Genomic DNA, 58,625 nt, shown 5'->3' on the forward strand with positions numbered 1-58,625 from the left:
TAATGAGTACCGGATAGCACTGTGCCAACAATGCATTTCACAGCTCCGACAGGGAAAACGCTCCCACTTGATAGCACAGTTGGTATTTGCAATTGGGATTGTCTAAAAAAAGAAAAAACAACAACAACTCTTGGAACCACATACAACATAATGCACATGATGAACATCACTCGACATGTATCCTAGTGAGTGAGAATGAGAGAAAAAAGTGCTGGATGTTTTTTTAATCAGCCAGCAGTTACAATACTTAACTTAAAGTGAGACTATGTAACTTTTGGAAGAAGAAATAACACATTCTTCCTCCTACAAATGAAATATTGATTTCATAAGCAATGAAACACACCGTCGCTTAATTCAACACACAAAATGAAGCTCAATGAATATGTGGAGGAGCAGTAGTGTCTGCTTCCTTGCAAGCACATTAATTAACAGAGACCAGCTCTGTAGCTCTCGGCCTTAGTTTAGTTTTTTTTTTTTTTTACCACTAATTGAAAAGGAATTTTGTCGCTGTTATTGTATCTAATCATGCTTACTGCTGGCCTCCTCATCAAGGAATGTGCTGCCAACCATATCGACTGGACACTGATGCATACAGCAAGCCAATGGTAAAAAGTAAAACGTTGACACTCCAAATCCACTTGGCAAGCATATTTGGACCGACGAAGCCCGAGACGCTCGAGGCCTTAATCGAGGCAAATCTCACTTGTTCTCACCTCAACGTCAGCATTTATAATAAGCAGCTGAGGAGCAAAAAGCGTGTCACTCAGAACTGCCCCAAGGAGCCCCAACTCACAATGATAAAATCCACTCTCATTTTCATTATTTCAGCATTAAGTTTACACTTGTTGTTGCTTGTTTCCATACTATATTTTCCGTATTGTGCTCTCAGGTGAGAACAGACTTAGACTTAGACTTAGCCTTTTATTAAATCATATTGAATACTGAATCACACTGCATCACTGATGTCCCAAAACATGCGCTAACACGGCTGCACCAGAGACTCACTCGATAAATGTAAAAGTTTTGAACTTTGTGTCAAACTTGCGTCACTCATTTCAAACTTCAATAGCTGTTCAGAAACATTCAATATACAATACTCAGATCGCCATGAGTACTGTCTGCACCCATTACCGTTCACTGGCTGTGGTTGTGGGCACACTATAATCTAATTACTGCATGTACTTGGCGTTTGAGAATAATTTGATCAAGCTGTTCCCTCAGTTAATATCCCGTTTTCTTGCTATTTTACATACTGCATTTGTTGATGGAGCAAGTCATTATATACTTGTTTCCCTTGAGGCAATCGACAGTCATCAGAATTCATGTCTTATCACAATATCAATTCACTGAATATGACCATAATCAAAGCAATGTTAAGATGCTTATATAGCCATGGCGTAATTGCTGCATTCTTGTAATAGAATTCAGCAGCCAGAGGCAAGTGACAATCAGTTCCATCAAAAAATACAGCGTATACACGTTTGCTGAGCGCAAGTGTAATATTCTGCAGCATGTAATTAGCTTAATCCAATTATTCTCGTGATCAAAGCGAGAAATGACTATTCTGTGTGCGTTGTCACACTTAATAGAGCAGTTTCTCATTTTTGCCTTGAAGTGACATCAGAATATTGTTGTCTCTACGTTTGAAATAAATGTGCTAATATTCACAAATAGGACATCGCTGCAGTTGGCGGGAAAAATAAAAATCAACTTTTCTGTATGATTTAAGGTAGCATATGGTTTATATTTCTGAGAGAATTCACTTATAAAAAAGGACTGGAGTGATCAACATAAAAGTGAAACTATAGGCCAAATGTATGTATTCATGTACGCACAACCTCCCCGTTGAATTTGAATGAATTAGCTTTCAATCACATTTCACTGATTGAAAGTAGTGTACACCCCTACAGAGGCAATTTATCTTCCAACACAAATAAAAATACATTCACAACAATCACAGCCACATATACAATCAGCAACCACAAACAGGAAGGCAGTGAATGCATGGCCTTTGATTATAATACACACAGGCAGAGCAGCTTCCATTATATACAACCATATTGCACTGCACGCCACCCACTCTGATTGCAGAGACACACACACACACACACACACACACATTAACATGTTTACTAGTTTCTCAGCTCTTGAAAATGTTTGTCTCAAGGGGGAGAGAAACTTTAAAGGTTTAAAAGAAGTGCAGAAAGTTTCAAGTAGTCCGATCATCATCAGAATGACGCATTTAGTTGAAGAAACACACACTGTTGCTGGGGGGGGGGGTCAGTGATCAATTTGTTGCTTATGTTTTTGGGCAGGATTAAGTCATTTGAGCCTTCACATAATTCGACTGTGTCGGGGGTGCACCAGGTGCTGGTTCATTCCCCTCAAACAGAATGACGTCCAAGATGTCTGCCGCTGCATGTGAGCAAAGACACAATCACACTTGATGCTCGATGAGGGTGCTGGTGACGTGTGCCTTAAGGGTGGAGTCGGAGAGGCACACTGGGTCAAGAAATGGTGACGTGGTAAATCGAAAAGAAATTTGAAACAAGACAAAAGGCTAATTCACATTACGTTCCACGTACGTTGGTCGGCGCAGTATTTACCACTCTAAACTAAAACTTAGTAGCACTGAATGGTACTAAACGGCTCCACCTTAGCCACGATGCTAATGTTGCTAGCAGTCGATTGCTGCGTTTCAGAGTGTCAAATGGTGTGAGACTTTACTTACTGGGACACTACTAACTGACTTTAGCGTGCAAACATGTCCACAGCGACAATGCTAACGTGCTGAAGTTTAGCGAGTATAATGTTTACCACGTTCACCATCATTAGTTTTACACGTTAGCATGCTAATGTATTAGCACGAAAGACAAAATACAATTGAGGCGGATGAGAATGTCAATTCATTTTGCGAGCATTTGGTCATAAATCAATTTTGACCTGATGATGGTGCTGGATGAGAAGCCAGGAGATCACCAGTTATTACAATTCAGCCTGAGGGGGACGTGAACGTCAACCCATCCGACAGTTTAGTCTGACATGTTTGTTTTCATTTTGTTTATTCATTTCAGAGTTTCAGCGTTCAGAGAGTCTGCAGCATGGGTGTTTACCGATCTGGTGTGGAAGTCACTATTAAAGCTGAAATATGTAACTTTACACTCTTTCCCGTTCCTTTTTGCTCCGTTTTGTGATGTTCTCAGCGGCGCGGGTGTCACGTATAGACTGTCCCTGACGCAACTGTTGACATTTTTATACGTAATTATTTGTGCACTGCAAACTGCAAATCAGTTTCCCTCCTGACATGATGAAGTTAATCAAACAATCAGTCTTTATCAGTGTGAAGTCTGCAGCAAATACGGCAGAGTTGTTGGAAGGTTGTGTGGGAATCTGCAGTGTGGTTGACAGTAAAGTGTGATACCACTGTCCTCATGTTGCGCTTATGTATTATTTTGATGCGTGAAAATAAAAAATAAAAAATGTGTTTCAATAATTGCCATCATCAACTAGGACATGTGTGACCACACAAGCCAGTCAACACTTCTCAATAGAAAATGTGCCAGATATTGTGTTTTGTATAATACGACACCATACGGATGTGTATTAAACATTACAGATACCAGCTTGTCATTTGTGCAAATTAGATAGAAATATTGCATTTCATTTATCATGAAGCTGATAAAAAAGGGTGTATTTTTACATTAAGATCTCACAGGTTTGTTGCCTGGCTGCTGTTGTTGTTTGTCTCAGGACTCTTCCTGGCATCAGTGAACGCCTGCTCTCAAGTTTTGCTATTTGAAGATGAGCCTGTTCTCTGTCTCTGCACCTGCTGTGTGCTCTCGGTGCAGCGAAGTGATGGTTTAAGCTCCTGCCTCAAAGTGTGTTAAAAAACTTGCTCCTCGCTCATGTTGTTTGCTGTAGACACAACTCTCTCTCACATCCAGCCCGAGGCCCAATGTCTGACTCACTTTAAGGAGAGTCTGAACCTCAACGAGAATCTGCTGTGGGACATGCTGTATCTGTATCTGTATAGGTATTTGGTGAGGCTGAGTCACAGCCAGGCTGGACACATTGGTTCTGTACATGAAAAACGCAGCACAGATTCCAGTGTAACACTAGAGTTATCAGGAATAGGACGAGAGTCATATGAAAAGGGCACATAAAGTGCATTCATGTTCACTGAATTACACAGTTTGCTGCTGATGTCCACACAGTACAACTGCACATATTTAGCTGAACTTTCTGCTCTAACTATGAATGAGTTTTCACACTCAACAGGACACAATGCAACAAATAGACTAACAGGCATGGATGAATATCTGGTAATCATATGTACCGGCCACAAAGTCGACTGATTTTATGTCACACATACAGTATCAGTAATTCTTGCAAGCTGTCTGCCTCGAAACCCTGATTTCTGGGATTGATAGTGTGACAGACGCATGATGCAAATACATTTTATGAACGATATATTACCAGAGAAATCAGTGCAACAAAACTCAGCCATTCAATCTGCAAAATAGTTTACAGCCCTGCGTGACAAAAACGAAGCCCTTTCATTCCTCAGAGGAGGAAAAAAAAAAAAGGCGCAAAAAGCACAGGATTGTCTGGCAAAAAAAGGCAACACAACACTCATTCAAACTCATGAGTCTGTTGCTCAAACTGGACTCTCTTTATCATATCGTTTTTTAACGCCTGCTAAGAGCCTAAATGCTAAATTCTAATATTAGTATGCGAACATGCTCAAAATGACAGTGCTGACATGCCAATGTCAGCTGATGGGAATGTCATGTTTTGCAAGTATTGGATACATTTACATTTTGACTTGATGATGGCGCTAGATGGGAAGTTAAAGGATCATCACAGTTATTACTGTTCAGGCGGAGGGAGTGAAGGTTTGTACCAAATTTCCTGGCAATCCATCCAATAGTTGTCGAGACTGTTAACTCACCATTAACGGGCATCATTTATCTGCAGCTAGATGGTTTGGGTACTTTCCCAGCACACACAAGTCGTGAGCTTGGGAAAGAGAGTCATTACAGTACCACTTGATAGAGAGATTTTTATGTTTACTTGAAGTATCCAGTCCACAGAGAGGCAAGCATTTGGCCATCAGTCAGTCATTACACAGAGAATGCTCCCACAGTTAGCATTAATGATACTGTTCCTGTCAGACTGCAGCCTCCACGTCCCCTATTGTATATCCGGCATGAAAGCTGACAGCTCAGTGGGAACTTCAGAGGAGTCAGCATCCTGCTTCGTAGGATGATAGCGCTGGTTTTCGCGAGGATCTGCTCCGTGTATTGATCTGCTCATGCAGCATTCCCTGCTTGAAGTGAGAATTTGCCTCTGATCTGAACCAGCTTTCAAGTGGGCAAAAACACCCTCAGACAATCTGACTCAAAGGCACTTTTTTTGTAATGCACATCAAGAGCACAGCGGAGTATGCAGATTAAAAAAAAGAAAAAGAAAAAAGCGTCCAGCCTGCAGAGCTAGTTCAAAGCATGATGGTTTCCTCTTGATTATCCTTCTGACCTACTCTTAATTTGGCTGAGATGCATTTGATACAGATTACACGGGAACTGGTGCAGAATCAAACTTGTCGGGAAGGATTCCAAAAATGCTCCCTGAAATAGCCCTCTGATGTATTTCAGAGCAATTCATAGATCAAACTATTACCAACAAGGACCATTTGTGAGCAATTTGTTAATGAACAGAGCAGTAAGCGAAGAGCAAATTTGAAAGTTAAATCTTTCGACTTCATCACACATTTCCATAACGACAGCACGCCGGTGCGGTCACGGAACATGTAGCTGACTAGCACTGAGGCGACTGCGACAGCGCGGGCAACAGACGAGAGTTTGTTTCCCCTTTGTGCACGTAGCATGTAGCACGCTGCACGCTGCACAAAAACACATTCTCAGGAAGTGTGGGAAGCATCTGCACAGCATGTCACGTTTACAATTAATACACTTTAACTGATACACTTCACATTTTGAAAAGCTGGCATATTTTGGTTTGCCACTCATTTGAAAGTGCTCATCAATAGCTCACTGATTTGCAGTTTGCGCTGAAGCAACATCACTAGAATATCCCTGGAGCTCTCATAAAGTTTTTTTTATCAACTTTTTGCACATGTGTTAGTGCTGATGCTGATGATTTTCTGTGTTCTTACTGGTTTTTGTGTGCTGTGAGACAAAGACACATTTCCTGCTGGACAATAAAGTTCTATCCTGTTCTGTTCTTTCTAAGTCACTGTAAGCTTTTGCATAAAAGGTGGACTTTTTTTGTGGCAATAAGTAATGCAAAGGATATATACATGCTATATTAAACCGCATGCTCGTTAGTGTCACTATCTTGGGAAAGATGTGTTAGATAATCTGCAGTTCGCTCCAGACAGTTTGGCAGCAAGATGCCAAAAAGACCTCTCGAAGATCATCCAAAGTCTAATTAAAAGATTTACATTTCAGCGGTGCGGAGCAGAGCCAAGAATGACGAACTACATCTCAGCGAACTAAAGTTTGACAGTGACAACGTAAAGCACAGATATCACATTATCAGTCTTTTCAACCAGATGTCCAATGTTACTGTGGCGACAGTATTTCACTAATTAAATGAGATGTCATGCTGTGACTGGGTGTTAAAACAACGAAGGAACCGAGAAATAAACAAAGATCCTGAACAAATCTGCATGTGAAAGTTCCCTGTAATTCAGCCAAATAGATAGCAGAGACATCATCTTGTTCAACATGCACTATGACAGTAGACCCAACAAAGCAGTGCAGGGGGGAAACCATCCATGAACAGTCAGAAAGCATGTCCTGTCTGTCCATGCTGCATGGTTCAAAAGGCTGACAGATCACTAGAAGAGAAAAAGGTTCAGACCTTAATTGTAGACTGGAGCAGCTCAGCATCCACTTCTTTGCCTGCCGCCTTCTCCTCCGCTGCCTCTGACTCCGAGCTCGAATTATCTCATCAAGGCAGATTGAAAACACTCTCGGCTGCCGTTAACGTCTCAACGGCGGTCGCTGCCATTCATACGTGAATGCTGCATCCCTGAATGAATGAACGGGGCTTACAGGTGTACATGTCGGGAATGCGCTCCAGAGCTCACGCTGCGCTCCGGTGCTCACAGACTGAGATGTGGGAGAAGAGAGGGCAGCTTATTTGGCACTAAACCCTCCCTCCCTCACTCCCTCTATTCTACTCTCCCCCCCCGTTGCTCTTCCTTTCTCTGCCACTCTGTCTCTCGTCTCATTCCACTTTACCTTCCTGGTGCCCCTGTTTACTTCCTCTGCTTCCTCTTTCTCACTGTTAGTATTAATGCCAGTAATTGTCTGATTCCAGCAGGAGTGTGTGTGTGTGTGTGTGTGTGAGAGAGAGAGAGAGAGAGAGAGAGAGAGAGGCAGACACGGCTTGAAGCAAGACATCTGTGAGTGTGTATTTATATGGGACTGAGGGAGGCTCTGCTTTGAGGACAGGACCAACCCCCATCCTCTCTGAAACAAGCAGCTCCTGGCATGCACCAGAGAGGGATCAACAGCCTACACGAGTACCAGGGGATGAGAGGGAGAGGCGGCGTCATTTTATGAGCCGTGTACTGTTGGTGTGTGTCTAAGAAAGGTGAAGAAATTGTGAAAAGAGATTGAAAACCTCACAGTCTGCATGTAACCTGCACAATGAAAAGCCACTGAGTCAAACCAGCACGAAACCACCTTCAAAACGTGGGACGCAATTACATTTTTTGACATTGACAGATCACCCCAGAGGAACCATTAAGAGCTACTTCTCCTGTTTTTGAAAGGTGTGACATTTAGAAGAAATGCTAAGCTACCAGGGGTAATCCACCAAACTTGAGCCTAACCTTTACTAAATAATGGTTTGTGGCAACGCACCATGTGACACCTCCGTAATTGGAAAAACAATATTAAAATCCAAGTGCCTCACTGTAACAGGTGTAAAGCACATTAGTGGACTCTATGATACGCTATATTGATTTAAAAAGAAACGAAACAATGTTGGTTTAAGTAAGACGTGCACCTCAGACATGAAGCGATGAAGAGGCTGAGGTGCACGTAGCCATCAGTCATATTCTGAAACGTTTCCGCTCCGGTACTGTGACAACGCTGTTCTACTGCGCTGCAAGAGAAGATGTATAGGCCGACACCACAGGCAAGAAGTATTTTAAACCTTCTCTTTAAGAGCCTGTCTGAAGTGCTTTGTCTGGTGTAATAGCACACTATAATTGCTTTATTTCTATAATCTTGCTAATGAAAAGGTTGATGCTGTCATTTAGCAGAAAAGCTAGCCAGAAAGATCAATGTCTACAGATATTATGCTTACATGCATTTACATTATATGTAATGCATATACTGTGTATAGTTTTTATGTAAATACATGTTTTTTTTCTTCTTTATAATGCAGCCATTGCTCGAGTCTGTAACAAGATGCATTATTCCCCCCTAGCTTCATCAAAATGAGACCCAAGGGTGCAGCAGAAAGTTTCATAGATGAAATGTGACCTTTAAATCTTGTCCCCAATCACAGCGATTTGTTAAGTACGGCTGGATGTGAGCAGCTTTGTTAAACAAAGGAATTAAAAACTGCAGACATTTGTTTTTATGTTTTTCCTCGTTATGGAGCCGTATAGTGAAGTGCCTTGAATGCATCACGTGCAGCTCAAACTCTTGTCAGAGTTGATTTGTTTCTGTGACATTAAGTGACGCTCTGAAATCACCTCAATAAAACTGGTTAAAGCAACAAATGATTCATGCAAAATCAGACTGTGACGAGGTTTTTAATCAATCAACAACAAGTTATTGGCTGGCCAAAACAGCCGCAAAGCCTTATTTAATCAGATTTTGCAGAGCCTGTTATCTTGGTGTTTTGAATCTAAATGAACATGTGACCAAAATGCCATGGACATGTGTCAAACAAGCTTATATCTCACTCTCAAAAAAGCAGGAGCAGAGTGGGAGTGCTGATTATAAGGACTGGCTCAGTAACCTACAGCATGTTGTACACCACGTGGTGCGCGCGGCCTTAACTTGATTTTATTGAGCTCCGTTTTTGGCAGAGTAACATCCCATCGTATCGCTCCTTTTTGATGTGAGTGCTGGCGGTGATGATTGGATGCTTTATAATTGTGAACTATTTTCTGTTTCTGTATGTCTCCACGGTTTGCCTTGCAAGAGGAACAAGTAGGTCAAAGCGCCTGGGGACCCTGTAAGTATTTTGACAGACTTCCAGATCTCCTGGAAGTTGGTCTCCAGAGGGGTGAAGGCAATATTTAGGGCAAAGCCCTGCATAGTTATCTCCTTCCTGCAGCTAGTGCATCAGAAAACTGGGAACATGAAGGATATTTTTTTTAAAGGAGAGGGATACATACTGTATGTAAATATGATAAAGCTAGGGGAGCTTGATGAAGGCAAGGCATACATACACAGGTGGATCTTCGAGTCAGGCAGTCAGCTGCAGCATTGTTTTTGTGAGATGATTGTGCTTTCAATATGCATTCTTTGGCTCACAGGTTATTTTACGTACAGTAGAGTTATTGCCAAAGCAAGTCCTGTATGGGAAAGCATCATCTACCGTGTCACTGCCACTGTTACCAGACAACAGCTTGCACAAACTGTAGCAATGGTTGTAAAAAGGGCTGAGAGAGAGAGAGAGAGAGAACAAGGCAAAGGAAGTTGCAAAAAAAAAACCCAAAAAAGGCTCAGCCAAGCTGAATGGCCTTGTATTTTGTCTCTGGGTGTCTCAATGGGCAGCCTACAATGTGTGTTAATTCATCCTTCACAAAGAGCCTTGAAGCGAGGCTTTCCCAAACCAGCAAACAAATCACTTCCCTAGCTCAATTGGTATTCTGAGGCTGATTCTCCGGCCTTTGTGTCGTGAAATGAACAGTGGAATAACAAACAGATTCAAGTTATAGGTGCGGTTCACTTGCCGAGAGGTGACTTTGACTGAAACTACTCTCCATGCACACACAGCACGACTTATCCCTCCTTGTTTCCAGTTGCTGTTCTTTTTACCTGCATACATTCTGAAACATGGACACTGTCAACACAGACGATCGAAACAAAAGCTATGTGTTCATGTGAAATATAACAATAACATCGGATCACAAGGCTACTTCCATGCGAAAGGGGTCACTCATAGTGATGAATGAACAATGAACGACAATGACCCGCGAATATTATCATACAACTAACTGCGTTAAATAGCTAGTTTGTTCGCTTGCCCCATAGCTTTTCACCCATCTGAATATGCAAAGAGGATACAATTTGGATATTACTTTAAAGTAGAGCTATAAAAAAGGGATGAAAACTAAATTGGATGGGTAATTACACACATTCAAAAGGTCCTGACGTAAAAAAGAAAACAAGTAAACTGGGCAATTGAATCAAAGTATAGGAATCGTCAGTTAGTCATACCGCTTTTGTTCCCTGACGTAAAACCACAATCAAGCTGACATTCAGATGTTTCCGTACTTTTATCTTTTGAGCCAAGGCTTGGCCCAAGGTCATTTTATACCATAGTATGAATTATTAATGAACCAAATGGCCTTGCTTCATTATTCAATAACAAATGGTGCAAGACGGCTGTCTCGTCCATGTTGATGCGTCGCGGTTTTAGGGTCCTATAAGAATCCTGTGCGAGCCCTCACTGGGGACAATCAATATTTAATTGAAGGGAAAAAAAACACTCTTAACCACCATAAATGACGTGTGATCTTCATGCAAGTGATGAGTGCATTATATTTTCTCTGTAAACTGCCTTTTTCACTTAGTTTTCACCTTTTCCCTCTATGTTGTCATTTGATTCCTTCATGTAAATCATACACCAACAGGACTAAGCTTTGTGACGCCAAACACTCCTGAGCTTTGACAGAGGCATGCGTGGGCAGACCACTGCTCTTTTTTTGGGTGTCCTGCTGGTCTCAAAGTGATTGTGGCTGATTGTTTCTTTCAGCAAACTCCAGTGTCCACTTTCCATACAGTAATTACGCCAGTCACCGCAACACTGCATGTTTGGGAGAGAGCAGACTTAAAACCCTCCATCATTTTGAGACTTTTAACACTTCAGTCACCACTGACAGTCTGTTTGTCTTTGACACACTGAGAAAGCAATTTGGACCGAAGGGTGACATTAAAATGAATTCAGACTGCTGCTTTTTTTTCCATTATCTCATGTGCCTTGTATTTCAGTAGAATTCAAATACACCTAATATAAATTATGCAGCAAAACATATTCAATAATACATGCAAAATGGACAGGGTTTAAATGTAAAGAATTTTTCAGAGAAGTGTTGTCGCTGCTTGGCGCAAAGGTCATAAATACTTGATGTCTTGCATCCTCTTTCACTGTTGCTTCGCTATCTTCACCTCTACATCCCAGTTGTTGGGATTGTTTGCTCTTTCAGCAAAATGCGGAGGTGCTGTAAAATCAGCTGCTCCTGTTATTGCAGCCTGCATCTAAATTGGACGATACTTTCCTGAAGGAGACGTGACCCAGCAGACTACATCTGCCGGATCTGCCTTTTAATAATTCATTTGAATAAAGCATAATACTGCGGTTTTCACACTGTTACTGCTTTCTGTCAGTTGGTGTGCGTTTGCAAATGTAACATTCACTGCAAACACACATTTCATTTCATTTCCTGTGGACGCAGGAACTTTGTGTGGATTTAAGGTTTACATTGCCATTAATAAAACATATCTTAATGGTTCTTCTTTGGTGCTGGATTCAGGAAATAAAAGCTCATACACAAACAAACAAAGCCTCCAAGCAAACACAACTCAGTAATGCTGTGCTCATAGCTGGATTATAGTGGATGACATTTCAGTCAAGGAAATATGGTACAGGCAACAGAGAACAGTTTCATTTCCCGCAATCACACACAACTTCATGCTTTAAAGAATTACATTTCCCAAGTATACAAGACATTAGAAACTATCATGCAGTTGCAGATGAAAACTGTGTTTTCTGGCATTTGCGTGTGAAATATGCTGCAAATAAAGTTGCCTCACAAACCAAATTCTACTGGGATTTATAGTCACGTTCATGTCGCAGAGAGTATTAAGGGTAAGAAAGTTAGCAGAACACCTAATACCGCTTCTCACAAACACCGCCAGAATGAGGACTTAAGACTGAGCTCAAAGATTTCACTGCTAATTGTGCTGAAGAGGACCCTGCACTGAATTACAGTGATCAAATGGGAGGGGGGGGGGGTTCAGAAGAAATGAAATCACTCCCTCTCCACAGGACGGAACTGTGGTCAGCAGTCAGCATGGAAGTGTAAAGCAAAGGTTTGAGGTGCTTGTGGATGGCTTTATGTCATTAACAGAGAGAGCTCTAATGCACCAAATCAGAACCATGTTTGCTTTGTAAGTAAGAAATGTACACCTCCTCCTCACCTCTAACTGCACCACATCAACTTACTTTGATATGCTGGGATTGGCTTTTATCAAGAGCTGACATTATTCTCGATGTTGCTCTGTAAAAGAGGGAACAGTAGGAGGGGTAGGGAGGGACAGTAGGAGGCGGTAGCTTAAGTCTTCATCATAGTCTCATTTGTTTACAGTACTTACTCCGAAGAACCACGATTAATTTGACAGCAGTACACTGAGGTTTAAAACTGCCTGCATCGCATCTTTAAAAGCTCGTGCAACCGACCTCGTGCCAACCCTTTATTGCCAAACAACAAAAACACCCTGGGAGCATCTTAACCGTCTAAAGTTATGCACATGCCCAAAATGAAGAAGCACCACATTAAATCAGACCCTCAGCATTTATTTCCACGTCCTCCCACAACATAAGGAGACAAAACAACCTTGTGTTTAATAATGAGAGCCCGAGCAGGAGGACCTTTATCTCGGGAGGAGACTTGGGAAATAATGGCAGTAATTAACTGAGCGTTACTCCTCAGCAAGACCTCCTGAGAACCCCCACAGTCATTCCAGCCCTCGCTGTGCCACCTCCTCCTCAGCCTAAATTGACACTGTTGTCTAGTTTGACATGCCTGCTCACAACAGTGCCTGTTTTCAAAGATGTGAACAGGAAGCCATTATATTGCCAAGGGCCGGGCCAGTACAGCTTTTAATGCAGTCCTGGAATCAGCTAGAACTGAACGTGAATATTTTCTTTTGTGCCATTTCACCTTACTTCACTATGTGTCTCAGTATGCAATACAGAGCTGCTCTAAGACGTCGCTCACAATGAAAAACAGAATTCATTTTTGGTATCACTTGAATCATTATACAGACAAATCAGTCATCGCTGTGGAACCGTCACCTGACACATTCATGTCCATTTAGTGCTGTAACTTTGTGAGATGTTCATCTGCATGAAGAGCATTTGTTCCAGCGGGTGCTGCACACTTTGTGCCGCTGTGGCAGCCTGCAATAAATCACTATGCCTCGATAATTTATGAACTCGAGCAAAAAGGGAGGCGTGATCATTACGCGCTGACGGCTCACACAGCTACTATCCGCGGCACGTGTGTCAGATCTGCCAGGTTAACACCTTCATCTGGGCCCTTTGGCATGACAAAGTGCAGTGCACAGCTGCAGGACCCTTCAATGAGGAGGACATAGGACTGTCGTTGACTTCTTTTGGCCCGCATGTCCTTGTAAACAGCATATGATCATGGCATGAGGACGTGATATTCGTTGTACTTTCTATTGGTTTGTTAGTTGGTGAATTGCTTTCTGGTGGTGGTGATTCACAAAAGAGCAGCTTGAAACCTCAGAAGCTCCTTGCAAATGTGCTTTAAGGTCGGTTTGAAATCAGCTATTGAGAAGCAGGTTATTTTTGACAGGACCAACATTCCCTGCTGTTTTGGTAAATGGCTCCGCTATCACTGCTGAAAACTGGTTCAGAAATCAACATGACATTTTCCTCCTACTGCATGTGGCTTTCTTCCGGAACACATGTTTACCATCTACTATTTTGCATTATCATCGCCGTGGCTGTCTCTTATTGGGCTTCCTGGAAATTGTTGACACTGCTGAGCCTTGCAGCTTGTAATTGTCATTTTCAATAGCATGATTCAACCTATAGTATCGTTGCCATGAGCCCTGGTGTTGCAGTATAACAATTAGCGTCTTTATGCAGCTCCCATACTGTCAGCATGTGCATTGAGCCTCCTTTAATATGAGATAAAATATGTCCCTAAAACAAAGCTCTAACGTCTCTATATCACTCCTCACTAAAGCTTGACTGTTTCACGCTGTGACAGCAATGGTCCTCCTGACACCGACTTCAAACTGAAGCGTAATCAGTCAAATGAGGAAGAAGATCTCAGCCAGACAGGCTCTCCCGACAGCCCTCACATCACTGGCTCAGACAGATGCAGCAGGTGTGACAGGTATGAGTTTTTCACCTTTTTCCTCGGGAAATCACACAGGAGGACAACAACAGAATGATTACTTTGCAAAAATAATATTTTGATGTTGGTACCGCATTGTACACATATTATACAGTCATGTCTGCCGTTTCCAAAATGTTAGACGGCAGTGATGAACGGGCTCTGGTCTGGACAACATCAGTGCTGCATAATTGCTCTCTTGGTGATATATTGATGCATTTTCAATACACAGTATATAAATGGTCTTCATTGTGTGATAGGTTCTTTAGAATACACTTAGGGTCAAGCAAAGCCAATCCCTGTCTCCTGAACTGCTGTCACCCGGATAAAACACAGCTCATATCTCCAGGTACCTGGGGGCAACAGATTATGTCTGAGCCTCGCACATGTGATCCATTCTTCTCCATCTGACTGTCAGCCATGCCAGCCTGACAAATAACATCGTCATCTGGGGCAACCTGGGAGAGCGCTGGGCTCCGAAGGAAACATGAAGACACATCTTTCAACACAAAACGGTTAGGCAACAGGTGTGTGGGACTCATTCCTACATGACGGTGATACTGCCTCACTGTCAGAGTGATTCATCCCGGTCCTGGCTGTGGTAGACGTCACGCCTGGGCTTTCAAATATCACAAAGAAAGATATTTTGTGCCCTTTTAAGATATTGCACAGCATATTATACGATTACTACTTGTGATGTGTGCACTTAAACGGCGTATGATGACACGTTAACATCATGACACAAAAGGCTTGTTTGTTATGTGATGTTGGTAAGATTAAAGATGAGGTCCATTTTATGTTTTTATGTTTCTTTCGGTTACGTATTCCTGACAGAACTAATATATTGACATGCTATTCTTCTGTACTGAGACTTGGAGAATGTCTGCTCACTATTTTTTCCCAGTGCAAATGTGTTGTTAAAGTGTTTTTTTTTGTTGAGAATTTGCATTTCAGTGCCTTATTTGACAACAAACACTAATGATGAAATGTTCATGAGTGGTTCATGTCATTAACCGCTGTGAACACCTGCACGCTGCTAAACAGACATACACACATGATGCGCCTGCGCACACACATACAAGCACTCTCACACTTCCTTCGAGAAAACCTGCGTAATCCAGTGTATGTGGGGGTTTTGTCTAAAGTGAGAAATGCTGGGTTTGACGTCATCTTTCCACTGGAGGTGTTTGAAACAGAAGACTGATCACTCAGTAACATGTTTTGACTCTGCAGCCCACTGAGGTCATGGCAAAATCTTCAATCAAAGCGAGACTTCAATGCAGATTTAGTAATAGTTTGTAAAGCAAACTTCTCTTTGATTTCATACTCTGAGCCTTAACCTCCTAAGACCCAAGCTCTATCTTAATTTCTCTTTGCTATTTGGGCTTATTGGGACCTGATAAGTATAAAAACTTTTGGCACTCAAAGTTGATGGTGCTCTTTCTTACTGAGATTCAGATTTATTTTTTTGTTCATTCGAAGTAATTCATAGTAATATCTATACGCATGAAATTCTTATCTGTTAACTTAGATAACCAAGCAGTTGACAACAAGCAGTTTCTCAATTATTTCTCATTTTCAGAGAGGTGTTACATTGCATTTGAAATGAAAATAGCCTAGTAGCACTTAATGTTAATGTTTTGATAGTTACGCTGCATTCAGACCAAATCCGACGTTGCGTTAATCGCCGCAATGCTGGATTTGGTCTAAATGCAGTCTCTCAGTACAGCATCGGGGTACCCCAACGTTCCATATTAAGCCCTTCGGTGTTTAGTGTCTTTATAAATGACATGTCTATAGCTCGTCCTGAAGTTCAAATACAAATGTATGCAGACGATGCTGCTTTGTATGTTCATGGAACTAGGAAGCAGGAAGTGTCTGATATAACAACTGATGCTATGTCAAACACCTCGGAATCGTTGACTGCCTCCTCATTGCACCTAAGCATTGGTAAAACTGTCTGCATGTATTTTTCTAAAAAGACGGACTCCTGTGAACTTGATGTACAAGCAAATGGAGAAAAACTAAATTGCTGACAATTTTATATAGCTGTTTATAGATGTACATATGTGTTTTAATAGTTAAATCTGACTTTAAAGAAACAAGATTTAAACAGTTGCTAAAATGGTTACATTTTCCTTGTCTAACTTCAGACATACAAGGATAGATCTACCACTGGAAGCTGCAAAACTGTACATGTATGCAATCATTCTGTGACCTTAGCTATTGCCTCACAAGTTGGTTCCAAACGGGAGTTTCCATCTTAAAGCCAAGAGACTCACTCTACACTGTACAAAAACTTAAATGAACAAATCCAATCACTATCGCCACTGTCATCATTCAGCAATATAGTTTATTCACAGTATGAGAAGTTTGAAACAGTATATGTACTGGATGGCTTAACAACATCTCTGAGCAGAAGGTTGAACTCTGAAAATAGTTTCCAAAGATACTTTTCTTATTAAAACATGCTGAAATGCACGTGTGTGACTCAGAAATAAAATAAAATGGGTCAATTTCGAACAATGAGCATAACGTGCAGAATGAGTCTCGTGCATATTTAACAAGCAGTCATCTGCGTGTCAGTTATACAGTGTAAGGACACATTTTCTCATTTGACTCACTGAGAACAGCCGAGTCCTCAGCATCAACAGCAGTATTCAGTTTTTGTAAACATAAAAGAGCCATTGTGGCCCATTATTGCATTTGACATAAAAATAGGCCTACATTCATATATATGTAGGGATCTCATTGAAACTTGACCCAAGGTTAGTGATTGTCATTCTCCCTTTGTAAATTACATTTACCATTGTTGTTTATGTTTCAGGGTCCACCACTTGGCCTTTCTTTTTCCAGACTGCCTCCTTTGACTGCTAACAAATAAGGATGAGGGCAATGGATGATTGATGTCATTTACAATTTGCCTTTTAGCCCTGATTTCTTTCCTTTCCTTTTAAATTGATTACAAGACACAATGATAATCAAAAATGTGAAAGTGACTAATAAAAAAAAGAAGAAGTAAACATTTCTTTATTTCTATGTCTTTTACCCATACTAAGCTTGACACTTTGAACTTTTACTAATGTCCTGGGATGCAATGCTATCTTTAAAATGGCATTAAATGGGTTATCTTCATTAGGTCACCATGATATGGATAGACAGTAATATGTAGGCTACATAACAGCGCCTTCAATATTCATTGGGATTTACTTTGTGAGATTAGCTGAGATTGTCTTAACCTGGATCATTTTATTATTTTGATAGAATTAAAATAATTGAAAACAGTTAGATGAGGATTGAAGATTGATACTATTCTCATTTTTGTCTGTTAAATATGAAGCTGGAGTCAGGAGACAGTTAGCTTAGCTTAGCATGAATATTGAAAGCAGGGGATCAAAGCTAGCCTGGCTCTGTGCAAAGGTGAAAAAAAGTCTGCCAACCAGCACCTTTAAAACTCATTAATTAATTAATGAATTGTATTAATTATTGCCTTCCGGGAGTCTTCAGCGGTTGCCTGGCAACCTCCCCCTATAAAACCATAACTTGCTTCTTTACACGGATTAAACAAACAAGATAAAATGTGTTCATTAATGAGCTTTAGAGGTGCTGGTAGGCCGATTTCTTGAACCTTTGGGCAGAGTCGCGCTAGCTGTTTCTTCCTGCTTCCAGTCTTTATGTTAAGCTAAGCTAACCGTCTCCGGGTTGTAGCTTCATGTCACACATGAGAGTGGTATTGATCTTCTCATCTGTTGGCAAGAAAACAAACAAGCATATTTCCAAATGTGTGGATTATTCCTTCAGTGTTTTCAGCCATACCAGTGGTGTGGCTCTGGGGTTTATCTGTCAGCCGTCTGTCCACCATTTTGGTCCAGGCTGAAATATCTCGACAATTATTGGATGGATTGCCATAACATTTGGTAAAGACATGGTGCCCATAAAATTAATCCTGACTTTTCATCTAGTGCCACCATGAGGTCAAATTTTAACTTGACCAATATGACCAAATACCTGCAAAACTAATGACATTCCCATCAGTGCTGTACGTTGTGTTAGGTGCTAATTAGCAAATGTTAGCATGCTGACACACTAAACTAAGATGGTGAACATGGAAAACATTACACCTGCTAAATATTAGCATGTTAGCATTTTCGTTGTGAGCAGGTTAGCATATAGCTATCACGACTGTGGACTCTGAGTCTCCTGACAAACCTGACAAACTCTCACTGATACCCCCCCGAACACTACCACAAGCTATACGTTATATTAACGTACATCACCCCTGTCCCCCCTGCGTTACATTAACGCACTCACCCCCTACTGGACACTTTATCTGGACACCTTACTTTATTCTGGTCACTGCACTGTTGTTATTTATCTTATCTTATTTTTATTTTTATTCTTATTGTTATTTTAGCTTTTATATTCTACTTATTTGTTATCAAAACAATAGCACCTTCAGACCACAGCAAATTCCTTGTAATGTATGTTACTTGGCAATAAACAGTTTCTGATTCTGATTCTGATTCTGATTCTGATTCTTAATTGCACGTTGCTTGAAACCATTCATTTGGAAAAACACATTTTGTGAAAGGGTTGGTCGCGTTCAGAGAGGCGTCATATTTGTTTTGAGTAGAAATTTCAAATCGAGCCTACTTTTAGAGTGCGACACTGGATAGTAGTGCAGCATTCTATAAATGTCGGCTCACTGCTGCTGGATGGAGAGCGACAGCTTTAATTTGTTAGTTTAACAAGAAAAGGGGGTTCACGTGACGTTCCCCCTCAACACCGCTAACATACTCACTGTGTGTACGACAGCATGAGACGCCACGTGGCGTGTCAGGCCGCGCTCTCGCCTGACATTTAAACTAGCCTCCTTGTTTGATCTGCGTTGAGGGGACACGACACTCGCTATAATATAATTTCTCCCTCCACACAGTGAACTGCCACTGATTGCTTCATAAATGGTGAACTCCATCACTACATCACATTTTGGCAGCCTGGAATTATATGAGATGATAATGAATTATGCTTTGTGTGAGTGTATGAAAAAGTGGGCCTGCACGCGTCTTGAGACGAATAGAAATTGAGAGAAAGCTACTGCACTCTGTACCACCCTCTCAAGCATTACTATTCCGTGTTGTCATTCACTCCCACTCCAGTCCACTCTGGTTAATTTTCTCATTAGTTTATTCTGTTAAGATTTACATAATACTTGTGCCGGCCTGTGGTTTTCCTGCATAATTTAACAACGGTTGACTCATTAATGATGGTGCAACTATCCGGTGATTGCGGCCTAAACATAATTGTGCTTCCTGTTTATCATGGATTACAGTTTGCGGAGAGAAAACTTATCGACAGTCCAGCATGTCTAATCAAAACGTGCTTTGATTATGACTGACTGGCATATCTCACTGTCTTGCGGTAATACAAGTCAGCACTGCACTGATATGACCATCCATCCCTGTGTTATCAGTGCTTCTGTTGATACGCAATCACGTGTTCACAATGAACACACCGGGGTTTAATAGCTCAGGAACCTAATACCAAGGCCTGCTGCCTCCACTCAATAAACAATCAACAAGCCCATCAGCGTGCTTATGCCATCTAATTATCCAAACGTTGCTCTGCAGAATCTCAAATTGCTTCTTATAACGCTTGAGAAAAAAAATTTACATTTTTATTAAATTTTCATCTTTACTTGTGTATTTTATTTTATTTTTTTGCCTCTGCACCTGTGATCTGCTTTCTTTGGTCTCTGCCCCGCAGCTTTTGGTGGTAAAGTGTAGGCGCTGCCTTTGAGAGATAAACCTCATGCCAGGTATTGATTGCGGAGTGAGTCCATCTGCCTTTGATGCAGAAGAAAGAGGCTTTACTTTTCGCGCCTTACTTCTCCCCAGACGCATACCTTCTCACATTCCAATCTGCATAAAGGAGAGCGAGAGCGTCGAGTATTTTCCCCATGCCTATGTACATTTTAATTCTAACTTGTGAGGACTGCACCAACTCCCCAAGTCGCCAAGACACGATTAAATTGAATGAACTGATTACAAGAGAAAAGAGGTGAGAACGAGTGACATTTCCTTGACAGTGTGACTGAAATTGGATCTGCTGGAAATACGTGTAACCCCAGGGGGCAGCTCCTCATCCAAAACAGGGAGATGGGAGAAAAGGGAAGGACGGGGAGTTGTAATGGCCCTGCCAAGTCTCCAGCAGCAGGAGTTGGATGCATTAATTGGGATGTGAAGCTAATTCCTGCGCTGTGGCCTGTCTCTCCCGCTGTGAAACCGTGATTGCTGTTGGTAAGGTTCGATTGTTGATTGGACGAGCAGGGTAACTTTTTCTTTTCCCTTTGTGGCTCATCTGGACAGGTGCAACGATCCCAGACTCATTATTTCTCTTCTTTTACGCTGATGTGTTATTTGAAGTATCAGTGCTGTTGAGGGCGTTCAGATGCAGATACAGAACGTAGACAGCCAGATAGTTAGTTAGTTAGTTAGTTAAGCTTTATTTAAACGGGAAGCCTCATTGAGATCAATATCCTTTTTACACTATAGGCTTTATCACACACACCCTAATTAAAACAATCCCAAATATGATTGAAAATATGAGTGAGTAGACCTATGGAGGAATTTTCAGTCCATGGTACCTGCAACTGAGGATGTTAAATATCTCAGCAACATAGATAGCATGGCTGTGACAACCTCTGACCCTTTTCATATAACTCACAGTAGTGAGTGTGACAGATGTCTGCAGGAATTAATTGAATAGCATTGTGGTAAATGGCGTCCAGTGGTTTAATGGTAGTGGCAGCGGCATGAGAGCACAGAATATCTCCATAATGCAGTGAAGATAGTAGAGTGGATTGTAAAATGTGTTTTCTCTTTTGAAAAGGGGCGTTAGAATCCAATTCAATCCTTTAGGTTTCACTGAGGTGTTCAAACATTGTGTCTCTTTGGAGGTTAGAACAAGCTTTAGCCCTTAGATGCACGTGTGTTCTTTCAGATATTCCTTCAGTGACCTGCCGTTTCTATAACTCAGATTAAGCCATTTATTCAAATCTTATTGCTTGTAAACTTTTTGGAACCTATCATTAACAATAGGAAACACACAAAAATAGATTTATGAAATGTATCCAATCATTTATAGAAGTCAGAAAAGCGTTTCAAAATCCCAACATATATTTCAGCGTAGCCTGTTTTCATATTTCAGGTTGTTACTGTAACCTCTTATAGACTGGTACCTACCAAAGCCAAATGAGTCAGCACAGTAAAAACACATCAGCTTGTGGTGGAGTGTGGATGGACATCTCCAGCGTTTTTGTGTTCCTGTTCCTGGATAAACCAAAGACTTTTAGAGCTTCCATCAGCTTTTGGAAGTGGCTTTCCTTTTCTCCAGCAAGGGGAAGATGCGACAGACCTTCTGGCTTCCCAAGTTGGAAGTTTGGCCAGGTTGAGGTAACTATATACTATATAAGGTTCCTTCGTCAGTCTAACTTCTCCTTTATGCCTTTACCTTCAACTATCTGGGGACTACAACAGCCTGAACTCTGCCAGAGAGATATGATCTGAACCAGGTGTAAGCAGAATCATCCAAACCAATAGATAGATAGACTAAAGTCTCCAATCAGCAACACAATGACATAATATAGTGGCAGAAATATCTCATATTGACAGCTCTATTAGTTTGCAACACATGCTTGAATTGAAACTTGCAAAGTCACCAAATCATTCCTTTTACGTGCACTTACCCCTATTTCTGCATGGTGCCCACAGCTCCAACTGCCCCCACAAACATAGAAAAACACAAAAACACAAACACTTCTAATTGGAGCTATGTCCTTTGAAAACATGCGCTTTCTCAGTCATTTGGGAGCAAATGAATCTTTAATTCATTCCACAATACAGTTATGAGACATTGTCTTGAATAATTTATAGCCAGGTACAGTGTGGGCTGTGTAGGTAGGTACTGCAATAGCATATACATTTAGTATGTTCTGTGTATTCTAAAAAAAAACTACCTTTGTGTTATTTGATGCGGTGCACTGAACTCCCTCTCTCTCTGGATACTGCAGGTTGTCACTCCCACCAGTGATCAATGCTTCCAGTCCGCAGGTCACAGAGTAGAGAGGCAAGTGAAAAGGGATTGTGCTTTCTTTATTTCAGTGTGAATATTGACAATGTCGTCCCAAAACATCTGTCACCGTCATTGTCATGATGCATGCATGCTGCATACTGAACCCCAAGTTGCTCCCGATGGGCAGGCCAGCATCTTGCATGGCTCTTGCATGTGAGTGTGTGTGTGTGTGTGTGTGTGTGTGTGAAAGAGAGGCTGCTCCAATTATGTTTCTTAATACAGCAGACCAGGTGTGGGGGCTACTAATTCAGGCTAATAACTCCATCAAAACTCCACAAAAATGTATTTGAGGGTGTTCTAAAAAAAAGGAAAATCACACCATACTTGGTAAAGTACGTTGAATAATTTATCACGACATCGACTAAAGGGTTACATCTTATCAATCATCGCTGCACTTGTCTCCTGAGATGTAGCCGATATGCAGATCTTGTTGGTGGCATATGATATATCATTCTTAGACTTAACCACACCTGATTTTGGGGGTGAATTGAAACCTGAAAGTACAATATTTATAAGCTACAGGAGTCAACTATGACCCGTGAAGCATACAGTCGGTCACATTCATCATTTAAAGTTCTCTTGCTGTTCAATGCAGTATTGAGTTTTGTTCCCTTCAGGTTCAGTAGATGTGATTGTTAGTATTAGTTATTGTCAGTAGGGGAAAGTAGCTATGTAGATTTACTCAAGAACTGTCAACATGTTAGGTGCTCTTACTTTATATTACTTTACACTAAAAAAGAAATATTGTACTCTTTATCCCACTTCAGATGTCTGAGTTGAGACTCCCATTATGGGTCTGACCCTTTGGAGGGGCCGGACCCCTAGGTTGGGAACCACTGGACTAAACTAGCTAACTGTATATAAAGTAGTTCAAACTAGCTCCACCTCGAGCAGCTACATCAGAAAGCTGGTTAACTTTAATATTCCACCAGTTTCTCTGCAACACACCACAATGACAACAACACATCTGTGAGTTTTTGATCATCACCAGTGAGTCCAGTGTTTGTCTGAAGGCAGTGTTCGAAGACTCTGCAACGGTGACATTTTGTCTTTTTACAAGTCATCTATGCAGAATCTCTGCCCTAATTAGCGACAGTAGCATGCGAATATCAATGGACCTAACACATCAGGTTCTAGAAAATGCAGCTCCTCCTCATTGTTTTAAAATAGGAACTCCAGCTTTTTAACAGTATAACCTAAACTCACTGTGAGGTAGCATACTGAATAAGAATGTCAAGGATTTCAAAGAAAAACATCTCACAAAACACAAGAAAGGAACAAGCACAACCATGAAGAGAACAGTAAAATACACGCATGGCTTTGAGCTTATCTCTCTCCATACAAATGTCTGATATGTCCTCCTGGAATATGCATTTACTTTCTGAGGCAGTCGCAGATGCATCTACTGGAAATAGCACATTGCTTTGGCTCCATCTGTTGGCAAGAAGTGTATGTGCACATAAACCACTGCAATGGTCAAGTCAAGTCAATTTGATATGTATAGCACATTTCATACACTCAATGCGCAGTAAAACATAGAAAACATGAACAGATGAGATGGAAAACTTATATAAAAAACAGAAACATACATAAGTAAAATAACCTTTTAGCCACCCATACAACTCACACACACACACACACACATATACATAAAATAGAGTTGTTTATAACCCCTGTCCTATTCAGCACTCACACATGGACTACAACAGGCGCACACAAAATTCTCATGATAGAATGAAAAAGTATCCCACAATGCAACACGCCACATTTTATAGATGTTTGGGATGTAATATTTTTTTTTTATTTTTTAGAGCAATGAACTTGAAGAGGTTCATTTGAAGAGTGGGGAAGATTTAAATCAACTGTGTGTTTTCAGAAATATGTTAAACAACAGACATTTAACAGACAATTGGTTTCAATTGTCTCAACTAACTCCTGGCAAGACAGCAAATAAGCATATTTCCAAAACTGTTGAACCAGACATACATATTGTAGACCTCCCAAAGGTTCTGCTCAAGGACTGTTGCAAAAACTAAACTGATTAAGCTGGATAACGCCGCACTGGCCAGTTCTTTTGTTTGTTCTTTTTTTTTTTCAGTTCACGGTCAGGTCGTGTTTCAGTTCCAGATCTGGTGTAGTTTTATGTTTGTCCTCAGCACTGTTACCCATCCAACTTCATTAATCCAGATGTTGTGTGTTTGTAGTTGTGAGCCCACCTACAAACACACAGGAGACAGGAGAGTGTTGGCCCTTTTCTCGCAGTGATATAAGCTTTGAAGGTGACCTGAAACAGCTTCACTCCAGCTGGCAATGAAAGGTAAAGTGAATCCAACAACCTTGGCTGCACTGCCTCCCTGCACGAGCTGCGTTGCTGATTTGACTTAAAAACAAACTACTACAACTAGTATCCACGTACCACAAATTGAGAAGTTTCCCCCATTTTAGTGCATTAATACTGGTATATGCATCCTTCCATCCGGTAGTGTTGTTTTGTAGCAGCCAGACGTTACAAACTGACCGTTGATCTTGTTTCCTGGGGGGTTCCTGGAGCTTTTCTAAATCACAAATCCCATAGCTGTTGAATGGCGCATGAATGACTTGAGTGCGAGGTTGGCAGACGGTCACTGTAAATGAGCAAGTACGGGACACAATAATCTTTCTTTAAGGCTGGTATTTCACCATGTTGCCAAACCAGATCCTCCCCAAACCTTTTTCCGAGGGAGGAGCGCTTTTAAGCTTTTCAAGGTTGGATGGGCATTTGGCTCGTTATCTCTTTATATGTGTTTTAAAATGAATTTTATGACCACAGGGGCCTGCACCAAAGCAGGGGTTCCCAATCCCCATAGACTCCATAGACCTGGAACATGGAGGGGCTACACTAAACATGTCATTTCGGTAGCACTCCAACTTAAACCGATAGAGGGCAGCAGTGAGCAGCGTGAGCTAAATGTTGAGATTTTATTGAAATGATAGATCGTCGACTATGCCGAATTAATCAATAGGTCCAGCTGATCCCTAAACTATATTAGATCATAAAGAATCCCATGTTGTCTCTGTCGTGAGGGGGTTGCACATTTAAAGTCACGTCATTTTTTTTTTTTAATGGAAATTTGGCGGCGCGAGAAGTGAACACCGGCACATAACGCCAGGCGTCTGACTCAACACTTACGTTAGAGGTATTCATAAATCACGGTGCAACATTTGAAACCATGGCCTCTCAGCCCGCAGCTGTGACCGCTTTCTGCCACGGTGGCTGAGAGCGGATCCCCCTCGTCACACTCGCGGTGCCACGCGCCCAGAGAGCTGCATACTCGGGGACGCGCGCCGTCCTTCTGCGCGGATGGGATCAGCGCGAGGGTCGCGAATGACAGGTAAGCAGCTTTACGGGCTTTTCTCCCGTTCGGCGGTAAACCGGACTGTGTGAGGCGGCACGGAGCATCGACGTGTCGTGCTTTAAGTCGGCATTTGGTAGAACGTGGGCCCGTGGGACACTCCGGTACGCGGGCCGTCCCACTAATGAGTTCGCCGCTGGGCAACTGAGGGCATTTTGTACCGACGTTAGCTAACACCGGTCCTGTTCGGTGACTTTGTCGGTCCGTTTGTCATCTGGAGTGTTGTTGTGTAGACTGTCTGCCACAGGCTTCCGTAGGAGATGGCGCTCTCAGTGAGTGAACTGTGTTCATACAGTTTGTTTGTCATGTAGCTTCAGTGTAAAAGCTTAACAATAACACAGAGCAAACATGCTCCTGGTTTATGACTGGAAGTGGTTCTTAATGGTTTCTCAAGGTCCTGAATCTTAACTTTTATTTTTCTTAAAAAAAAAAGTAAAAAAAAAAAACAAGGCTGCAGCCACGTCAGTCCTCTTAAGTTTAAGTTCCCTGTGTACGACACCTGATATTTGCCAGGGTTGCTGACTGGAGACCTCCAAACCAGATGCCGAAGGCAAAAGGAACGACTTTGACATTTACATGACAGCCTACCAACACACAGATCGAGCCCGAGCTGCAGATCCAGGGTGTTCAATCCTGGACCTGCAGCCCAGGTCAGCTGGCCATCCCACACGGAGAAACATCTCTTATCTGCAGAGAGGCAGCTCCAGATACTACATTGCTATGAGAAGAAAGTGTATACCGTCTAATCACATTACATACAGCTCTGAAAGGGGTCCTTTGATTGCAAGTCTCTGTAAAGGATTTGATGGGGGGTGTGCCCAAAGGTGATATCATGAAATAATCTTTTTATCTGCCCATTAAAAGTGCCCACATCAAGAAGTGCTAAATATCTAGAATTGTAGAATAACAAGTGGTAGTTGTGTCTGTATTAAGTCACATTTGTTTTGTTGTTGTCATTCTCAGGCCGGTGTAAGCTTTCCTTCCTCCGCCCTGGCTTCTACAAGCAGCAGCCGCACAGACGGGCGTAGCCATCAGCCTGAAGAAGAGAAATTCATCCATCCAACGCCACACCTTGTTTCACATCTGATAACAGCACAGCTCTCGGCGTGATTGGCTGCAATCTAGATGCCAGAGGACCCCAATACGGGACTCCACCGAAGAAGAGGCTCTGAGGAAATAATTGTTGTCCATCCTCATCATCCTTGAAGTTGTGTGTCTATTTGTTTTTTTGTCACGGTCGTCTGCAATCATGGGGTCCACCGGCTACGGCTACTATCGCGTAGCCATCTTCATCTGCATGTTCATCGGCTACTCGCTGTACTTCTTTAACAGGAAGACTTTCTCCTTCGTCATGCCCTCTGTGATGGAGGAGATAGAACTTGACAAAGATGACTTGGGTGAGACAGTGTGCTTTAAAAGAGATTTTTTTTTTTTTGGTCTGGTTTAAGCAATATTTCCTTAAGCAATGATTAGGTCCGTAATGACGCTCTGTTCAAGCTTATTCACTCAGAACTGTATTATTATTATTATTATGTCAGCTTTGCCCTCCTCCTGACTGCACATGCAATGTATTAATGTCTAATGCAACACTTTGCTATGTGAAGTGTCTGTTTAGGCTTACCCTCCTGCCAATGACAGAGGTTTCTCATCACCACGCTTGACCTTCAATGAATAGCTGTAACCCTTTGCTAATAGCTCAACAGAAGGGTGCACTTGATATTAAATTGAGAAAGATGAAACAGGCTCACAATGACAACGCTAACAGGCTGATGTTTAGCAGGTATAATATTTGCAATGTTTAACATTGTTCGTTTTTGCAGAGGTATGATTTGATTTGATTTTAAAATTTGACCTGATGATGGTGCTAGATGAAAAGTCAGGGGATCACTAAAGTCATCACTGATGGTGTGGCCGATGAAAAGAGGGACCCTCCACACCTTCTGTCGGCTGATGATGGGCTCAAGTCAGGAGTATCATCACATTTTATAGTAGAGGATTCTATTATCACTACTTACTACTGAGGGCAAGTAGAGGGCGAGAATTTGGACAAAGACTGATTTTTTTAGGATTGGCAGTGAAATGACTTGATTCCAACTTTGGGTACCTTCATGAGAACAAAGCTACAGCGTATGTCTGCTGTTATATAGTCTCTAACTGTCCTTTGCTTTAATAGTAACCTTCATGGTGTCTCTCTGCAGGTCTGATCACCAGCAGCCAGACCATGGCCTATGCCATCAGTAAGTTCATCAGCGGCGTGCTGTCGGATCAGATCAGCGCCCGCTGGCTTTTCTCCATCGGCCTCTTCTTGGTGGGGGGCATCAACGTTGCCTTCTCCTGGTCCTCCACTGTGTCCATGTTCTCGCTGCTCTGGTTCATCAACGGCCTGGGACAAGGCTGCGGCTGGCCCCCGTGTGGGAAGGTGCTGCGCAAGGTAATAGCATCCCGTCTGGCAGCTCATGCAACACAGATCCATTATTTGTAATGTTGAGAGCCAAGGGAAGTCCCGCTCTCGACATGCAGGCTGTTCACAAGGCCTGCGATTATTCTGGGCAGCTAGTGAAATGGTGTAACCCACTCCACTCCAGGGGGGCCACCTGCTGCCAGACATGCCGTCTGTGTTTTCACTCTGTACCGCAAGAGAGAAAGTGCACCTGTCTGTTGGAAGAGTTTGGAGGAATCCTGTTCCTTGCTGTCAGACAGTGCTGACCTTTGGGCCAGAGGCAGCACTGTGTGGTTTGAGGAGATGTCAGCCTGTGCCAGCTGTACGAGACACTGATTGTCCACGTCCTAAGTGGAGATATTGGCAGTAGTTTGAAAAATTACAGCATTACCTAACAATCTGCAAGGCCTCTTTCTCATACAGCTTTTGACCGTTAAGGTCTGTTGAATAGTAGTTCTATGCTCAGGGACAACTTGAAGCTGCCTTAAAAGTAGCAGTGTTCAAAGGTGGGGAATAAATAGGCTTTGGCATGTGCTCAGGGTGCTGAAGGGGATCAGATTACAGGAGAATGTATTTATAGAAGATCCTCAGTAGATCTTTCCAAAAGAACAACAACTTTGACCAAAGGTGTTTTCCCTCTCCGGTGAGAGGAAACGTCTTTAATGTGTCCGAGTCTGCACCAGTTTGCTACAGCTCTGCAGCTCCTGTTCCACGGCTGAGTCAACATCCACACACTGTGGATCAACGCGGTGTTTATTCAGTCTGTGGGCTGCTTTAAGTGTTTGCCTGGTGGATTCTCAAGTTACTGGTTGCTCTGCTGGGTATGCTGTGTGAGGAATGCTTCTGGCCGCCTTCAGCTGTATTCACGAGGGCGTGCGCTACTGACGCCACTTCTCCGGAAAGCAATCAAATAAGAGAAGAATCTGAACAGTGTTGCACTTTGGAAGAATGTGCAACACAAAGTCTGTTGATTATTAGGTCAAACTGTTATCATATGAGTTACTGTATGTGATGTTTCTGCTATTTTGTTCTTTTTTGTCCTCAATCTAAAGATAATAAAATTCTGTGAATCAGCATGTAACCGCATTGCAAATGTTGACCACTTTTCTCCTGTGCCCCCTCTCCAACAGTGGTTTGAGCCCTCTCAGTTTGGAACATGGTGGTCTGTGCTGTCCTGCAGTATGAACCTGGCCGGGAGTCTGGGTCCAGTCCTGGTCACAGTGCTCCTGCAGTACTACGACTGGAGGACTATCCTGACCATGTCGGGCATTTTCTGCGCCGCCTTCTCATTTGTATGTCTGGTGTTTGTAAAGAATGAGCCGAAGGATGTGGGCCTGCCCAGCATCGAGGCAACAGCCAAGAAGGGGGCGAAGGGTGGTAAGCAAAATCTATTATGACTAGAGTGCAATACGTTTTGTTTCGGTTCTGAACCTGTTAGGGCTCATGGTTGGTGGGGGGGGGGGAGGGGGGATTTTCAGATCTTTCAGTATGTCAGCATGTCAAACAACTACAGACATAAAAGTCATATTTACACAGGAGTAGACTGGACTTGACAACAACCAACAATCATGGTCATTGCTTAACCACCTGAGGGTCATGGATTATAACTTCCTACACAGTCACAACCTCAAACCTCTCTATGCATGTTGAAATGATTATCCAGCTCAGAGAGAGGTCACTGATGGTGATTCTGATCCAAACTCTCCCAACAGAGATAAGAACCACAAAACGTCACCAGCTGAAGTTGTTATATTAAGCTACCTCAGAATAATTGTAAAATCAATGGAGTCAGCATTTTCAATTGCAAATATAGTGAAAAACTTACACTTACTGTAGATCAGTGTCTCTGCCTGGCCGTCACACCTTTTGTGCCCAAGACCTAGTCATGCAACGAAGCCGTCATTTCTCCCATCAATACGCAAGTGTGTTTTGTGTACATAGTTGTGGAGTTTTTGGAACTTAAATATCAGTCTCTTAATCCGTCCTTGTGGCACTGTGGACAAGTGGACCCTGTATTTGAGTACTCCTGCTCTGGAGTGTGCTACGCCCGCATTTTACTGCATATTTTATAGATATGTGACAAATCAATCTTTCAATCTTCTATGTGTTGAAGATGGCGGTGTGGACGGCTGGACGTAACAGATGTGTGTGACTGTTTGTACCATTCATAATAACCATTCAGATTACTACAGGGCACACTCTGTAGATATAATACTTACTGATTTAGATGGGACTTGGCTACACCTTGTGATGGATATGCTGTATAGAATAAGTTATTAAATAACCCATACATACAATATACTGTATACTGTACTGAGCGCGTGAATGTATTTCCTCATCTCACCAGGCAACAGTGAGAGCACCCTGAGTGAGTTCCTCCTCTCTCCCTTCCTGTGGGTGCTGTCTCTGGGCTACTTGGTGGTGTTTGGGGTGAAGACGGCTGCCACTGACTGGGGACAGTTGTTCCTCATGCAGGAGAAAGGCCAGACTGCTCTCATGGGTATGCCTTTTAATTGCCCATCGCTTCTCACTGATTTGCACTTAATCTGAATGGTTCAGGGTGCTGACATCAATTGTGTTGCTCACAGGCAGTACCTACATGAGTGCCTTGGAGGTGGGAGGTTTTGTGGGCAGCCTTGCATCAGGCTTCCTCACTGACAGAGCTGTAGCTCGGGTGAGTAGCAAATTATGATAGAAATAAAGTGGGCAGAAATGACTTGGATTGTTGAGTCGAGCTCAGTGTTAAAAACATCCTCTCTTTGACTTCCTCCAGCAAGGCTTGGGCACCCACGGCAACCCTCGCCACGGCCTGCTCATCGTCATGATGGCCGGTATGTATGGGTCCATGTACCTCTTCAGAGTCACCGTCACACCTGAAATCCCACAGGTAATTTCAACTTAATTTCTGTAATTACGGTGTAAAATGCTTTAAATGCACATGTTGCCAGTATTAGAAGTATCACAAGAGCTTCTTTTCTTTGCTCAGGAGGCTCCACTTTGGGTCCAAGTCATTCATCCTGTCTCTGTTCTCATTGGCGCGTCAGAAAAAGAGGTATGCTCCAGAACGTTATGGGGTTTAAGGGGGACAAAAATAAGCTGTACTGAATCTTTCAAGAACACTGTGTTCCACATTTTCTTATATTCCCACACAGATCTGGATCCTCTTCCTCGGTGCGTTGTTTGGATTTTGCAGTTACGGACCAATTGCCTTGTTTGGGGTGATAGCCAGTGAAAGTGCTCCTTCAAATTTTTGTGGAACCTCTCACGCGGTTGTAGCTCTGATGGCTAACGGTAAGCTACTGATTCATATTCATATTACTGTGATTCCGGCATTGACACGTTCACGCGACTAATCAAGCTCTCTCATGTTACAGTGGGGGCTTTTATGGCAGGGCTTCCCTTCAGCACTGTTGCCAAACAATACAGCTGGGACATGGCCTTCTGGATGGCCGAGGTGACAATGGCCATCGCCACCATTGGCTTCTTCCTGGTCCGCAACATGCGCACCAAGATGGGACGGATCGCAGAGAAAATGGACTAATATGTCTTCCTGAAATGAGCCAACTCTGCCAGCTCTGCATACAGAATACTGCACATTAATACAACTCCAATATGACCAAACAAAATTACCGTCAAACACGGACTAATCTCAGACGTTTTTATCCTGATGAGTTGGGTTGATGTAGATGTCATTTAAACCACTTTAGATTCACAATCAGGTACTTTTGCCACACATATTCATATTCACCAGCACAAAGATAGAGTCGATGATAATTGTTCACACAACATTTTAGTGCTTCCACTTAATCCTGAAGGCAGTTTTCATGCTTTATGACAGCTGTAAAAGAACATGGACATGAAGATATGTAAAGTTTGGAGTGGATTCTGTTGAGATAAAGTGGATGTGTGCTGCTCGTTGTGTACCATGCCTTCATTGGCGGCATACACATATATTGAATGTGTACTGAATATGGCCTGCATATTCTAGACTATTTTTTTTGTCTGGGTATTTGCACACAATGTGGTAGCATGTGTCATGGTCATCTCACTAATACCTCAAGTATTTGTAAAAACTGTGATAGGCTCATTATTTCACTCAAATGAAGCAATTGGAGATCATGTTATTTTTATACACAGTTCTATGCTGCGTGATACAGAATAAGACTTTGGCGCAGACTTCTTAGGCCATGTCATCTTTCGTGGTTTTTAAGGATGGATTACTCCAGTCACTGCTGGTACTGTACAACAGTTACAACACTGGATTATAGACTGTTAACTTTCTCATCTATGAAATCTGTGAGTTTTGTGATAATGGGTCTATACTCAGTGCCACGGCGGCATATCTCTAGCTCACTGGAGTTGTACAATGGTCCTGAAAGGGTTAAAGACATCTAATAAATGTGAAGTTTACTCGGTTTCGTTTATGTCTATCTGTAAACTGGCAGTAGCTCAACGTAGCGCCCACAGCCGGACTGCGAGATTTTGTCTCTTGCTTCAACCATTCCTGAAAATGCCCTAAAAGGTGCATAAACCTTCCGAAGGCCGGAAGGAGAAGGTTGTCTCATCGTATGGACAAGAACGGTCACAACAACAAAAACTGTTCCAATGAATTTATGGGCATGTGAGTATTCTTTTAAAGACAGACTTGACAAATGTGACCCTATCCTTTAAAACAGTGTATTGCCATTGTCAGGCTGATTGGCTGCACATGATGTATCATCATGTTTACTGCATATTGAGAGGCCTTCGTCCAAACGAACTAGCATTGGATTCAGGGTCGGAGCTACGACACATTTCTTTTCTGAGTATTTTATAGGCAGATACAAGTATTCTTAGAAATGTGCACAGAGAGGGGAAAGAAATCAAAAAAAATATGTCCACTGGAATTGGAAGATGTGCATTTCACTGGTGAATTAAAACGTTCCAGTGAAGTATAATTTAGTGGTGTAAACTGGTGTGGATGCATCGCGACCTGAGGGGAACGGCGATGCAGCAAAAACAAGAGCTGATGAAGCAGCTGTCCAGTGAGAAGCTGTCCATGGTGCTGAAACTACTCTCTTGTTTTCACTGGGACTCTGGCTTTCAAGGTGACTTCCAATGATTTTACAGGAGTTAAGAAATACAAAATCAATCAATCTTCAAAATCAGGCTTTGACTAGTATGCTTTTAAATGCCTTTTTTTAAGTTCTCCAACAAGTGCCACAATCTGAATTGTCTTTGAACTCGTCCTCTTCACCTGAAGGGCACATTTTCTATTATACCAAAATACAAACTTTCTGAGTCCTCTATTAGCAAACCGTCATAATTAAACAACTTTTCAGAATGAAACAGAGTAACAACTACCAACCGAGTTTTATTGGTTTGTTGATAACAATCATTACACAGGTACATCTATAAACAAATAAAAAGAAACTGCACACTTGTACTTGACACAGATACCTAACACTCACATGAATATTGCTACTGCTGGTATGCATTTGACATCTCAAATAAATGTACAGTTTGTCTGTTGGCCTTTAAGAAGCCAGTCTCAACAGGTTGTTTTTTTTTATGGTTACATACCTCATTAGCTTGGCTAAGAAAACAAATTCCATTTTTACCATCCTCACAATGTACCATTACACACTGCATATAGAAAGATTGAAAACCCTTTTCACAGCAGCTATACAAATTTATTGCGATGCTATCACAGAACAGAGACACAACCAACACACGCGATGCACAGTTCTGACAGGGAGAGCTCCAGTACTAGGGATTTTAGCTTTATTGATCAGATTCGTTTAGAAAACTGCATGAGTACAAGAGTTAACATATAGGAACAAAGATTACAAACATTCTAAAACACTGTTCTTCATTATAAACAATAAAACAATGAGTTGCCCTGTGACTTTGTCCATCCCCACCCCAGCACAGATTACATACGCTGTCCCTTATAAAGCATATGGAATGTAATCCACGCAGGCAAGCTCTTCCGGTTGTTGCCCCAGCTCCTGTGAACGTTGTGCTTGCGTGTTGACACGGTAACCTGTCCTGCACCCTCCCCTCCTTCACATTTAAAACTGAAATGAAATCCACCGACAGTAACAACAATGACCGCAATTTTTATGGCGATGCAAAATTGTGGGATGTGATGAAATTCCCGTCTCCAAATTGACTTTTTTTCTTTCATTAAAAAAAAGTGTTCTCTACAATCAAACTACTAAAAAACCTGTATTTAGAAAATAGTTGATAAAAATATTCCCCTGAATTGTACAAGAAAAGAGGTACAGGGAGCACTGGTAAAAGACGTGGTTTGAGAGATGTTATTCTGCTGCCTCATCTTTTTGTTCAGCTGCGTCTGTAGCTGGTGCCTGCAAGACAAAATGTGAGCGTGTCAAGAGTTTCATCGCCAAGGATATGAGCTTTGTTTTGCATGTTTATATATGATGTCATGACCCTTACCTCTTCCTCAGCTTTGGCTTCGCCGTTCTCAGCAGGGGCCTCTGGTGCTTTCTCCTCAGGCTTGGCCTTCTCCACCTCCTTGGCTTTCTTAGGCTTAGCGGGTCCCTTCTGCACACAGAAATATGAACCACATCAGTCACTCCTTCAGCAGTTGAGAGTCTCGTACATTAGTCTACTCACAAGTCAATCAAAACAAGGTCCCACCTTTGGCTTGGGTTTGGCCTCTGCCTTTGCAGGTGCAGGTCTCTGTGGGGACAAAAAGCATTAATGTCAGCACTAAGAAAACAGTAAACAGCGTGCATATTGTCTGTGACGTACTGGGCTTGTCTGTACTTACGTCTTTCAACCTGAGAGATCTCCTCTTGGGCTGCAGAGAGAGAGGGGACACACAGGGTGATTACTTTTAACATCAACTCACTGATGGGGTGTTACTGACCCCTGGTGGCTGGGCGGACTAACTGTTTCATTATTGTTTTTAAATTAATACAACACAGGTGCTAACAAACAAAAATGTGTCAGTCTAATGATCCCTTACCGCTGATTCACCGCCTGCAGCTGCCTGTAGGGAGAAAAGAAAGAAAACCGGGTTAAGGAAATTGTCTGCATTTCACCGAGTCTATGGTGGGTTTATTTGGTGGTGGGGCATGGACTTTAAGTATTAGTTATATAACTCAAAAGTGGGCGTTTCCGGGCAGAATATTAGCCTATGGCTGCACATCCAGCTCTATACATGATTTAGTTGAGACCAAGCACTCTGATTGGCTGAGATATTATCTAAAATCTTACACAATGGAGCTCATAGGCTGGGAAAAAAACCCTCAGTGCATACAAACATCAATCCCCATCAAAGCTTTAAGACTCTCACCAGTCTGCAATGTTTACAGTCATTATAGCTATTAGGAATATTACGTGTTACTTAGCAACATATTAATTAAATCCTTCAGGAACTACATTTGATGGCGGAAGAATGATGAAGCGAGAAGAAAGTGTGACACGATACGCTTGAAAACAAACGTCTCAGTTTAACAGCGTAATATAATAACATCATAATGTACTTTAAACGGCGTCATGTGGTCGTGCTCTCCCGGCTCCTGCCAGTGATTTGCCTACTGTAAAACTCCGGTGGAGGAGGGGGCGGACTCCGCCTCCTCACGACACATCCATTCATTGGTAATAAACGGGATTGCCAGTGTACGGAGAAAACCGAGCAGTGCAGCGAGTGTTCCCGCCATGAATTTGAAAAGAGTCACTCCGAGATGCTCAGCGACTCTTGTCGATCTGGTAGCAGAATCTACTAGAACCCCCAGCAACAAGAGCAGCGCTTCGCTGACGGAGGCTCGCCATTGCATAACCTACGGCTGGCCTGAGCCGACGGTACACAGAAAGACACTCGGCTAACACGACGAACGCCTTCCACCAAACGCGTTTTCACCGGCGAAAATAAGGGCGGCCACGCATTACCAAAAACACACACGCACGCTGTAGTTTTATGAAAGAGTCGTCGTCGTATTATCACAAAACTACACACATGTAAAAGTGGTTTAGCTCCACACGAAAGCCACTAACAAGACTTGCTACACACACACAAAACATTACAGCCAAACTCCCACCGAATCACATGCTATTACTGGATTAGACGTCTTCTATGTCGGTCCCGTTTTCTCTCAGAGAAACTTTAGTATCCAGCGTGACGACCCCCATAGGAAACAATCAATATGCCGCCAACTTTCTCTGCAGAAAAGCAACCCATCCACAGAGAAAACGACCCCGCTTCGCCCTACACTGCAAGTAAATGTATTTATACACAGTTGCAACATTGCATGTCACCATCCTGCGGTAAAAAAAAAAAAAACAACAACAACAACAACAACCAAAAAAAAAACCCGGCATACGGAAAAGCATTTGGCACAAAGATAATCACTGCACGAGAGAGACAAGACCAAGAATCAGCCACTTCAGAAAATCAAAACAGACGCTACATACCAACTAAACTCTTGGCTGCACGGCGCGACACTGTTGACATTCACTCGGAACACAAAACGGACATTTGTAGCAACATTTGAACAACTCTGACCGCAAGCTGTAACAAGCCCATCTCACAAATTGCAGTTGGGGGTTATAAATGCTGTATTACTGAATGCATGAAAGATGTCGGTCTACTCACTTTGCTCCTTTTAGGCATGGTTGGTTTGTGTGGGGTGTTTTGTTTGTTTTTTAAAAAAAGAAAAACGAGCTAAATGTTACTCAGTACAGGAGAAAATACAGTGGTATATTCAGGATAAAGCTGTGCCAGTACAGTCTAACACAGCGCAGCGAGACGTTAATGTTCCATTGGAAGAAAAACTAGCTCAAACCGGATTGGATTCCCCCCCTCCCTCGCTATTCAAACCGTTATAGTTCCTGCGTGATTGACGGGGCTATGCCCCGCCCCCGTTGCCCGTTGATTGGACAACACAATGGTCAGCAACACGATTTCAAATCTGGGCTCCTACCTGTGTGGATACGTCACACGTCAGTCAACAAATATGGCGAGCTATTTGTCTGCCTGTGCAGCCATCTGCTATAACAAGGCGAAATTGTCATTAAATCTGCCTTTCACCTCGCTCGGAAATGCTTTTGTTTCCCCCTTTAATGTTTCACACTGACGCGTCTGATACATGTTGAAAGCAAAGCCGCTCTGCGCCATTAACGCGACTGATAAAAGAAGATGTGGCGCGTGTATTGGCAGGAGATTGAGAGAGGGGTGTGTGCTCCCCCCAACCGAGTCTTTTGTATTTTAGCTTGGGAAAATGGCGACAGGGTACGTGTGGGTACAGCAGCTAGCATGTGTGTGTGTGCGCGCTTGTGCGACCTCCTCGCAGTGTTGTCACCGTCCACTCGCTCCTTTGTGGGTGTGCAGTCCAAACGTGACTCCACCGGAGACGACCGCGGCGGCGCTCCAGCCTCGTGTTGGAAGTCGTCATGTCAGACATTTCAGCACGGAAGACGTTCAGTCACGTCCCCGGAGACACTACCCTGCCACTGTGACTTTCTGTTTCTCCACTGCCCCCGAGAAAAGCACCACGACGGCGAGCATTGTGTGACTTAGTTAAGTGTACTGTCCGGAGAAGAGACAGTAAAGTCAACACGTTTCCAGTTTTACTCCTGACTCCTGACTATATCTTGTATACCGATTAAAACAGATTTAACAATCTTGTCCCCTTACACCCCCCCCTCTCATGGGTGTATCTCTCAAACACTAGCCCTTATCACGTGTGTGAGGTTGCTGGATGCGAGGACAAAGATTCATTTATTTTATCATCCTCTTGTGAAATGTGAACAACGTGCCCTCCAAGAGCCGATCTGTTTCAACACTGTTCAGCTCCTTTGGACTGCGTACCAAGTGGATGAGAAACGTGCAGTCAACAAAAACAATAGATGCTCCCTTGTCATTATTAAAATGCTGGGACATGATGGTGATTATGATGACTTGCAGTGTGCAAGGCATAAATCAGTCAAACTATCAAACAGGGATACCTTCCTGCTCTCCTTCACTGACTGGACTTTTGAATGATCCCTCCCTGCGTTCTGGACAGCCCCTACATCCTGTCCAGGCAGGAAATACATCACTTTAAGGAGGCAACATGCTCTCAACAATGAGCTTCAGAGAGGGCTTTGATGCGTTTATCTTCTTGCACTGCAAATGGGGCAAGGAAAAGGGACGCTGAGCTCGAGCAGGCTACACTTCCCCTGCTCTCAAGCAGCCCCAACGCAAACCACACCAATCTTCCCCAATTCAAACTCGGCTAGGTATCCTGCTGGCTGGATGAGCTGACATTAAGGCAATATTTTGTTTTTTGTTTTGTCTTTTAGTAAGGCAGTGATTGCAACATTTTTATATTCAGTTTGTAGCCAAGGCAGGCAGACCAGTGTAATAAAAGAAATAAAAATTTGAGTTTTTTTTGCTTTTGGACCAGATATTCTCAAGAAGTTCCACTCAGTGATGTGCCGCTCTTATGCTTAAGCCCGCTTCTTGTTTTGAGGTATCTGTGAGCTGTTCTGCAGCCACTGGGACAAACAAGCGCTTCTGTTGGGTGTGAACACCATTAAACAAACAGACCGGATTCACGGTGAACTGGCATTTCCTGCAGGGCCGCATTCAACAGCATCTTGAGAGCACACCGAATCTGATGCTGTTTGGGGTATCCTTCCAACCCACGTCGCACCTGTCTGTGACATTTTACTGCGAACAAATGCTCTGATGACTTACAGGTCACATTTCAGGTGCTGAAGTCAAAAACTCTGTTGGTATTGTGCTTTCGTTCCAAGCCAAGAAACCATCCAGATACATAGTTTCACAAGATATTTGGAAGGAGTTTGAGTGTTTGCAGTATGGGCTTTCATGGCAGCTTGGATGTTAAGTTCAGGTGATTCATCTTTACCCTTCAACAACATCCCCATGAGTCATTTTGCTGTCAGAGCCACACACACATCCTTTACCTGAGGTCTGCTTTCCATTCAGTGAGAAATGAAAATGAAAGAATTGTAATTGCACGATTACATTGGAATGTTCAGAGAAGCAGTCACACATTGACGCTGCACACACACACACACAGACGAGTGAGCTAAGGATCTCTTTTAAACTGACAAACCAACAATCTCACTAAGGTGAGGAGGGGGGGGGGGCAAGACAGAGCTGAAATAGAGACACAGACTTTAAGTACAATAGGCAAGGTGTAAAACAAAAACGCATAAATCTTGCAAATTTGCAACAGAGTCAAGCAGCCCATCCCCCGTTTGACGCCCTGTAGCTTCGCCCAGTTTGTCCAAATGAAAGGTCCCTGCCTGCTCCCTGTGGGCAGAGAGGTGTAAACAATTAGGCCAAGTCACATGCTGATGCTCGCCGGTATTATTATGGTAATGACTTCAGGAGTTTACTTCACCCCACTGGCCCACTTGACCAAACAAGGACAGGGTGGGTAACGCATAAATTAGATACCTGTATCTCTTGTTGCCACTCAAAACAGCCCGCTTTATCTAACAGTTTGCAAACAGAAACGTCTGCTGTAGCAAAAGCGTTGTTTCTAGTCTTTGTATTGAGTACTTATAGACAGGGTTTCCATCCCATCTTGTGTGGAGCTTCAGGGGAAAGACAGAGCTGGGGTCCTGCCCTCCACATTTGTACGTAACCTCGGCTGAAATATACCTCAAATTAACTGAAAACAACCCTCCCTTTGTTGCACAGATGTGGTTAGTGGTACAGATATATGTGGTGTGTGTGATACAGAAATAACCGGCAGGCCCATGAATACTGTATACTGTGTAATAAACATGAAGGGCCTTTTATGACAAAGCACTGCTCTAAACAGTATTTTACAGCTGACGTGTTGGAAAGACTGGTCTTCGTAATTCCTTGCGCAAAAACAATTTAAACAAGCTGTGTGCAGGTCCAATTCACCAGACAACACACTCGTTCTTATTTGAACACATAGAAATGATTGTAGTTATAAATCCTGCCTTGGAAGCGGCAGTCTCGCTGTGTAAGAATGTTATGCCAAAAGCTCTGCTTTTCTTTGTGTTGTCAGAGCCTTACACATTCAACTCATGAGCAGTGAATGAAAGGTTAATATATACAGCTGTGGAATGTAAGGGAGCATTCGAACACACTCAAATACAGGAGTATTACTGGAGTATTTCCGCTGCATTTTATTGTACTTTTACTACACAATATTTATTCGACAGCTATACTTAGTAGTTACCAGTTAGAATAAGATTTTATGTACATATGTATGATCAACTAAAATATGATGCATTGTCCCAGATTAAACTATCCAAAAGTATGTAAAGTAGTTGAAATTATCTCCACTTTGATCAACTACAACATATATGTGTATATGTATATTTAGGCATCCGTAACGGTGATACAATAATATACTATATATTATGATATAGAACACTGTGGAAGTGGTCATTCTAACTAACAAATTTACAAATTCAGAACGAAAGAAATAAAGGTAAAGGGATTATACTGGATTGCGCACAGAGAGGTGTGGGTATTATTATTACATTGTGGTAATTCTACTTTACCTCTCCCACCACTGATTATACTGCACTGTACAAGGATCCAACACTCTTGAAGCAGAAGTCCTTTAATATGGTAAAACAAGGATACAATAGTACACAGAAGTGGCGACATTTGGTTTCAAAAAGTTCATGTACACCTGACCTGCTCGGGGCACGTGGAAGAAGTTTACCCTCTGGCAGAAAGCCTTTCCAACAGAAAGACAGGACTTTCACCCAAGAGACAGCTGTTCGTGTCCCGTGAGAAACTGAAAGTCAAATGTTGACTTATTATTCTAACCCAAACCATGATCTTTTCCCAAACATAACCATGTAGTTTTGGTGCCTAAACCGAACCAAACTGCGACCATTTCACAACGTTAACCACATGTAAGAAAGGCTTTCTGGCAGAAAGGCCTGAGGCCTATTAATGTTTGTTTATTAAGTGGCCCCTGCCATCGTGTCATCTTGCAAAAGTGCAATGGTTGGACAGAAAATGGGCCCAAGGAGCCGAGGCCGCCCACCACGTAGGTAAAAATACTGGGGCGGCTAACAACATGGATGGAACAGGATGCAGCGAGGCTGCAAAGATGAGTGTGGGATCTACTGGTTTCCACTAGCTAGAACATCAAAAGCCTGTTCTTCTAATTTGATTATGGAAGTTCTTCTGAACCACAACTTGCAAAGCTGTAGTTTGATTCTACATTTCTCTGTTCTGTCTCGTACAACTCGTCGTAAAGGAATGTCCTGCGTCTCTCTGCGGGAGTCTCTCTGTAAAGACACTATATATACGTGACTGAGGGAGGGAAAAATACGAAGGAAAGGGCGGAGGGAGGGGGCCATGCGTTAGGTAGGCCTCAGATAACAATGCTGTTGTTGTGTTGAGCATGGAGGAGCCCTTCCATCACAGCTGCTGCCTGTTGCTGTGCTTTCCCTCCTTTTCCCTCTTGAGTCGTAAGAAGACTGGCGGGAGAGACCGCAGAGCAGAGGACTGTTACGCCGACAACTGCTCATTCTTTCAACAAAGATTATCTTAACTCGCAGAGAGAGGTAATCATGCAAGGTAGCCTCATGTTTCCTTGTTGTTGTGGCGCACATAATGCACATGTGTGACGTCGTGAAAGAGTAGATGGAGCAGCGAGTTGTCTCAGAGGTAACTGGAACAGAGACATTGGCATAATCCTCAGGGGAGGTAGACAGGATGAAGGTAAAGGTGACCTCATCCAAAGCCTCTTTGACGGAGGGCAACTTGTTCATTTATCTTCTTCACTCTCTCTCTCGCACACACACACACACACACACACACACACACATGGTTAGGTCTTGTAGACCAGAAACAGGTGAGACTGGGCAGCTGTCTTGTGCACAAACACACTTTCTTTACTGCCGCCCTGTAAAGCAGCCACAGTGGTTTAGCATGTGCTGCAGGCAGGTAGAGAGGTGGTGGAGATGACTGTGAATGGATCAGCTGGATGTAAGGAAAGTCTGAGTCTCTCTCTCTCTCTCTCTCTCTCTCTCTGTCTTACTAAGTGGATTTCTCCCATGCAGCCAATGCAGCCTTCCCATATGGAGCAGCGGGTAAAGCCAGATTACACCAGTTTGTGTGAGTGGGGCTCCAGCACCACCAGAGTTCACAGCATGAACCCACACCAACATTAACTATGCAGCAACTGTATTAGCCTCCTGTGCAATCAGTTGAACAGTAGTAACCTCTGTGGTGTTTGTGTTCTTAATTAGACATTTAACAGTTCAGTTTTTAAAGAGGAAATGTGATCTGGTTTATGCCATTAAATGTTGCAATGTTCTAGGTGAGTGTGTTGATAAAGTTGGGACATCTCATGAGTATTTAAAAAAATAAAACAAAATAAAAAATAAAAATAAATACATACATATAACAGGGAAATCACACAGAAGCAATGTAAAATGACAAATGTGACAAAGTGCACGTGCACGTTCTAAAAATAAGATATTGTGTTGTATTTGTCCACTCAGCAGTCAGAGGAATGTGCTGCAGCCTGAGGAGGGGAGTGCCCATGACCTGCCTTTAACACAGTCATTTACATGAGAGAGAGAGGGCGGAGGCTCGCCCCAGTGGCAACACGGCCTAATAAGCTCAGTAACAATAAACCTTAGTCGGCTTTAACCATTGATTAGCCAACAGCTGACACAACAAAAACAAATCCCACAATGGTAATTAATGCTCTGAAGGCGTTGCCCTTTTTGTCGGGAAAGTATTGCACCGTGGGGTCATATCGTACTCTCTCAGATAAGGGGGCAATTGAATGGCACTAATCTGTGGCTGTAAACAATGGAATCAAACAATAGGATGGTTCGAAGCCCAACAAGTCGACCAGCCGACAAAAGCCCGAGCGCGTATGAGGAGTTATGACTGATGATCTCTGACAGAAGAGACCTCTGAATTACTTTCATCGCAGGCCATTTGCAGGGGATCAGAGGGCCTGCTGCTGCTGCTGACCCTCCCCCCACTATCTACTTCCTGTTTTTCATGGTTGTCCGCTCGCTTCTGCCTATACAATACCAGCTGTGTCTGGAGACATTCCAGCTCGTACCATACTGCTGCCTCTATAAAACCATGACTGTTGGCCAGCGGAGCCAATGAACACAACAGTGGAGAGACCGATCGCACGGCCATCTCCTGCGCTGCATCATATCAGATCTGCTCATCACGAGGCTGTTGCACTAAAGACCCCTTTGAAATGCTTCAGCAGCCAATTAGTTCTCCAGCTTCTGTAGATGTTTTGTTGTTATTTTTTAATCAGGTTTCACACTGGAAAAAGTGCAAACTGGTCAAGTAAATAACTTGAAACTGTGTGATATGAAATGTGTGTTAGCATAGCTCCAGTGTAAGAAAATCATTTCATTTTGACTGCTAAAGAACCCAAATCGAACATACAGTGAGTGGTGGAGAGCGACAAAGTACTTTTATGAGTATAGTACTTGTACTTTACTTAGTGTATTTTCACTCAGAATTTTACTCCACGACATTTCAGAGGGAAGTATTGCTATTGTACTACTCCATTACATTTACCTCACAGCTACTTTGCAGGTTATGGTTTTACATACAAAACATATGATCAGTTTATAAGTTATTATTATGAATTATGAAGTCCTTTTTGATGCTGATACTTCTATATTTGACTTAGTAAAGTTTTGATATTATATATTTATTATTTATAGTTAGTTATAATATTTTTTATAGTGTGGTACAAAGTTAATTATCTGAATGCTTATTCCACCACTGCATATATCTGTACCTAATATAGTGCATTTTAGTTACTTGGTCTTTAAAGATTTAAACAGAATCTGGGCTGCTGAATAATATGCATAAGTAATCATATTTCCAGATGGTAACATGAAAAGAGTAATTCATCTTATGAATGTGCAGGTAATTCATGATTATTGTCATGCTGAAAAACTCTGTAAAATGTATTTTGCAATTCAAATGTATTTCAGTAATGCATTCAGATGTATGTCTGTGCATTTAATTTATTTTTCTTTATACAAAACTATGGCGCCATATGGGATATATACCAGATTTTTTGGTTTGTTTGTGAAGGAACGTCACATGCTGTGCTTTCTCGTCTCGCAGGTTGCTGTGGATCGTGGTCCTGGTACGCCTGGGTGCTGCCGCCATGGGCCCGTCTGACTCTCATCACTACAGTTATTATGTTTAGTCGTAGTTCTGTTACTATTAAAGCTGCTATTATTAATCTCAGCTACTATTACAGCTGTAACTACTATTATCAGTCATATTTCCAGTATTACTATAATTATAGCTGCTATTTCTACTGCTAGTGCTGCCATACATCTCTGCCTGTCTGTCTGTCTGTCTATCTGTGTCTCTATGTCTATCTCTCTCTCTCTGTCTCTTTCTGTCTGTCTCTCCCTCTCTCTCTCTCTCAAACCCAACCGGTCAAAGCAGATGACCGCCCACCTAGAGTCTGGTTCTGCTCGAGGTTTCTGCTTCTTAAAAGGAAGTTTTTCCTTGCCTCTGTCTCCAAAGTGCTTGCTCATGGTGGGAACTGTTGGGTCTCTGTAATAACATTATAAAGAGTCGGTCTAGACCTGCTCTATTTTGTAAAGTGTCATGAGGTGACTTTTGTTGTGATTTGGCGCTATATACAGTGCATCCGGAAAGTATTCACAGCGCTTCACTTTTTCCACATTTTGTTATGTTGCAGCCTTATACCAAAATGGATTAAATTTATTTTTTTCCTCAAAATTCTACACACAACACCCCATAATGACAACGTGAAAAAAGTGTTTGAGACTTTTGCAAATTTATTAAAAATAAAAAACCTGAGAAATCACATGTACATAAGTATTCACAGCCTTTGCTCAATACTTTGTTGATGCACCTTTGGCAGCAATTACAGCCTCAAGTCTTTTTGAATATGATGCCACAAGCTTGGCACACCTATCTTTGGGCAGTTTCACCCATTCCTCTTTGCAGCACCTCTCAAGCTCCATCAGGTTGGATGGGAAGCGTCGGTGCACAGCCATTTTCAGATCTCTCCAGAGATGTTCAATCGGATTCAAGTCTGGGCTCTGGCTGGGCCACTCAAGGACATTCAGAGTTGTCCTGAAGCCACTCCTTTGATATCTTGGCTGTGTGCTTAGGGTCGTTGTCCTGCTGAAAGATAAACCGTCGCCCCAGTCTGAGGTCAAGAGCGCTCTGGAGCAGGTTTTCATCCAGGATGTCTCTGTACTTTGCTGCATTCATCTTTCCCTCTATCCTGACTAGTCTCCCAGTTCCTGCCGCTGAAAAACATCCCCACAGCATGATGCTGCCACCACCATGCTTCACTGTAGGGATGGTATTGGCCTGGTGATGAGCGGTGCCTGGTTTCCTCCAAACGTGACGCCTGGCATTCACACCAAAGAGTTCAATCTTTGTCTCATCAGACCAGAGAATTTTGTTTCTCATGGTCTGAGAGTCCTTCAGGTGCCTTTTGGCAAACTCCAGGCGGGCTGCTATGTGCCTTTTACTAAGGAGTGGCTTCCGTCTGGCCACTCTACCATACAGGCCTGATTGGTGGATTGCTGCAGAGATGGTTGTCCTTCTGGAAGGTTCTCCTCTCTCCACAGAGGAACTCTGGAGCTCTGACAGAGTGACCATCGGGTTCTTGGTCACCTCCCTGACTAAGGCCCTTCTCCCCCGATTACTCAGTTTAGATGGCCGGCCAGCTCTAGGAAGAGTCCTGGTGGTTCCGAACTTCTTCCACTTACGGATGATGGAGGCCACTGTGCTCATTGGGACCTTCAAAGCAGCAGAAATTTTTCTGTAACCTTCCCCACATTTGTGCCTCGAGACAATCCTGTCTCGGAGGTCTACAGACAATTCCTTTGACTTCATGCTTGGTTTGTGCTCTGACATGCACTGTCAACTGTGGGACCTTATATAGACAGGTGTGTGCCTTTCCAAATCATGTCCAATCAACTGAATTTACCACAGGTGGACTCCAATTAAGCTGCAGAAACATCTCAAGGATGATCAGTGGAAACAGGATGCACCTGAGCTCAATTTTGAGCTTCATGGCAAAGGCTGTGAATACTTATGTACATGTGATTTCTCAGTTTTTTATTTTTAATAAATTTGCAAAAATTTCAAAAAAACTTTATTCACATTGTCATTATGGGGTGTTGTGTGTAGAATTTTGAGGAAAAAAATTAATTTAATCCATTTTGGAATAAGGGTGTAACATAACAAAATGTGGAAAAAGTGAAGCGCCGTGAATACTTTCCGGATGCACTGTAAATAAAATTTAATTGAATTGAATTGAACATGTAAGTGTCACAAAACCATCACCATCACAGAGAGGTGTTCGCATGGTTCATGAGTCAACAAACAAACAGATGCACTAAAATGAAAATGCATAGGAGCATTTCAAATATACATTCCTGCATGAGAAAAGCACAGCAGGTGAAACATGGTCCTACAGTGACCTCTAGTGGTTAAAGTGGAAAACATCACTCGGTCACAGCTACATTCTTCAAACAGCACAGCAGCCTGTGTTACACCAAACAGTGCAGATGACCTTGGTGGCAATGAGCTCGTTGCAGCCCTCCCACTGACAGTCATCAAAGTGTATATCAGGTCCACAGGCCACTCCACAGTAGGAGTGTGAACGCTTGTTCACACACAAACCTCCACCTTCATTTATCATCCTGCTGCAGGGCCGGAGGATGACCTGGAGATCTGCTATTCCAGTCTGAGTGAGGAGGATACAGTGTGTGAGATTTGGTTGCGATCATCCCGATGTAAACAGCCTACACAGAAAACTGAATATATGAAAAGTATATGAGATATTGAGAATGAAGTCATTATAGAATAGGCTGCTTCGAGTCATATGCTTATAGGTTGCTGCAGTTACATGTGCATGTTTCAGCATTTCCTGACAGCCTGCAGTTATTTTGATTTGCGACGTTTCCTCTGCTTCCCCCTCCAACTTTATTTAAAAAATGCAACAAAAAAGAAATTCTTCCTGCTCTGATTGATTTTTTCACTGTAAAACTTTATGGTGGACATTTTGACTTTATCCTCCAAGCGTTCTTCCATACTTTTCCCATAACCTAAAATGATATCATTATATCAAAAATAATTGAGAAGAAGTTCTTTCAAATTAAGAATAATTTAAATTCTGTCACAAAACCTTCTTCAGTTTGGAGGAAAGTTCTGTAAAGCAAGTGCAAAAAGATGAGAGGAGAGATTCAACATTTCATGTAATGGGATAATAACCATCCGATAACTGACATGGCCGCTTTAATAATTGCTGGATACATGGGGAAATACACGTCTACTGTAATAGGGATGATCCTGGAGGCTTCCCTCTTCCCTCTTTTCTCCCCCATGGGGTGGGGTGGGGGTGAGCTCAAAGGTCAGGTCACTGTCAGGACTCAGCAAGGAAGACGCTGGCTCTCTTCCTACTCATTATAGTGATTATGTCTAAACCTTCATCACCTTGTTTGCACTGACACTATAAATACGCCTGATTTGAGTCTGGGTAGCTGATACGCTGGGAGCTTATCTACTTTTACTGCAGTATGTAGAAGCTTAAGTCAGCGTCAATACGCCTCCATGGACATGGCTGCAGCCCACTGACATGTATTTATTAGCAGTAAAATACCACAGTGGACAAATCCTCCATAACACACACACACACACACACACACACATCCTGCAAACTAAACTTTACTCCGCTATGAGCAGTAAAACGTTCTGAGGTGTCAATTTTAAAAGAGTTTAGTTTAGCTGTGGGTGGGGATCCTTCATGCTTTCAGTTCAGGTGGAGGATTATATGCTCCTCCACGGGCTTGAGTGAGTCCTCTAAAACTCATTTGATTAACTACAAGTGATTGCGTCATCAAGCTGCAAGCAAGGTTGTTACTGAGAGTTCCTCAAAAAAATTGGGGGTATTGTAATTATTCTCAGCAAAATTCCTCATTATGCAGAAAAATGGTTATTGTATTTCATATTATTTAGGTTTTAGCACGTTGCATTAATATCTGAGCAGCAAATATCGTAGTTGGTTGAGGTGGAGTTCATTTGAACTGCTACATATTGTGTAGTTTCATCATATTTCATATATTGATCATATACTCTGCGTAAAATAGGAATCTGCAGAATGACTAGTAACTGTCGGCGTTAAATCAATGTAGTGGAGTAAAAATAATGAAGGAATTAAATGGATATTCACAAGTAAAGTATAAGTAGATTACACAAGTATGGTACTTGAGTAGTAAATATGTGAACTCTGGGTCTGCAAAGCAACACGTCTCTCCACTTACAGGCTGCTGGAAACAGCCTTTGCAGCCTTCGCAGCCTTTTTTGTGCTTTACTGCCACTAAGTGTCGACCAGGATAACATGAAGCGATGGGCAAAGAGTGTGTACATGTCGCATGCCGGCTCACACATATGCACAAAAACATCCCTTAATAGAGCTACCAGTGGCCAAAAAACTCTCCAGGGTAAGTATTAAGACCAAATAAGCAACAATCAAAGTTAAACGCAAAATCTTTAGATATCATTTATTAAGAGTTTAAACATTGTACATCGCACAGGCCTACATGGCATCTTTTCTAACTGAGCCTCACCAACTTTAAACCAGCGAGAAACTTTGTCAGAAAATACCGTGTTCATGTAGGAAGCAATCTCTCATTGTAAGATTGGTTGAAAATCAATATTTAGGGCCTTTAAGAGATTAAATTTAGACACTGAATCTTCTGTTCTTTCCAGTCTTTCTCTCTTTTAGTTCACATTTTAGTGAGTTTAGTCCCCCCCCCCCCCCCCCCCCCCCGTGCTTTACTTTGCTCTCGCAACAACAGCCCCAACTGGAGAGGACGGTTCATCCCTTCAGAAAAATGACATGTGACAGAAGGCGGAATAAAGTGCAGACAGGGACATTTTGTAACAGGGCCAAAAACATATTCTCCAAAAGCAACAGGCAATAAAAACAGACGGGAGCTGGCTGACTCACAAACAATGTACCATGGAATCAATCTCATGATAAGACGCCACCACGTCCCCTGTCTATTCGGCCGGCAGGTGAAAACGTCAGCCTCACACCCACAGCCAAGCGGCTGTTTGGGCCATTATTACTGACTGACAGGTATACTGAGGTGATAAGGGCTGGGTTACAATGGCCAGGCCTGAACCTTGCTCCCTGTGAGAGTTTCACAGCCCTGGGTGGAGTCCTGCTGCTCATCTGCTGTTTCAGGAAATGAAGCTTCGATCCATTCCACGCACACACACACACACACACACACACACACACACACACCGCAGCGGGAGCCCTCACGCAAGTAAGTTTGTTTAACTGAAGACGCTGTTGGAATATTTGAGTCATGAGGGCAGAGATTCGATCTACTGAGACGATTTAGAAGAGGCGTACGGTTTTGATTTCAACACTAGGAAAGCGTGGATAAGCTACAAAGGCGTGAAGGCAGCGCGTACCACCTTAAAACAATTTGGTTTCGCAGCGAGGAAGTGAGGGATCGAATTTGATGATAAAGGCCTTCGTAAGTTTTTGTGTGAATGAATGATCGAAGGATAAAAACGTTTCTGTATTTTCTTGATGCCCTGTCTTGTCTTGATAGAGGAGAAAAGGCTGAGCTTATGTTCTTGTGTCATTTATTTGAGATTTAACCCCGCAATAAAGGGCTGTCATTTCTTTTGGCATCTATTGTTGCGCCGGCAAACTCACCATGAAGTCTTCTAACTGTCACTTTCACTGCCATTAACTGCCAACACTTACTGGCTGTACAGCTGTCTCTCTTTCCTCTTTCAGGACAACAACACTAGCATGACTGTGTCCTGGAAACCATGGCCTGACCTCTTCTGCGTCTGTTTACTACTGTGTGCAACTGGAGGTCAGCACTTTCAAAGAATTGATGAAGTCTGTATAAAGCTGCTGATTCATGTGTTGCTTTTTTTTGTAAACTAATACCAATGTGAGGGATTTACTTTGCGAGTCAAGTCAGAGCTGTGGGCCAAAGCTCATCGTCATCGTCATCATCATCATCATCATCATCATCACCATCATCACCAGGGAAAGTACTTTTAGAGCACCTCAGCAGGTCAAACAGGTTGCTCCTAATAGTTATTAATCATTGCCCTTGGTGCTGTCTTGAAGGGACACAGCTGAGCCGAAACGAAGTGTAGCAAAATCTAATCAGTCATTCTCATCAAAATGTAAACAGTGTTGCTCATTCCAGACACAAGCAACAGCTTTCCTTCTGCTTACTCTTAAAGGACGCAATAAACAGCAATAAAAAACATCCAAGGACACGTTCACGAACTCCACGTTCACGAACTCCACCTCACCTTTAACGCTCGACAGGTGAAGGATCGGTCCGGGTTTGACTGTCGTGTTTGAGTTTCAGTCTTGTCAAACGCCAACAGAGCAAAACCAGCGTCCTTTGTAATATTTACGTACCTTGAACAAACTCAAACATGTCTCGAGCACTGATTTGAAGAAGGAGCGCTGTGTGCTTCCATCGCATGAAGGCCTTTTAACTTTGTTTTCTCACATTGCACATTCCACTGCATGGTTTACTATTGATGTTGCTTCACCTGCAGTGTGCTGCCTATCACACGAGAATCTGTAGCAGCCTACTGAAATTCAACTTGGGCTGCATGAAAATCCTTTTCACTCTCTGTAATTGTAGATATATATGTGTTTGTGTGTTTAGTGTATAAAATGTCAGAAATTCGCTGAGCCTGAATTGAGGCCAGAGTATTAAAATTGCTTATATTTTTTACCAACAGTAAAAAAAAAAAAAAGAAAAGAAAAACTACACAAACAAGCAATTGTTCCAGCAATTGAACAAACTTTACAGAATCCATTTTAATTTTTTATTCTGTCAATTCCATCAATTACAAAAAATGAAAGGGTCCACTATATGAGTTGAAATGAAATGAATGTATTAATCTACGTGTTTGTGAGGTCTAACATATCTGTAATACTCACCAGCAAACACTTTTATCCCTCTGTGTTTACATCTGAGCTGAACATTAACAGGCACTGCGTGAAGATAAAGGTCAGTTTAAACAGCAATGGCTGAACAATATTCAGTCATCAAATGACAGCTGCTCTAAGTGTTCAGGAGAGCAGAATGTGCGCTTTGTGTAGTTTTATGTGGTGAGAAGATGGTAAGGAGGCCAAAGAGGGTTTTCCAGTTCCTCCTGTGATGAACTCCACAGCTCATCCCTCCTTCCCTGTCATGCCGTTTCTCTCAGATTCGGCGGTGCCAGAGCACTTCCAGCTGGAGCCGCTGAATTCAACGGTGCTGAAAGGCTCTCGTGTGCAATTCAACAGCACCGTTTGGGGGACACTGCAGGTCATGACCTGGACCGTCCAAGGGCTTCTGGTCCTCACTGTCCCCGACACCGGTAACATATCCTCATCCTCAAAGCAGTTCTCCGCCAGATTGTTCTCCAGTGGTGACACCAGCCGCGTGGAGTTCACCATCCACAACGTCACCCGCAGGGAGTCCGGGGCGGTCATCTGCACTGTGCAGGGGAAGTATGGATCAAAGACAGCGCAGCTTTATGTACAAGGTAAAGTCAAATGTCCTCTGACCTCTGACCTCGCTGTGGATGCACACTGCCCTCACCCAGACATCATAGTACTTGTTGACCTCATTTTTGAAAATTCAGCTCCACTTTTCTACATTCACACTCTAAGTAAGTATCTAGGTATAGTTGTAAGGGAGATGTCGTGACTGGGATGTACTCTGGGGGGCAGCAGTGAGAGGAGCATGATACTAGCTGGCCATTTTTTTCTCCCCATCATTTTCAAAGGGCAGCTGCGTTACATGGAGAACATATTTCTAAATATGCAGTATATGAAGTATGTGTGACACACTCCTTCATGAGGGTTTCTCGTGTGTGTTGGGTGTAACAAGCATAACCCCCCCTCCCTTTTGTCAGGGAGAAAGAGTAAGTCGTGTTGCTTCTATAAAGAGGGAAGCTGCTCCGTTGGAGAGAAATGCAAACATTTGCTAATCAGCACCAAACACAAAGTCGGCTGAGGCTGACGGGAATGCCATCAGTACTGCAGGTATAAATATAATATAAATAAGTGTTGGACAAGTTACATTTCTGACCAGATGATGGCGCTAGATGAAAAGTCACAGGATCATGCTGCTACCATGGCTAAACAACATTTGAATTATATTAATGAAATGGAGGGCTTAATATAGTGACGCATCAGATATATATGACCATAAATGTGTAAATGTGGAGTGGGACGCGGTTAACAACATCTGCGTTATTAATATGCAATGTGTAGCTGCAGGGATGCTTGTTTTATAAATGTAATTATAAATGTAAAAGAAGTGGGATCTGTTTTGACATCAGATGCTCAGAAATGGATGCGGCCTGAGAGAGATCCATAATATAAACCTTTTGATTAGTTTTAGAAGTAAATGCATTATGTATTTGTTTCTCGATGTAGCTGATGAATTTCGACCGCACACGTTCTCATCCCCAAACGACTGAGCTGACCACTGGGTGAGGATCCTAAAAACATGCTGTATCCCCGACTTAACCCTCTCCTCTGTCCCCGTCTTTATTTCTCAGAGAGTGGCACGGTCGACATCACGGGGGGGAACGTGACGGTGGTGCAGGGCCAGCAGGTGGAGTTCCAGTGTGTAACATCTGCTTGGTTCCCCGCACCTACTGTCAGCTGGACCCACAACGGTCAAGCTGTGAACGGCAGCTTGTACAACACCACCAGCACGGCCGATGGGGATTCCTTCAACTCCACCAGTGTCCTGAAGCTCCAGGCAGTCAGGAACACCACGGTAGAGTGTTGGGCGACTGTGTCGACACTAACAATCCCACAATCCAACTCTGTCTTCTTGGTGGTTGGTAAGAAGATCTTCCGCAGCTTTTTTTCTCTCAGTGTGTCTGGCACGAAGCCCCCCCCCCCAGCCTTTCAGCCTCTATGCGCTTCCAAGTTGGAAAATCTGACTGTTTTGTTGTTTAGTTAGTTGCCCATTAAGGGCCCACTAAGTGTAGGTTGGTAAAATGTTGTCCTTTGGCGGCCCACTGACGATAATATCAATAAGACCAAGTCTACTGCTGCAGCACAGGCAAGTCCATAGTCTTTTCTGACAGGGAGTGAAAGAGTCCTGCAATCTGCATTCTGGAGGGAAAAAGCCTATTTTGATGCGTATAAGAAATATGTTTAATGTCTTTGTTTGGATGTAGTCTGGATGGGAGACATACGGTGTGTTAATGACAAGGGCCCATGGTGGATGAGAGAAGGTGACTGCAAGGTGCAAACCTCAGTATGGCCCCCTGTGAGATTTGTCAGAGTAAATTTGTTTTTCTCTCTCATTTAGCATCCTCTATTCAGGCTGTAATGACGGTGTAACTTTTTATGCTGCACCAGAATTGCCCTCCGGGGACAATAGGGATTTATTGGATTGAATTGAATGATCCTTCTCTGTAAATCTCACAAACACAATGTGTTAGAGAAAAGAGAAATAGAAATGTATGTGCGACACAGGCCTTTCAGTGTGCTTGCAGTGTGTTTTCATAACAGAATATTGTGCTTCTTTTCTCCTTTTGGATGTGTTCAGTATTTTTAATTTAGCTCTTAGGTCTTTGAGTCTCCCACTCCTAATTCTGGTCTTACCTCCTGCAACAGTTCCCAAGCCCCCTGACTGGACCGTGCTGATAGCCGTGGTCGTGTCCATTGGAGGTTTTGCTCTGCTGGTTTTGCTCATCCTCGGAATCATCTTCTGCTACAAACGCAGGAAAGAAAAACGTAAAGGCCCTCATTATATCAGTCTAACACAACTTAAACTGTAGCGCATGTCCCAAAATCACAAATGTCATGAACTCATTTGTTATCTTGCGATCTTCTCCAGAACCCAACTACCAAGATGAAATGAGGTAAAAAAAGCCACCAAAATGATATTTGGCTACTACTTCTTCATTTTATGTCTAAATAACAGCTTGTGCATCTTTCCGCATGCAGTAAATGAATCTCATGTTGTCTTTCATGTAGCAGGAGAGTGAGGACACAGAGCCAGATAAGTGGTGTCAGTGCAGCAGGGCAGGGACAGGGTCAAGTGAACGCAGGACACGTGCCGGAGGGTCAAACAAGTAAGACTGATGAGGGCACGTACACGAACATGCGCAAGCTTTAAATGAAAACCTTTGACAAATTGGCACTCTATCACCCTATGCCACCATGCCACCCCTAGCCGTCTCTCCTCTCTGTCCACAGGCGGCGCTCCCAGTGAACTCACTGACAGCGGCTTTTTCCAGGCGAATGGCTCTAATAATTTTGAGGTAGGGTTGAGATGTTGTTCAGTCGTAGTTGTATAAGCGGTAGAAAATGTTTGTTCAGTGGTGTGCATAGATGATTTTAGGGTCATGCGGGTGAGAGCAAAGAGGCCCCTCTGTGATACAGACATCGCATTCAGTGGACACAACATTGGGAAGAAACAAAGAGCACAGATCTCTCGCAACTGCCTTTTTCTCTGCCTCTTTATAAATAATAAATAGCGCTAGTGTGCAGTTTTTTTTTCCAAGTCAAAAGTAGGATCATTGATAGATGATTGAGAGTCCACAGCCACACTAACACTAACAGTAGCTCTGTGGGGCTAAATGCTAAAGTCAACATGTTGACATGCTCACAATGACAATGCTAACATGTTGATATTTAGCAGGTGTAATGTTTACCATGTTGCACCATGGATGTATTATAAGAACTGGATACCGGACCCAAAGATGGCGCCTATTCAGTCCAATAAGGATTGCTTGCCTGGCAAAAATGTTTCTAGCTTTCTGGGTCTACTTATGCGGCCCGCTGAATATGCAGTAGTGTTTCTCCCGCTGGCCCCGCCCACCAGTTCCCCGCTCGACCCATAGACTTTACATTGTGATGACATCATCACAGATTTTTGAAACGTTTTTCTCGGCTCGAGGAAAGTTTTACAAATAGTAAACCTCCATGGTTCAAAAATAATTGACCTTGTTTGCAGTTCAAGTCCTGTCAACGGTTTTACAGGCGTCTCTTTAATAATAGTGGTCTATGGGGATTTTTTTGCTGCAATACCGCAATTTGCCACTGGGCAAAATTGGAAGCAAGGCTAAGCGGTGACGCTGTATCCAGGTCTTATTATACATCCATGATCAGCACTGAACACAAAGTACAACTGAAGCTGATGGGAATGTCATTAGTTATGTAGGTATTTAGTCATAAAACCAAAGCGTTGAACAAATAAAAAAATTCATGATGATGGCACTAGATGATGATGTCAAGGGATCGCTGAAGTGATAACAATTCATCCTGAGCGGTACATGAATGGTGATCCATCCAATAGTCCATCCAGATGTTGAGATATTTCACAGAATAAGAAAACTGATAACTCTGACTTGCTGGTGGCAACAGATGAAAAGTCAGAGGAATCACCAAAATGAGTACAATTGAAATATTTTCTGGGCACCAAGCATGTCTGTATCAAATTTAATGGCAGTGCGCCCAATAGCTGACAAGATATATCACTAAAAACCAAAAAATGTCCACCTCATGGTGGCCTCAAAGTGGTGGACAGACCAACATTTCCATCCCTAGAGCCACGTGGCTAAAAAGTCATTTGAAAAGGACACTTAAAAAGGACACTAAAGACAGAAAGTAACAAAGTTCAGCTCTGAATCATGTCGCTGTTTACATGCCAGTCATTTACCGTGCACAATAAAGGAGGACCTATAATGTATTTCCTGCACTGTCCCACGCTGCACCCACACTGCCATACCCCATACACGATCCTCAGTAAGTGGAGGTGGTGATTTATACTGATCACTTTGCATGGCTCTTACAAATGAAATGAAGAAATTACCAGCCGTGTGAATTTATTATCTTTAATCATAAAGATGCTAATCAATTTTATGTGCAATTTATCAGGCACGGTACATGTGGACAGTTCATTGATCGTTCAACTCATTTAAGTAATGAATGAGGTGCCTCTTAAACAAATATATTATTCAAGTCCACAATTGCAGCCTAGTAATTCCGAGATGATTGCCTTTTTTCAGAGGAGCAATATAGTTACATAGTTAATGTGTTATATAAACTTTGTTTTGAAATGGCAAGGAGGGAAAGGCTGGGGGAATACCAGTCTGCACTGTTTTTTGAGAAGCAGATTAGATACATTATTAATGTCAATGTTGTTTTGCTTTTGATTTCTAGATGCCTCACGCTGTGAACAGCAACCAGGCAGGAAATGGCTACGATAGGGACAACAGCACTGTGGACAAATCAGGCCTCAGGAAACACAGACATGTCACCATCGTGTGAGGACAGACAGAGGGCCAAAGAAGTCTGCAGATGTTCATGAGTTTGGGGGAAAAAAAAACAACAACAACAACTTGCACAGCACTTTCAAGCCCTACTGCTTCTAAAGATTGCAATGATGTGGGGAAAAGGACTGAGGCTGCTCAGACCAAGAACTGATGTACTGGAGTAACGTTGAGGCTGTTGGCAGTCTTTGTAAAGCTGAATCAGCAGAATGTAAACGTTAGAAATGGTAGGAAATATGTTGAAAAAGACATTTAGATTGCAAAACAGCTGTGTGTTATTTCGGAATGGCTGTTTTTTAAGTGCTACAGTGAAGACTTGCTGTGTTTGCAGTTGCAGCATCATCACAGACCAAGTGAGCACAATTAACAACCTAATGACAAACAACTGGAGCAGCATTTGAACGCCGTACCAGCACAAACTCTCGTTTGGTTGCTCTCAAACGGTAGACTAACCGGCCTGAGGCCATATTTTTGTTGAATGACTGTCTAGTTTATACAAAGCCATCATTTTTTTTTTCGGGCGTTATGTAATTCAAATGAAATATTCAAAAGGGACCATCTTACACTTCCTTTGTTCTCCCACATCTGTAAATGTCTTAAAATGTAATCCTCCTTCAATGTAATACTTAGATGGCTGTTCTCTGAACGCTGGCCTCTTTTTACGACTTGATGTAATAATTAATTGAGCAATAAACCCGATCCCATATGGCAACGAACATGCCCGTGTTTCACAAAGTCACCATGAAGAACATTTCACACGTATGAATTGTCAGCCCTCCATAAAAAGAACTGTAATTTATTTAATCCTTTTTGCACAATGCGTCTGCCTACACATGCATACATACTGGAAATATAGGCCATTAAACTTTTACAACTATTTTACATTTATTTCACCAGAGCCTTTTTGACCTACGACTACCGTTAAAAATATATAATTTTCTCTCTCATAGGATGACTCATTTCACAGTGAGAAGAACATTAAACTGGAATGTCATTTTTTGGATTTCTATTTCTATCAACCCTCTGCTCCCCTTACATTTCAAGCAGGACCTTTATGACCCTACTGAGATGAGCTGTTCACACATTGCTCCACGTCTGAAAAAAACGTAATGTAGCTACTTTTATTTAATACATATGACAGGCCTCCAACTTACTTTATTTTCATCCCTGTGACTTGTTTGTAAAAATGGATTTTATTGAATTCATTCACCGGAGTGCATCAGTTACATGTTTTATTCTCTCCCCAAGACAAAAAACACATTTATTCAATTGTTTGATCAGAAGGAGTTACTGCATTTTTTTCCCCCAAGATGTGGATGCAAATTACAGCCGTACTTTAGCACAGTGGTTTACCCAGCTGGGGGTCAGGATCCCCACAAGGGCTAGCGAGATAAATCTGAGGGGAACACAAGATGATTACCAGGAGGAGGAAAGCAGAAAAACACACAACCCTCTAATCTTTTTGTCTGAGCCTGTGGAGTTTTAACTTGCTGAGACCAAGAGGAGGAACCAAACACACTGCTGACCCGATGGTGGCACTCATGAACCAGTTTCGAACCACAATTAAATCTCTCAGATCAAGTAGAAAAATATTTACAACATTTTTGTGGAGGATTTCGCCGCTGATCAGAAGAAAAATGTGTGAGAGTTAAATCAGCAGAGTTCAAATGGAGGTTCTGACTTGAATTTAGCTCTGAACAGAAAAACACACTTTACTTAAATCAGTGGATTTCCAGTGGAAGTTCTTGCTTGGATTATTTTTAAATAAATAAACAAGCTAAGCTCCAAACTGAATAATGATTTATAAGAGTTAAAGTTAATTCTTTTATTCTTCAGCACTCAGATAGCACAGGAAAAACTGGTCAGAACTGGAAGACTTCATGCAGGGACGCATGAAATCATTGCTTCAATTTAAAGGGTAACAAGCCGAAAAGGTTGAGAATCACCGACGTAGCACACTACAAGCGT

General features: G+C 42.5%; 3 protein-coding genes across 4 annotated transcripts; 2 read left to right on the forward strand and 1 right to left on the reverse strand.

Annotated features, from left to right (window-relative positions):
- Nucleotides 1-27,145: 27,145 nt before the first annotated feature.
- On the forward strand, nucleotides 27,146-31,877 carry slc37a4b (solute carrier family 37 member 4b). 2 transcript variants are annotated; one of them, XM_070917851.1, is made up of 9 exons: nucleotides 27,146-27,293; nucleotides 28,095-28,327; nucleotides 29,467-29,713; nucleotides 30,684-30,836; nucleotides 30,925-31,010; nucleotides 31,110-31,223; nucleotides 31,323-31,388; nucleotides 31,489-31,627; nucleotides 31,711-31,877. In XM_070917851.1, exons 1-9 carry the CDS (start codon nucleotides 27,146-27,148, stop codon nucleotides 31,875-31,877), a joined length of 1,353 nt encoding a protein of 450 aa, XP_070773952.1. The 2 variants fall into 2 exon arrangements, with proteins under 2 accessions (XP_070773952.1, XP_070773953.1); XM_070917852.1 differs by lacking the exon at nucleotides 31,323-31,388.
- A 1,792-nt stretch (nucleotides 31,878-33,669) lies between these two features.
- On the reverse strand, nucleotides 33,670-37,095 carry hmgn1b (high mobility group nucleosome binding domain 1b). Its single transcript, XM_070917743.1, has 6 exons — nucleotides 36,942-37,095; nucleotides 35,313-35,336; nucleotides 35,115-35,144; nucleotides 34,982-35,023; nucleotides 34,778-34,885; nucleotides 33,670-34,686 (listed from the first exon to the last, which is right to left on the reverse strand). Exons 1-6 carry the CDS (start codon nucleotides 36,957-36,959, stop codon nucleotides 34,639-34,641), a joined length of 270 nt encoding a protein of 89 aa, XP_070773844.1. The 5' UTR covers nucleotides 36,960-37,095; the 3' UTR covers nucleotides 33,670-34,638.
- A 12,656-nt stretch (nucleotides 37,096-49,751) lies between these two features.
- Nucleotides 49,752-57,373, forward strand: igsf5a (immunoglobulin superfamily, member 5a). Its single transcript, XM_070918017.1, has 9 exons — nucleotides 49,752-49,855; nucleotides 50,103-50,206; nucleotides 51,576-51,896; nucleotides 52,920-53,210; nucleotides 53,995-54,114; nucleotides 54,218-54,242; nucleotides 54,361-54,455; nucleotides 54,580-54,644; nucleotides 56,548-57,373. The coding sequence occupies exons 2-9, from the start codon at nucleotides 50,140-50,142 to the stop codon at nucleotides 56,653-56,655; spliced, it is 1,092 nt and encodes a 363-aa protein (XP_070774118.1). The 5' UTR covers nucleotides 49,752-49,855; nucleotides 50,103-50,139; the 3' UTR covers nucleotides 56,656-57,373.
- Nucleotides 57,374-58,625: the final 1,252 nt, after the last annotated feature.

The sequence above is a fragment of the Enoplosus armatus genome, chromosome 13 (assembly GCF_043641665.1).
Source record: "Enoplosus armatus isolate fEnoArm2 chromosome 13, fEnoArm2.hap1, whole genome shotgun sequence".
NCBI lineage: Eukaryota > Metazoa > Chordata > Actinopteri > Centrarchiformes > Enoplosidae > Enoplosus > Enoplosus armatus.

Excerpts from the sequence above, each read along its gene's own strand:
- slc37a4b (XM_070917851.1), top strand. The coding sequence starts at position 27,146 with ATGGGGTCCACCGGCTACGGCTACTATCGCGTAGCCATCTTCATCTGC. Across the intron at positions 29,714-30,683 it reads CAAGAAGGGGGCGAAGGGTG|GCAACAGTGAGAGCACCCTG; the intron begins GTAAGCAAAATC and ends TCATCTCACCAG. Across the intron at positions 31,011-31,109 it reads CTGACAGAGCTGTAGCTCGG|CAAGGCTTGGGCACCCACGG; the intron begins GTGAGTAGCAAA and ends GACTTCCTCCAG.
- hmgn1b (XM_070917743.1), bottom strand. Across the intron at positions 35,145-35,312 it reads CTGCAGGCGGTGAATCAGCG|CCCAAGAGGAGATCTCTCAG; the intron begins GTAAGGGATCAT and ends CTCTCTCTGCAG. Across the intron at positions 34,687-34,777 it reads AAGCCAAAGCTGAGGAAGAG|GCACCAGCTACAGACGCAGC; the intron begins GTAAGGGTCATG and ends TTTGTCTTGCAG.
- igsf5a (XM_070918017.1), top strand. The coding sequence starts at position 50,140 with ATGACTGTGTCCTGGAAACCATGGCCTGACCTCTTCTGCGTCTGTTTA. Across the intron at positions 50,207-51,575 it reads ACTACTGTGTGCAACTGGAG|ATTCGGCGGTGCCAGAGCAC; the intron begins GTCAGCACTTTC and ends CGTTTCTCTCAG. Across the intron at positions 53,211-53,994 it reads CTCTGTCTTCTTGGTGGTTG|TTCCCAAGCCCCCTGACTGG; the intron begins GTAAGAAGATCT and ends CTCCTGCAACAG.